General features: G+C 42.7%; 1 protein-coding gene across 2 annotated transcripts; it reads right to left on the bottom strand.

Moving 5' to 3' along the window:
- Positions 1–16824: 16824 nt before the first annotated feature.
- IBTK (inhibitor of Bruton tyrosine kinase) lies at positions 16825–71184 on the bottom strand. Of its 2 annotated transcripts, none has more exons than XM_048495408.1 (29): positions 71004–71184; positions 64905–65583; positions 63912–64008; positions 62194–62318; positions 60744–60854; positions 58098–58268; positions 57222–57339; positions 53582–53762; positions 52495–52618; positions 50024–50198; positions 48176–48347; positions 46742–47347; positions 45699–45785; positions 45312–45394; positions 45174–45211; positions 44330–44426; positions 43594–43695; positions 42893–43010; positions 40893–40953; positions 37700–37827; positions 37134–37246; positions 34139–34287; positions 32710–32873; positions 31716–31808; positions 31094–31237; positions 28012–28164; positions 25386–25457; positions 25170–25302; positions 16825–18023 (listed from the first exon to the last, which is right to left on the bottom strand). In XM_048495408.1, exons 2-29 carry the CDS (start codon positions 65235–65237, stop codon positions 17898–17900), a joined length of 4074 nt encoding a protein of 1357 aa, XP_048351365.1. In that variant the 5' UTR covers positions 65238–65583; positions 71004–71184; the 3' UTR covers positions 16825–17897. The 2 variants fall into 2 exon arrangements, with proteins under 2 accessions (XP_048351365.1, XP_048351373.1); XM_048495416.1 differs by having other exon boundaries at positions 31094–31234.
- Between the last annotated feature and the right edge of the window lie 905 nt (positions 71185–72089).

The raw sequence follows: 72089 nt of genomic DNA, 5'->3' as shown, positions 1-72089 counted from the left end.
GATTGGATTTTTTTCTTTATCTTTTTATATATGTATTATTCAGATGTGTAAAATAAATAAAAATTCTCAGATCAAAAAAATAAAGACCTGGTACTTGCATGGGGGAATTCATTTACCTTAATGCCTGGTTTGGTTGTTTCTTTGTTTTCCTTTTCTCCAACTCTCTCAATATTACACTAACAAAATTGCTGAAGAGCTGCAGCCTGATAAAGCATATTAGTAACAAAGCAGGTTCCTTGTTCAACTCAGTCAGACTTATAACACGAAACAGGAAGGTTTTTAACTGTTTTGACAGGATAGCGTCCAAATCTTTTAACACAGATATTCTTCTGTTTTTGACAAGAACACTACCTAACCCTTACCTGTGCTCAAAATACCTAAAGTCCTTAATAGACTTCCTAACAAGCAAGTCCTAACCCTTCCACTAATATCCAACAACCCCAACTGTGTCAGTTGACAAGCAGTTAAATTGTCCCCCACCCCTGCTTTTCAATATTCCAGTTCACCATTTGAAAGAGTGACTTGAAGGTGGAATTTGAAACCACCTGTTTCAACTTAACCAGCCTTTCCAGAAGGATACTATGGGCAATGGTATAGAGAGCAGCTGAGAGGTCCAGGAGCCTGAACAGCAGTGCATTCCTTCACTTATTCTGCAAAGATCATCAGTCAGGGCAACCAAGACTGCTTCCATCCCATACCCAGTCCTGAACCTGTACTGAAATGAGTTGAAATAATAAGTGTTGGAGTGCACAGGCTAATCTAGTTCCCCAGATAGGGGCGTTTCCCCACTCAGCATGATCCCCCCTATGCTGCACGCCCGAGCGTCTGCAGGGTCATCAAAAGGCGCCCTTTGCAAGAGCACCAAGGATGCCGCACGCTGAGGGGGCGCGACAGCGTCAGCATCAGGGCGGCTGCACTGTCGCCACCCCTCTTGTGGGGAATGCTGGGGAACCCCGCGCTACTTGCGCGGGGCTTAAGGTAAGTGGGGAAAGGCCCTAAGTCTCCACAGCTCAAGTGGCAGAGCGGGGAATCAAACCCGGTCCTCCAGATTAGAGTGCACCTGCTATTCACCACTACTGCTCCTAGGCATACCCATCTTCTATTTCTAAGTTAAGGGAAACTATATATGGGTGCCCCACAGTTCTTCTGCTGAAGAATGTCAGCCTCCTGGTGCAATTCAGCTCATCTAAAGTCTACAGATATCAGTTTACATGGGGAAAATGGATGCTTTGGAGTGTGGATCCTATGAGACTGTATCTCACTGAGGTGTCTATCCCTCTGCCCCAGCTCCATCCCCAAAACTCCAGGAGCTCCCATCCTGGATCTGGCAACCCAACCACCCAGCCCCCACTGGTGGCCAGGAGGATCCAGTAATTCCTCTGTAAATTCCACTGTTCATAGATGTTAATGAGACTCAGCAAGATCTACCTCATTCTCTTGTACATATCACCGCCGTGCTGAATCTCTTTGATTTGCACCTCCTGTTCATGTACAAGCCATCACTTTATATTAATACAGGAGTGGAAGATGTATTGTGAGATGATTTATGCTTGTTACGATTAAAAACAACAGAGGAGATATGTCTGCATAGAGGAACTCTGTGTGTGCTCACATGTGTGTTTGTGATCTGTAAGTTTTTCGGTTGGTTGTGGCTTAGAGGAGGCAGCCTCAAGCTCTTCTTTCCTAGAAGTCAATAATGAGCCAAGAGTTTGATGGCGCAACAATGCAGATCTTTCAGTAAAGTTGTGGCCTTGCTAAATGCAAGGTCATATGCCATGTGGTTCTTCTAAGGTCCAAGGGGCAATTTCTCTTTTCTATTTTTGCAGTTCCTTGAATAATTTTGTGTGTACTATGTGCCCAGCAATTCCTTGCCAGCCGTTTGATCATTGATTCTTAAGAGAATGGCAGCACATCATAGTATTCCAGCAGATGGAATGTGTACTGCAGACACATTGATTGTCTATAATGATTCTGAATGTAACTCAACTGTGGCAACAAAATAAGGTGGAACTTGTGAATATTTGTGACTGATGGAGTACAATGGCCCCCTCAGGCATTTATTTCAACTATGAAGATTGTGGAATTTATTCTTTGGGCTGAGTGTAAATAAAAGGGTAGATGAAATACAACTAGTCCTCTTAGTGATTTTGTGAATTCTTGGGGGTGAGATTGATTTTTGTCAAGGGATTCTGATGAAGAGTGTTTTCTGGTGACTCTACAACAGAATGGGTTAAATTTATTCCTCTGGAATATCTGGTCAAGTAAAGTGATTCTAAAATCATTCTCAGTGTTTCAGACCCTCACTTCCTGTCAACAGCCAGTATTATTTGTGGTCTTGTGAGGATCTCCCTTCTGCCTTTTCATACCATTCAGTATTTTACAGATGATAGAAGAGATGTGCATCTTATACCTCTATTCTTGAGTAAAAATGTTGTGAACATTTTGTTGTTGATAGTTTCCCTCAATGATATAATTTTAATCCACATTTTATGCCATTAAGTTAAGGGAGCCAGAGGCTACAGCAGTACTGCCACAACCAACACAGCAGGGGCATATCTAGTTAACTGGTGCCCAGCACTCACCCTGGGCACCATGTCCCCTCCCAGCTGTGCCCCTGCCCTGTGACACAAAGATCCCATGATGCAGAAAGCTCTGCCATCTGTGAGGGGCTGCAGCAGAGCCCTCGGTAATCGTGGGAACAGAGGAATGTGGGCTGAGAAGCAGTGCAAGCCAAAGAGGGCTCTTCCCAGGTGTCACCCATTATCAACCCCCCACCACCAGCTTGGGTGATGGAGTCCAGCCAGCAACCTGCCCCACTCCCTCCCCCCTCCACTTGTGCTTCTGATAGAGGGCCCACAGGTGAGGGGGCGCACAGGAGCGAGCTGGGCTGCTGCCGCAAACCTTAGCAACCAGGGAGGGCACTTCTCAGATCAGGGAAGAGGTGAGTCAGTAGGTGGCCAGCAGAGGCATTACCACCAGCTGCCTTCCTGGCCTGAGGTGGGGAGGGAGGGGTGGGTGGTCAAAAGTCACCCTCTGCATGACCCAGGTAAATAGCACCTGGGGAGAATCCCATATCTGACCCCCCCCCCAAGGTATGCCTCTGTATCACAGAGAGCACTACCAGAAGCTGCATGGTTGGGGTTATGAAAAGTTACTGAGATTGACACCGCCTGAAAGCTCTCTAGAAGTGGTACTTCCACCAGAGTCCTGTGGATTGGGCTGCCCAAAATCTACCCTCCAGGTAGGGCCAAAGCCACCACAAAATGTTACTTCCCAGGCTCAGCCCAGAAAGGTGGCCCAGAATGACACCATAATCAATGGTATCAAAAGTATCCGAGAGGTCTAGGAGAATAAATGGAGTCACATTCTATCTCCCAGTCATCCACCAGGGCAACTAAGGCTGTTCTAGTCCCTTAACCAGGCCTGAAACAAGAATAGAAATAATCCAAACCTTCCACTTCATCCAGGAATGCCTGAATTTGTCCAACCACCATCAGTCTTTCTGTTCTTTCCCTGCCGGTCATGCACAAAAGTTACTTCTTCCCCCACAGTATTTGCTCTGCAAGTTCAGAGGTTCAAAGTAAGAAAGGGGAAGGTGCATAAAAAAGAATAAAAGTTCACAAGGTCAGAGATTCAAGCAGAATTCTGCAAGTCTGAGAAATCAATGACTAAGAGATTGAGCTGGAACCATTCTCCAAAGTGAGAAGCAGGCTGGTGGCCCTACTATGTGTAAGTGCCAAGTTTAATCAGAATATTATACAGCCAAGTGCTTTCCTGATTTGAGTGTCATTAGCAATACAAAAGAAGGTTTGTTCCATTTGCTGAACATCTGCTTAAATGATTTGAAAGAATCCACCTTCCTTGCAAAAAAAAAGTGGCAATCTTTTATGCCAGTAAAATCAATAAGCTATTACTTTTTTTCCTGCAAGGAATTTTGCAAAGCACACTCTGTACAATATCTGTCTGTTCCTAGAATATTAAAACAGTCTGTCTAATATACACGTTTGAAATTCCAAAATGTCCAGGACAGTGTGAAATGTTTACAAGGGTCCCTTTCCCCAAGACACCAAAATTCCATCTCAATGAAATGAAGATCTTCGTCTGCCCAACAGAAGGGTGTGTGTGCACCCAAGAAGCGGGATGTGAGTCTCAGAGCATTTGTTTTTTCCATTTCAAAAGCCTATAACTTTCCAAGAATCTTCTGTGAAATTATCTCTTCAGGAGCGGATTCTATAAAGGAAAAAGGAAAAGATCGTTGGGAATTTCTTTTGCCAAATCGTACACAATCTTTCTTTATTTTGATACTAATGTCATTTCTGGTGGCAGAATTACAATGAAGGAAGGAGGGAACACTCTGAAAGTTTCACAGATGCAGTTTTATTTTCCAGTCAGTAGCATTTTGTGCTTCCATTCCTGACCTCAGCATTTTGAAATAGCATTTGTACACTTGGTTAAGTAGTACTGCTTTAGTTTCATAGAAAAGAAAGCACCCCTGCTGCAGAACTTCTCATTTGAGAGCCATTGTGGTATAGTGGGTAGAACATGAGACTAGGACTGTGAATACATTGGATCAGATGGGTTTACTGTATGAATTTACTCCAGTCACTATGTCTCAACAAAACGTCCCTCAAAAGGTCATCGTGAGGATAAAATGGGGGAGGGGATAACTCAGTGCAACCCTGAACTCCTTGAGATGGATCAAATGTTATAAGGAGATAAGAAATCTAGGTCCCCTTCCACAAATGAGTTTCTGTTTTAGACCCTGTATTTCGCCTTACTGTTTTAGAACAATTTTTATAGTATAGAATTCCTTTGCTACATTCACCTTCAACGAGTAACTCGTTTCATTGTCTCATCCTTCTTCATAATGATTTTCTACATAGTTAACAACTTTGTTAATGGGTACAATCCAGAGACGATTACTCTCACATGAGCACCAATGGGACTTTGATTTAATTTAAAGCACATGTTGCATGACTAATTTTCTCTGGATCATGTTTTATGAGTACAAGCATCAAAAACTCCATGGAAGCTGTTGCTGTTCCTTTAGTAGTATTAATGCTGTTCTGAGCAATAGTTAGATTCTGGGTATGGAATGACCTTGGCTAGTTGGATCTCAGTGATATATTCTGTCAGACTGTATTAAAAATGATGGTGAAATTTCAAAAACCAAGAACAAGGCGGGGGGGGGGGGGAGGGCACCTAATCTCAGTTTGCAAATATAGTCTTTGTAGGTGGAAATGACTCACTGGTCCAAAGCATTAAGAAAAGAGTTATTGGATAAAAGTTCATGAGGGGGACATGGCAGCTGAGTTTCTTACTGGTGTGAATTAAATACAGCAAAAATTTAGCAAAACTTTAAAATAGCCGACTCCTTCTCCCATCAAAAACAAACAAGTTAGTCTGTGGTGTTAGTTCTGGAAAATTAGTTATCATGTTTTTAAAAAGCCATCAGTGAGGACAGAGAGAGGAGCATCAGTAATCAGACAGCCTTACATTAAGCCAGGTTCCAGCTGCAGCTGAGAGGTCTTGTCCACTCATCTACCAGGTGTCATTGCTAGAGCAAGAAAGTGATGAAGCGGCAACTGGGCATCTTCTCATTATACCTGGGCCAAGACCTCATTAAAAGTATATTCCAATCAATACTGAATCAGTTTTGAATTGCTGTAAGTCACTTGGAGTGTGAAGCAGCGAGTTGGTTGGTTGGAAAGAAAAGTAAAAACACAATAAATTAGTATCTTGCATCATTTTTCAGAGATGTGTATTTAGCACACAGACATTTTGACATGTAAGAGAGATTTAGTCATAACTGTCACGCCATTGATTGCCACAGCTGATTTGGCTGAGCTCATTGGCTAGGTGGGTGACCCCTTCCTTACTGAGGCGTGAGTGTTCCCTCTGAAGCTGCATGATCAGTGGAAAAGGATGACCATCCCAGATAGGAGTGTATTGTTCTTTAGTCAAGGATATGTGAACACTGCAGTCCCCTGCTAGAACCTCTCATCAATCAATAATGCTAAACATGGTTAATTTGAAGTAAATCCCACTGAATTAAATGAAACATTTCTTTAAAAGTATGCTTACGATAGCTTTCAGAATGCAAGTGCTAAAGATAAAAGAGTGGAAGAAACTCTCCAAAACAAGAGGGGTAGCTATTCATGGGTTATATTTTCAGTTAACATTGATGTCTCTTTTGGTTCATACGGGAAAAAACTATTCAACTCTGCACTAAAGTGTATGTGTGTGTGTTTGTGATGCCACAAGAACTAAAAATATTACAGTTAAACTCAATGGCAAGTTGATCACTATGTTTTAGATGAGGGTTTTTCTTTTATTGTTGGTTTTGATGCAAAGGTCAGTCCAAAGTCAGTTATAATTGTGCCTTGAGAAGTCTAAACTCTATACCACCTCATACAAAAATAACAAGTTTTAATTGTTTTCCTCTTACTCAGAGGAAAAGGCATTCCATTGCAAAGAATTTAGTCAAAGCAGGGTGTCATCTTTGCATTTCAGATTCAAGCCTTAAAAACATTTCAGAAATATATGATATAAGGACAAAACCTTTTCTGGAAAACAAGATTCCACTTAAACTGAAATAGTTACCTAACTATTTTGAAGTGCCTTGACATTTCTGTTAACAATTTCTGGCTACCTACAGGGACTAAAATACATGTAAGGGTGCTGAATCTTTTTTTTCTTTTTTTAAAAAAACCTTGCTCATTCAATTTAGAGTTTTAAATTAACTTAGAACTTTTGAAAGGCAAAAAAACTCGCATAAAGAAAAAAGGTATACAGTGAAAATATATAACATATCACTAAAAGAACCCCATGCTTATTCCATCTACTCAGTATTTCATTAAGTGAATTATATCACATTTGGAAGCTGTCCAAGTTGAGCCTTAGCAGAGGTAGAAAACATTAGCCTGGGTGAGAGGGACTGTCTCACCATGCAAATTTTGGATTATCATGACCTATGTCCCAATATTTAAATGATCTGAATTATAAGTGTATTTGCAGCTTTGTATGCTATTAAAGGTTGAAATTGAAATTGAAATTGACCTATGTCAACTGTTCAATTTGTTATATTTTATCACAATGATCAAAAGTAATATAATAATGGTCTTTGAGATTTTTGTCTTAAGCACCAGTCTTCAAGGATAGCTTATATAGTACTAGCATTTCTTTGTTTTCACTTGGTCACTTTGGAAATTGAATGTTCCATGTCTAGAGCCAGATCTTCATCTGGAAATAGCTTGGGAAGTGGACTATTCCCGCTCTCCTCCAGACCTCCTCTGCTGTCCATGGAATCACCCCCAGTGCTCTCATGCTTACTGAGCTTGGAAGCTTAAGAAAGGAAAGATAACAAGGGGAGGAACAGTACTAATATCCAGTAATGGTTTCAAGGTTCAGAGCAGATCAATACATTTCCACAACAAACTCTCCAAAACAAGAGGGGTAGCTATTCCACAGTCTATTGCAAGCCAAATCATTTCCAAAGTTTGGGACATACAATGGGCTTAGCATAACACCAGCTTTCTGCCTCACTACAGTCTCTTTCCTACCTGATACAGTGTAGGAATTAGAGGTAATAACATGGTCATGGTCACTACAGAGTCAGAGGTGGTGGCGAACCTTTGGCACTCCAGATGTTATGGACTACAATTCCCATCAGCCCTTGCCAATTGGCCATGCTGGCAGGGGCTGATGGGAATTGTAGTCCATAACATCTGGAGTGCCAAAGGTTCGCCACCACTGGCCTAGGGTCTTCTGTGAAGCTCACCACAAGCAGCAGCAGCAGAGGGAAAAGAAACAATGTGCAATGTGCAATCGCCCACAGCTGAAGAAGCCATTCCTTCTGAATCAAGCCATGAGGATTCAACAGTCACTCTCGTGCACATACACATTCAGAGACCTGTTGGATTGGACCCAGTGCCCATCTAGTCCAACATTCTCTTTGCAACTGTGAACAGAGTCATCTGGGAACCTTATGAGTTGGGCATAAAGCAATAATTATCCCCTGCTGTTTGAAACTACCACATGGTATTCAGACTCAAAGCTTCCATGAAACTGTTAAGTCATCTACTGATATGTATCGATAAACCTATCTTCAGTTGATTTGTCTAATTCATTCAAAAAGCTGTATGAGCAAGATTTTTAAGTGCTAGAGCAAGAGACTCCGAGACCCCTTCTGTGTATGCAGAATAATGCACTTTCAATCCATTTTCAATGCATTTTGCAGCTGGATTTTACTGTGCGGAATAGCAAAATCCACTTGCAAACAATTGTGAAAGTGGATTAAAAGTGCATTATTCTGCATGTTCGGCAGGGGCCTTAGTGCATCACAACCTGGTCCTTTCCTCACTGCTGATTTGCTGAATGCCAGTTGCTTCCCTTGTGTTCATGATAGTCACAATGAAAAGTAGAGATGGGTGGGAGAAGCTACAGTTTGAAAAACTGGAGCTCACTTAATCAAGTTGTACAATACTAATTGTGTATGGCATATCTGTTCTCCAAAACGTCTGGACAATATTTGATAAATGAACAAAATTGACGTTGTGTTGATGAAGTAAAGGCAAAACATCAGCACTGCAAATTAAATTTTGACTTTTTCAAGGAGGCCCCTGTGACTGCATAAGCCAGAGATGTGGCAGTTTAATTAAAGGTAAACTCTCCCTCCACCCCCAGTTTCCCCCTCTTCCTAAGATTCCTGTCCTCCATTCACTCGACCTCCAAATCTTTCCCTTCTGCTTTCAGAGACATGTAGATCAGGCCTCCAATTTTTAATAGTTCAGAATAAATAAAAGATTACTGTTTTTCACATTTGAAAAATATTGGTTGTGTCACAGTGACACTGACACAACATCGTCATGCATACATTCAGCAAATGAGACAACCAGAAGAACAGCATCTATACCCTGTTTAATGAAAAAGTGTGATAGGATGTGGGCTGGTATTGGGACTGATACATTTATAGACAAGCCCTTATGAAACACATTAATAGTCAAGCAGGAATGATACATAGAGGAGGCATGAGGAAAAACCAAATTGCTTCATGGATTGAACACCATGCACTGAGATCACCTTGATGGTCAGAAGTGCTCAGCCCAGGAATTCCATGCATCAGCACCCAAAAACATGTTACCATTGCTTATGCTAGTAGGCGAGATTTCAAAGGTATGAGCAAGATACTGAAACATTTGGCATGATCTCACAGGCCATGGTTTTCTGCTTGGTGTTCTAATGGAACTACCAAACCAATAAGAATACAGATGAAAGTGAGGAAAATACAACACAAACTAACAGGCAAATTGCTTTAAAATGTTACTGTGCTGAAATCAGAACATTCAGTTATGAACAGAATGCTAAAGAAGGATATTGGTGCAAGCTACCATATCAATGCCTGCCTTCTGGCCCACTGAAAGCTTCATTTCTTTCATGAAACACAGATTTTCAGAAATTGTTGGAGTATTTCAATTATGAGCTGTATCCATTACCACCCATGGTGTTTTCTACACAGGAACAGGATTTTGTGGTATCCCCATTGCTGATGCGGCTGCAAATAAAGCACAGCAGCAGTGGGGCTTCCATATGTGTTTTTCCACAGTTTCCCTGCCCCAGCTCCCCTGAAGTGGCCACCCACTCTCCCTCAAGCCACCAGGGCTTTTGGAAATTCTTAAAAAAAAATCAAAAGTAGAATATTGTTATATCAATGTACTGTTGTTCTGATATAGCAGTTTCTCTGAAATCCCAGCTTTTTAAATGTAAGTCTCCAGCTCCTTCTTTTGTGGAGACATGCCTCTTTTGCTTAACACCCAGAATCACTAAGATTGCTGCTGCTTAGCTCCATTTACAGTATTACAATTCACTAGGAACAGTGCATGGTTATTCAGATAATTTAATATGATCTGAACTGCAGATGTAGAGTTATTTTGCCTCCAATAATGCAATTCTATATGAGCATTTTTTTTAAAAAAAAATCTGTTTTTAACAACAGAAAGGAGAAAGTAAATTACAGATGCAGAATGTTTGAAGCTCCAGCTACTGCTGCCAGCAAGGGGAGCTCAAGTTTAAAAGTGTATATAGGTTGTAACCAGATGATGAAAAAACACTTGCTCCCACAACAGAAACATCAAAGCATGAGCGCAAATGATTTAGAACCAAAATTAATCATTAAAGAGAGAAAAAATTGATGTGCCAATCAAACTTAACTATTTAAGACTGCACTCTTCATATCAGTGATACACCTCTAATACATTTCACTTGAAAAATTGATTTGTGGTAATTAGATAACTCTCTTGGGCTTTACACATCACTGTAAAGCGGCATCTCTCTGCAAGGTATGTCAGGGTTAATGGGAGTAAGTCTGAGTATTTGACAACTTTAATAATGCATCAAAACGGTTATTAACAATTTACTATACTTAAGTATTAAGTCAGGTATTACAAATCATTACTTCATGAGCTCATGCTTCATAAATAATTAATATTGCCTTGACAAAATGGTCTTTGTTCTGTAAATTATAGAGGTGGATATTTCATGAAAAGTACCAGCTTCCTTTAGACAATGATCTCTTCATCGGAGATTTTAAATCCAGATCTGAACTGTGCTCTTCAGGATGCCCAGGCCTGTAATATTCCAGACTGAAAGTCTAGTGGTGCACAAAAAAATCCCTGCACCTAGCAAATAGTCTATGTGTGCCTTGGGAGGGGGGGGGTCTAATTTAACTTCCTTCTTGATGATACCAGTTTTGCTTACGAAGGAATTTGTCTTTTCAAAAGAATGTGAAATTCAGTTACTGTCTGAAATAATGCAGGAGAACAATTTCATGAGAACTGGTGCTGTAAGATAGAGAAGGGACACGCCCACTGGGCCACAGATCCAGATACAGTGGGAGCGACTTAAAATTTTAAAAAATGAAAAGGGTGGGAAACAAGACTAAACCTCATTTAACTTCTCCCCTCAAAAAAACGAAAACAAAATTCCTGCTGCTCAAACCCCAATAAAAGGCCTAGTAGATAAAATTACTGTTCCTCCTAAACTCAACTAGGGGCTACGTTCACTTCAGCTGCTCAGAAAAATCCATTCCACAAAGTGAGAGCCATTATATATATAAAAAAAGGAACAGGTGACAGGCAGGTAACCTTAATCAGGGGGCATGGACGTAGGTAAGGGGGGGGTTTTCTCGGTTTGAACCCCCCCCCCCATTCATGTCCAAAGCTCTGCCCACCCGTTTGTGGGTTTTTAAAACATTTTAGTGCTTTTTCGGTTTTTGGCCTGCAGGGGGTGCATTGTTTGGGCTAGCAGCATTAAACATTCAGGGATTGTTTGGGGGACTCTCCTGATGATACTACCCGTGAGGTGAGGTTTGGTTCAGGAGGTCCAAAGTTATGGACTCCCAAAGGGGGTGCCCCCATCCTCCATTGTTTCCAATGGGAGCTAATAGAAGATGGGGGCTACACCTTTGAGGGTCCCTAACTTTGGACCCCCTGAACCAAAATTCACCAAACCTGGGATGTATTATCAGGAGAGTCTCTTATTGATACCACCCAGGTTTTGTGAAGTTTGGTCCAGGGGATCCAAAGCTATGGACTCCCAAAGGGAGTGCCCCATCCTCCATTGCTTTCAATGGAAGCTAATAGAAGATGAAGTCTACATCTTTGAGGGTCCATAACGTTGGACATCCTGAACCAAACTTCACCAAACCTGGGATGTACTATCAGGAGAGCCTCTTATTGATACCACCCAGGTTTTGTGAAGTTTGGTCCAGGGAGTCCAAAGCTATGGACTCCCAAAAGGGGTGCCCCCATCCCCCATTGTTTCCAATGGGAGCTAATAGGAGATGGGGCTACACCTTTGAGGGTCCATACCTTTGGACCCCCTGAACCAAACTTCACCAAACCTGGGTGGTATCATTAGGAAAGACTCCTAAAGATACCCTGAAAGTTTGGTGCTTCTAGCTTAACAATTGCACCCCTGACAGCAGGCACCCCCCAAATTTCCCCAGATTCTCCTTTTAAATCCACCCTCTTCGGCATGGATTTAAAGGGAGGATCTGAGGTCCTCGGTTTAGAAGAAGAAGAAGAAGAGTTTGGATTTATATCCCCCCTTTCTTTCCTGTAGGAGACTCAAAGGGGCTTACAATCTCCTTGCCCTTGCTCCCTCACAACAAACACCCTGTGAGGTGGGTGGGGCTGAGAGACCTCTGTAGAGCTGTGACTAGCCCAAGGTCACCCAGCTGGCATGTGTGGGAGTGCACAGGCTAATCTGAATTCCCCAGATAAGCCTTCACAGCTCAAGTGGCAGGGCAGGGAACCAAGCCCGGTTCCTCCAGATTAGAATGCACCTGCTCTTAACCACTACGCCACATTGAAAGTGATGCTGTTTCAGGGTGGGGGATAATCCACCCCAAAACAGCATCACTTTCAATGTTGTTTAACTAGGGACCCCAGATTCTCCCTTTAAGGTGGATTTAAAAGGAGAATTTGGGCTCTCTAGTTTAAACACCATTGAAAGTGATGCTGTTTGGGGGTGGATTCCAGCATCCCAGTGGCTGCCCTGGGCGGGGGGGGCACAAAGATTTTGCACCAGGCTCCATTTTCCCTCTATGCCTCTGCCCAAAGGGGAGGGGCAGGGGAGGGCAGGGCAGGGGAGTCTGCCATCCCTGACCTCAAAGAGCTGCTTTTATAAGTGCTAGGCCAGGGGCAGGGCTTAGGGAGGCATGGCCAAGCCCTAGGGACAGGTGGGGGTGTGGCCCCACCCCTGACCCCCCCATAAAAAATCTATACCTACGTCCCTGTCAGGGGGACAGATAGAAGGTAGCAGCTAAACTTAACAGGGACAGCTGAGTAGCCATTGCTGGTGACAGTGTGTAGGCTACCTGGATCTTGATCAGTTCTGACATTAAAATATACTACACCTTGTACTAAAGTAGTCCAAATGTTTAAGGGCTGTTCTCTCATTTGGATAAAGGTTGACTTGAAGCTCAGATGATTCTGCAAGCATTCAGCTCCCTCTCCTGACTGAAATCCCTTCTCAAAAGCCACTCAGAAGGAGGCAGCCTTGGTTTAACAATGAAAATAAGTTTAGAAGTTTAAAATGAAGCCAAGTACTTACTCCCCCTCCCCCACCGGGCACAGCTTGACTTGTACAAGAAAACAGATGGCTCTTTCCATTTTGAACATGGTTTAATTAGCGCTTCCATCTTCCCTTCCGCCTATTGTTTCAGCCACTTTTACCAGGTGAAGAAAGCATCCAGCGTCTAATGAAGTGTCATGCTCTGCTCAATGACATTTAGCAGATGTGGCAAGTGGCTGCCCACATGAAATTAGAGAGAAAATAGCCTTCAACAATGAGTCATAATGCAAGCCAGCACAGCTGATGATTCACCCCGACCGGAGGGAAATGTCTAGCATTCTCAGTGGAATTTACTTGCACTATCAGAAATATAACTGGATTGACTGTATGAAGAGAGATACACATGGGTTTGTGAGTCATGCAATAAGGCTATGCACTATGTAAAGAACTTTTTTTTTTTACATACAGGGGGTTCTTCTGTGACTTTGTAGTTCTGTATTTGAAGTCCTTTTTCACTGGGCACTTGGATTTGGTGAAAGAATAATTTCCAAGGCTGTGAATTCAGATATCGTCTACTTGAAGTTCTGATTCCATACTAGCCACAGTTGGGTGTTGAGATTAGTTTACCAATGATGCCGCATGTAGACTATTTGTTTACTTCAACAACAGCAGTTCCTCTTGCTGCTTCTGGAACCAAGGGAAAGGGAGAGGGTGTTGGTCCTACAGACTTCTCCATCATCTTTACCTGTTCTTTCCAGAAGGTAACGTAGATTTGCTTTCTTCTTCAGGATACTCCCAAGTAAAAGGAACATTCACATGAACAACTTCCCTTAGCAGGACCTCACATGTGAATGAGCCCCTGGAACGATCAGTTTAAGCCGATGCAAAGAGCAAGAAACGTTCATGGAAAAAAGCATGGTAATTGCTAAAGACAAACAGTAAAAATGATGAACTCTTCCAAATAGTCATCATTCCCAAAATGTTTATCATTGCTGCTTGACTAAGTGCAGCGGAAATGGGCTTTCCACGTGACAAGTTGCTCCATGTTTTCCCTGCTGAGACCCCTGTGGCAGCCATCCTCCCGCAGAGGATTTAGCAATAATAATAAAGAGTCCCCAGTGGCATGGGGAGGGGGAGAATGGCTGCGACAGGTGACTGGGGCAGGGAAAGTGCTAATGTAGTTGGGACCAGAAACCCCCTCCCTCATTTTGCTGCAGTATTTCCAAAAAGATGTTAGAAAAGCAGATCACAGGAGAAAATGGACAGTTAAACAAAAGCACCCCAATGCTGTGTGAAAATGGGAAAACCCACCCTTATTAGCATCTAAGCTGGACCAAACACCCGGTGTGGCAGTGATCAGAATCTTTGTATTCTTTTGTTATTTTTTTATGTCTCTCACACAAATTTCTAGTCCTTAAAGATTATAGTTGATTATATGTTCAAAATTCCAAAAAAAACCCCACTATTATTGAAATAGTTTTGGAATGCCCCAAATGTGACTACTTGCACAGCAAATTCTACCACGCATTCCTCCCCATGCTTGCAATAGCTCCTGTCAAGGAAGGGACAGCAGGGCTAACTGTGAAGGGGATGCCTCAGCATCCCCCACCCCACCCCGTCGAGAAGTCTGGGTGAGCTGACAAGAGCAGGACTGAAGCAGGGGTGGGGGGAGTGAGAGAAAGACAGAGCTGAGGTTGGGACTAAAAGAAAGAGAGCTGAGATGGGAAGGTAGAAAGAGAACTGAGCTGGTGGGGCAGAAAGAGAGAGTTGTGGTCTAGGGTCCAAGGTGAGTTGCCTGGGTGTTGGGGAGCGAATTGGGATGTGACGGTGGGAAGATAGAAGGGGTAAGATGGGAGGGAAGCCTCGGCAGCGAGAACAGAGAAACTGAGGTCTGTTCCACACAGCACAAAAAAGATAACTGTGGGACTCAGCTTGTGACCGACATTTTGTGCGCAGCTGAAGAGATTCTCCTGGTTGCCATTTGTGGAAGGTTGCCCCAGGATGTTTGCTCTGCAGGCTTCGATCCTGAGTGCCTTTTCAACCCAAAAAGTACATAGTAGTATTTAGCATCCTGCCAATTCCGGCAATATATAGTTTCAGGAGTTTTTTTTTTAATCCAATGAGCTATCTGTAGATACCCAGACATACATAGGAGAATCTTAGCCACTCAGCAAACCAGTCGACCTCCCACTGAGCACTGGGTTGACCTGCCCTTCATGGACTTACTGGTTTTTTCTTCCTGCACAGAAGATCTAAGTCGGTTTGCAAAGCACAGAGCTGCTCTCCAGTTCCATCTTCTTCATAATCTTGAGATGAGCTCATGAGTTTAATATAAAATGTATACACACATTTATATGAATGCAGTTGTTATCACTGCTCACTAGAATTCTGAATAGCACACAGCTGCAATTCCTTGCCAGTACAGACAAAAGAAATGAAGTATTGGGACACCAATAATTAGGTAGAGTCTGGTGAATCAAAGAATTTTGGATACTGAAAGACGACATGACTTGACTAAAATCATGAGTTCTCTTTATGACCTAAGTCCATTAAACAAAGCTGACCTGATGTCATATTTTAAATATCTAGACAATCCTGATTTTAGAAGAATTTACACGTTGATAAGGTGTAATGTGTTTCCTACAGCAGTCCTTCATGGAAAATATAAAGGAATTCCTCCAATACAATGTATTTGCTTGCGTGGTGAGGGAGCCATTGAGACATCACAGCATGTCTTGTTTGACATTGTTTGACTATAAAATTACAGTCAGGTAAGAAGTCTTATTACTCCTATTATATCCCACTTCCCAGGAAGAGAAAGGAAGATTTTCTTTTCCATTATGTTAAATGGAACAAATCAGGAGATTACTAAAAATGTAGCTAAATTTGGGTTGATAGTGAACAAAATTAGGAAAACGTTGGTCAGTGACTTATAGATAGGTAAATCAATTGTATACTCTAGTGTATACTCTAGTGTTACATTTAAAATTTAATATTTATGATCTAAGTTTTGATATATATTTTAACCTATTGAATAAATCTTATATATATTTTATAACTATTTTGTACTATTTCACTCTTAAGTAATGATGATGGACCAGTGGTCTCATTTCACATCGTGATGTCAGCTTTCCTTCCCACCAAGAAGGGGTTATGTAAGTAGCCTGCTTTAGTGCCTGACAAATTACCTAGAGAAACCAGGCCCTAGAAATTAATGTGTACATGTGATATACTGTAAAAGACCAATCACATGGCCACACAGACAAACACACACCCCTCTGCTCCTCTAACCATGCACTGAAATTCTCGGGAAGTTGACGATTGAAGATGGAACAAGCTTGTTTTCTGCTTCTTGAGAAACTAGATCACAGATTCAATCAAATCAAACTACAGGAAAAGAGATTCCACCTAAACATAGGAAGAACTTCCTGATAATAAGGGCTGTTTGACAGTGGAATTTGCTGCCTCAGATTGTGGGGGAATCCTCTTCTTTGGAGGTTTTAAATAGAGTCTGGATGGCCATCTGTCAGGAGTGCTTTGATTGTGTATTTCTGCAAGGCAGGAGTTGAACCAGATGGCCCTTGTGGTCCCTTCTAACTCTATGATTCTATTGCACCCTATCATCCAATCACTCTTTTTTCCATACTCTCCAAACACCCCTGCCCATAAGCCTTATTAAATATTTATTTTTAGATCCTTATTCAAGATTAAAGAGTGTTGATGAAAATAAATACACAAATCTGCTTTGTGTCCTATAGTAACTTGTGCTGATCCATTTTGCTCTTTATTGCAGATTCTTTGTAGTTATTTTTAGTGTTTAATCCATAACAGTAAGCAGCAACGACATCAGATAACAGACATCAATCATTCTCTCACAATCTATGAATGCTCACATGGGTAATAGCTTCAGTTATCCTAACTCAATAAATGCTGAGATTATTGTAATAAGTAAATCCAATCATGAGCTATCAAACAAAAATCATACCAATACCATGTTATTTACTAGAATTAAGAATCTTTTAAAAAGCCTTCCAACACCAAGAAACCACCCACAATCTGACACAGAATTCTGAACACAGAGTACTCAAAAGGGTATCAACACTTTCATTACAAATGTAAAATTATCAAAATGCAGTCATTTGTGTAGTTTTCATGTCCTTTTCCTTCATATTTTGTTGTTCAGCATGTTGCTGCTTACCCCATCCCCGTGTTGCCACTTCTGAATCAAAAACAGTGCTGTTTGTTATTGTAAGGGCTTACATAGAAGTCTGGACTTCCCCTCGAATAATGGAAACCTAGGGCAGTATAAAATTTTCACTGCAGCACAAAGTCTCACCTACTGTATAAGGCATGATGTTTATAGCAGGGGAAAAAAGAACATCCACATATACAGAGGCATACTAGAACTTCAACACCATTGCTTCAGTTGTAAGGGCTTTTTGTTAATATACCCAAACACTGGGTATATTATTAGCAAAATTAAAGTTTGTGATAGCTACTCAATCCCATTAATTCAAAGCACAAGCATTGTTATGACAACCGAGTTCTTGTGAACTGGATGAGCAACACCAGTTTCATACCTTCTGCTGGTGGGGTAGGAAGTGGGATGGGAACAAAAGTATTTTATAGCGCAGCTTAGTACTTTTCAACTCCAAAGAGCAGCAGAGCCTATGAAGCAGCAGTTTTGTAAGGAAAACACATAACAAGTAATAGGTTGAAAAGAGATGGACACAAGTCACTGTCTTCATTCATATCCCAGAATATCCATGCTGTTAATCCCAGTCTAGCAAAGTTCTCTCAAAATCCACAACAAGCCGTCTTCATTAATGCTTGTTCCACATAGGAGCTGCTATTGGCCCCTGTGGAGACCTTTCAACAACAACAAACTCATCGGGGTTGCCGTATGCTCGATAGTGGATTAACAGATCCTGAATAGCGCGTTCTTCTATCTGAAACAAGAAAAAAGGAAGCAGCTGTATTAAACCTCCAAGAAATCTTCAGATAAAAGGTCAGCATTTGCCATTATTCTGTGCTGTGTAACCTTTAAAAGTAACTGAAGTCCCAAGAACTCTCAAGCTTCACTGTACGTTTTTGCACAAGCAATCTTTTAACAACACTGATAGCAGGACAGAGTCTCAAGAGTGGTCCTCACTGGCAAGCCAGAAGACTTAAAAATATTCTTCATTTAAAGAACCAGAAACTACTGAGAACAGAGATCTTACATTTGGCTAGGTTCAGTTGTATGTGGATTAGAATAATGTCAACTCAAGCTACCAGAATCTACAGAGTTTTTTTATTACACTACACCTCATAATAGTGTTTCTAGGCAACTTACGAACGTTGACAAAAAATAACCGCAATAAAAACATCACAAATAAAATATAAAAATTTAAAAAGCAACAAAAATCACTCTAAAATAATTCCATCCCCCATCTTCCCAGACCAGCAGCTGTAGAGGGGGTTTCCAAGGAGGCTAACCAAATGCCTGGGTGAAGAGGAAGATCTTTGCTATGCCCATAAACCCATAAAAAATACACGCGTAACACATCTTCAAGGGGAGAAGGGTTCGGGGACTGGAGGCAATAATGGAAAAAGCCCTCCTGTGTGCCCTACCCCCTACACATCAGCAGAGGGAGGTAAGGCCAGGAACACCTCCCTCTGTGATCTCAGTGCCCAGACAGGTACACATGGGCACAGGCAGTCTTTCAGGTAGGCAAGGCCCAAGCTAATTAGGGCTTTGTATGTCAGCGTCAATGCCTTGAATTGGGCCCAGGACCAAATTGCCCAGTCCCATAGGATCCAAAGAGGGGCCATTCAAAGCAGATCAGACCACTGCCCCTCAGAAGCACGGGCGCTACTCCCTTGATCAGAGAGGCATTCACCATCTCCTGAACGCACTGGCCAGCTTCCCCACCACCCCCGGCTAGCTTTTATCAGCCAGGATGGACAAGAATCCAGGGGACTAGTAGTAGACTGAATCCCTGCAAGCAACTTGTTACCGTCCTCGGGCATCAAGAACTGAAATTGAACCAATAAATCCAGACCAGAGGGTGCTCTGGACACCTCTACAGGAGGCTGTTCAACACTGGAGTCCAATCCCATGTGACTTTATCTTGAAAGTGCGCAGCAAAATCATCACAGCAGACACCGGGGGTACCCCAGTCACAGTCCTCTGAATGGAGGACAGCAAGCTGTTAAGCACCCTAAATAACTCTGCTGGACAGCTACTCACGGATTCACTGAGGGTGGAGAAATACATCTTCTCCACTGCCGCCTGATAATGGGCTATCACCAGTGTCCAGTCAGATCCGCACCGTGATTTCCACCAAGCTCAAGTCATCGCTGTGCTTCATTGCCCTGGATGCCCAGTATACCATGGGGCCCAATGAGGATCATGTTGACAGCTCTCCTGATCTCACCATTCCAAAGGGAGACCAGGATCTTGACAGGAGTGCTAGCCATCTGGCCATGAAAATCTCCCAGAGCTGTCAGAAATCCTTGGAATTCCAGAGGTCCAAACTTCATGAATCATTCATCCATGACCCTTCCAACTAACTATCACGTCCGACCTGCCCAGTCGTACAGACCAGACCAAGAGCACGTCCAGGTGAGTGTGTTGAGGCAGAAACAGACAGCCTCATGGTTGCTATGGCAGCCATGAGCTCCCCAACTGGAGCATCAGAGGCATCTTCAACGTGGATGCCCCAAACCAACGTGGATCCTCCAGCATCACCTCCAAGACTGCTTTTACCAGCTCAAGCAGAAAGGCAACTGGGCAGCTCAGTGAGCAGTACACCAGCAGCAGTCCCAACTTCTCTCTCTGGCCATGCATGAAGACCAAACTCTACACCAGCCAGAGCTGGAGGGTCATCTGGTGAGGGTGATGGAATCTCTATGGACCACAGCCACTGCTGCGCACAGTAATCTGAGGGGGCAGAGCTGGATAAGCACCGGGGGGCCCAGCTCACACATCTAGGTCTCTGTGATGCACACCAGGTTGACCCCCTCATCCAGGATCAAGTCCTGATGAGGACATATTTTGGACCGATCTGGCATTCACAAGCAACACCACCAGGCTGGTGAGCTGGATGACCTGCACCCCTGCTTTCTCAAGGTTGAGGAGCAGAGTAGAAGGGGTGACAGCATCCAAACATCTAGGAACCCTCTGCAAGCTTTCTTTTTGGGCCCCAACACCATAGCATCCCTGCTAATCAGCACTGAAATACAGCTGGAGAACATGAATAAGATGGCGTCCATGACGGAGCTCAGCAGTGGAGCTCTGCTACATTAGGTTTTAATTAGGTTCTCCCCTGGATTTTAGTTAGGTTTTTAGCCTTTAAGAGATTTTCATCTGCCTTGCTATACAGCTACATGATTGTAGTACTCATTAACTAAGCGACATCTGGAAAATAACGAGTGAAACAACAGAGGAAGACGGCGGCATGAGGTACCTGATTCCTCCGTGTTCCTTAACACCTTGTGCTTCGTGTCTCTCGCCTCCTAGTCGGATTGCCTTTTGTGTGGCCTCGAGCTCTATCTTGGCTCCTTCTGCAGCACTGGGGTGCCTCACATTTGCGAACTGGGGGTTTCAGAATTGGGGTGGAGGACAACGAGGGTCCTCTCCCTGCAACCCCCGGTGGGGCCCCGGAGGCTTCTGGCAGGACCTTTGGCGAGGCACCTTTACAATCCATAATAGAGGCAACAACAACAACAATGAGGCGCCCTTCCCGGAGACTGAGATTACAGCTCCGGTAGATTTAACAGCCTGGGATTTCTGCTGCTCCTTTGGGTCCTGGCGAGTCGGTAGTGAGAGGACTGTGCAACCCGTGGCCTCAGAGTGCAGCAGAAGGAACAGACCAGCACAAGGCGCAGCGGGGAGAACAGGCTGGTACAACAGAAATATCAGCGGCTCTTCTGGGGCTCGGCGTGCCGGCGGTGAGAGGGCCGTGTGGGCCGCGGCTCCGAAGAGTAGCGGGGGGAATAGACAAACAACTTTGAACCCGACTGGGGTAGCTGGTGGCAGAAGCCCTCAGTTGCTGCATCGCCTCGCCTGGAGCTGTTTTATTGACCTTACAGGACTGAACTCTCGCAAGTGGCTTATCGGGTGGTGGGAGCCCCGCGTTTTGCCACTTTGTCCACCAGAGGGCGCAGGGGACTGGTATCAGAAATTCCCTATTGTTATCTACCGACGCCCTCTGCTGGCTCCAGCCTTGGTTGCATCCTGCAGTTTCCGCTGTCTATTTAGGAGCTGGAGGCAGGTGCCTGCATGTAGTTACTTCTATGGCAGCCCGCTAGTGAGAGTACTGGGCTGCTATATTTAAGAGAAATGTAGATCTTGCTCTTCCATCCAACTTCTGTTATTGTTATAATTAGAAGGCTAATGTTGGGATAGTTGTTTAGTATTATGGAATTAGTGGGGTAGTCAGGTTAGTTAGTCTGATTAGGTGGGAGTGGTCCAGCCTATTTATTGTATTAAGTTGGTTGATGTGTTAGTAGTAAGTCTGGACTCACCTTTAAAGATTTAGTATTTATTTAGTAGGCCATTAGATAAACAGAGAGCGTGGAAATATGGGGGCGCCATTGGGGCTAGGGATCCCAGTTTTAATGGGACGGGGCAAGTATAGCGGTAGGCGGTGGCCCTATGAGAGAAGACGGATGAGATATGGGTATGCTACTGTCAGCCTTTCTGACCTCCCCGACCTATCCCAACCTGACACGAAGGTAGCTGGGCTCAGGGGACACTGCTTCAAGTTTTACTCTGGTGCTTATCAATGCCAGGTCCATTAACAACAAAACAGAAGTGCTTCGCAATTTCCTAGGGAGTCAGCGACTGGACCTGGCTTGCATCACCGAAACCTGGGTGTGTGAAGAAGAGACAGTCGCTTTACGTGAGGTCTCACCACCAGGTTTCGCGTGTCTCCACCAGTCACGAACAGGGGGCCGGGGGGGCGGCGTGGCACTGTTCATCCGTGATTCCATTCCCTTTAGGGCTATCCCGGTCCCAGAGATTACAGGCATGGAGTGTGTCGGCCCTAGAGTGGGTTGGCTCTGGAGAGGTTGGCCGTCCTCTTCTGGTGTACCCGGGTGCGCCCTAAGCGCACCGGGAGACGGCTCTGTTAAACGCCGTTGCTGGAGGTGGTGGCCGACTAGGCGTTGAGGTTCCCCAGACTTATTGTCTTGGGGACTTCAACGTCTGCATGCCTAATTACACTTCACCCTCATGTACCGTGGCTGCAGGACCTAGCAAGTGTCATCCATGGCGCACGCTGGGCCTCTCCTTATCAAACTCCGGCCCCACTCATGAGGCTGGTCACACGCATGGACCTGGTCTTCGGGTCGGGAATCAATATGGTCGTATCCTCTTACCGATTAGAGTGCCATGGTCCGACCATTATGCCCTGAAGGTCCCGGATGGACTTGTCATGCTCTCCCCTGTCTCAGGCGACCGGACGCTGATTTATGTCCGCCCGTGGAGACTTATGGATCCACTTGGTTTCCTGAATGCTCTGCGGGCCCCTGAACCCACTGGCACGCTCGATGAGCAAGTGGAAGACTGGAATGCCCGACTTTCCCGATGCCATCGAGGTTGTTGCCCTCCGGCGTCCTCTGCGCCCCTCGTTCTCGACTAGTCTCAGGGTGGTATACCGAGGGAGCTACGCCATATGAAACAGGAGCTCAGACGGGCTAGAAGTGAGTGTGGAAGAAATCGTGTGACGGGAGCTCGCGCGAACATCTTATAGGATGTTTTATGAGAAAGCCTATGAGATGGCTGACGAAGGAGGCCAAGAGAGCTTTCTTCTCCTCTTCTCTCTCGCATCTGCTAGCTCTCGCCCGGCTCCAATTGTTTGCGCTTTGGTTCAGTCTTTGACCTCATTATCTAGAGGTTCTACAAATTCTCAATTGGCGATCAGCTGTGAGGCATTTATGAGCTTTTTTGCAGATAAAGTCGCGTTGCTCCGCCAAGACCTTCCGGCCACGTTGACTACAATAAGCGAACTAGAGGCTCTCTTGCCGTCTTCTGGCCCTTGTTTGGCCCAGTTTTCCCTGCTCTCCGAAGCCCATGTTGACAGGGTCCTGAAAACTGCTTGTTGTGGACTACTACCTGTCCTCTGGATCCGTTGCCCCTCCTGGCTTATTAAAGCTTGCCAGGGAGAGCTACTGACCCCACCTGTTGAAAATCATCAATGGCTCTTTGAGCCAGGAGTCTTTCTCGGGTGGGTTGAAGGAGGCAGTGGATCCGCCCACTCTTGAAAAGACCATCGTTAGATCCAGCAGATCTGGCCAATTACCGACCCGTTTCGAATCTTTCGCTTTCTGGGAAGGTAATGAGGAGAGTGTGGTGTTGGAGCAGCTTCAGGGCTTTCTGGAGGACACACGGGCTTTCGATCCCCTTCCAGTCCGGCTTCCGTGGCTGGGCATGGGACGGAGACTGTCCTCGCCGCTGTCACAGATACGCTCCGCGATACAACTTGACCGAGGCGGATCGGTAGCTGCTGGTATTATTGGATCTTACCGCAGCGTTTGATATGGTCGTATCCACGACCTTTTGGCTCCCACCGCCTGGCCGCTTCCGGTAGGCGGGGCACTGTCCTTCAGTGGATTGTACTCAAGTTTCTCCGGGACCGGAGTCAGCAAGCGCGGTGCGGGGATCAAAGCCTCCCAGAAGTGCCCGCTTCGATTGGCGGTAAGTGCCTCAGGGAGCGCTGTTGTCCCCCCGCTGTTGTTTAACATCTACATGCGGCCCCTTGCTCAGTTGGTGCGGAGCTTTGAGCTGATTTGTCACCAGTACGCTGATGACACTCAGCTCATTCTGTTGATGGAGGGGGGGCAGTCATCACCATTCCAGCAGCTCTACAGCACTGTTTGGAGGCGGTTGCTGGATGGTTGCAACAGAGCAGGGTTAAAACTGAATCCATCAAAAGACGGAGATCCTCTGGCTGGGCCGCAGGGGGGAGGTGGGGGATTTCCAAATCCCCGCCAGAGTGGGAGGGGCTTTATTGGCCAAAGCGCGGCCTCCTCCGTTCAAGCAGCCTGGGGTCCACCTGGATTAAGTCTCTTTCAATGGAACCCAGGTGGCCCATATAACCCGGGTTGCGTTTTTCCATCTTCTCGACAGGCCCGGGCGGTTGGCCCCTTTCCTCCCAGGCGGATCTCCGCCACTGTCAGCGATCCATGCAACGGTCACCTTCTAGGATTTAGACTAGCCCTGTAACTTCGCTCTATGTCACGGGCCTCTCCCCTCACGTCTGCTTCGGAAGCTGAAGCTGATCCAGCATCGCGGCGGTGCATGTTCTTTCCACAGGTGGTGCCCTTTAGAGAACATATCCAACCTGTGCTGCGCCGCTCTGCACTGGCTTCCAGTGCTGAGTTCCGAATCATTCATTCGCCAAGGTATGGGTGCTTACCTTTAAGGCCTTCACAGCTGCCTGGGGACCTTCGTGACGCTTCGGGACCGCTCTTACCCCATATGTCCCTACGACGCCTTTACGTTAGATTTAAGAGGCCAATTTACTGGTGGGTCCCTGGCCTCGATGATCTGACTGGCCTCTACCTCCAGGCCAGGGCTTTTACAGCCCTGGCTCCCTGCCTGGTGGAACACGTTACCACCAAAGTATCCAGGCCCTGGCGCGGGATCTTGGAGAGTTCCGGCCAGGGCCTGTAAAGACCTAATTGTTCCACCGGGCATTTTGGGGGGGGCCGGCCGCTGATGCCCCTCCCCTTTCCCCCTCCTTTTCTTTACATTCTGGGTTCTCCGCTTCTCTGTTTTATTTTCCAGGGTGGATCTATGAAGTTCTGTTTTTATGATTGGATGCCAATATAATATTATTGATTGTTGTTTTAATGGGGTTTTTATTGTAACTATTGTTTTATTGTGTTGTTCACCGCCCAGAGCCCTTCGGGGGAGGGGCGGTATATAAAACTAATTATAAATAAGTAAGTAAGTAAGTAAGTAAGTAAGTAAGTAAGTAAGTAAGTAAGTAAGTAAGTAAGTAAGTAAGTAAATAAATAAGAGAACCCCACAACCTAAAACATTAGAAAGCATAAATGCCAAACACAACTATTCTTAATTTAAAGTCTGGACAATTTTCTTTTACCTGGATCAAGGCTAAAAGTTTCTCTCTGGTACGGACAAGAGCAGCTTCTTGCTGGAGCTCTTCCTTTACAATCTCTGCAAATGTGATGGGTGTTGCTGCAGCAAGACTTGGCAAGGATGTTGCTAACCAAGGACTGCAAAGCAAAATTGTAAACACAAGGCATAAGCACTTGGCAGGTTTTCTTAAACATAATTTTTTCTTCAAAACCCAACTTACTTTGGGCTTTCTGACTGTATGGGTTCACAGGAATGATCATTTTCTGCCTGAAGATCAGCGGCGGTTGTGCACCTAGACCAGAAAAAAATCCACAGACCTGTAGATTAGTCAAACCTTCAGGAAGCAAAAGAAGCTGCCAAGCAGCATGAAGCCAAACTCTACTGAACTCAACAGACTAAGCCAGAGGAGTGTTCAGTGGCTGCATGTTCACCAAGTACCACGCGCAAAACTGTAAGCAGGCTTTGTAGCTTTGAGAATTTCTTATGTTCTTATGTTCTAATACAAGACAGTGGGATTTAGGTTGAGGGGGGAAGTCAACATTTGACTGGATTTTCCCCCCCGTTCAACTATTATTTATTTATGTTGGATTTACATCCTGCCCTATCCCCAAAGGGCTCTGGGCGGGTTACAAAAAAGTTCAAGTATAAATAGAAAATATATAAAAATATAAATCCACATTCATACTTAACAAATTAACAATTTAAAACCATTTAAAATATTTTAAATAATGTTGAGACGATAATAAGTAATAATATCGATTTGTCCTTCCCGCCATCCATCCATCCATCCATCCATCCATCCATCCATCCATCCATCCATCCATCCATCCATCCATCCCTCCCTCCCTCCCTCCCTCCCTCCCTCCCTCCCCTCAGAACATAAGAAAAAGCCTGCTGGATCAGAGTCCATCTAGTCCAGCACTCTGCTACTCGCAGTGGCCCACTAGATGCCTTTGGGAGCTCTCATGCAGGATGTGAAAGCAATGGCCTTCTGCTGCTGCAGACCGAAAGATGTTATATGGAGACCGAAATATGTTATATGAGTTCAGATAATCCGGCTGGCTAGTTGGGAAAGGCCTGGTGGAACAGCCACGTCTTACAGGCCCTGTGAAATTGACATAGTTGCCACAGGGCCCTGACATCACCAGGCAATTTGTTCCACCAGGCTGGAGCCAGGGCCATAAAAGCCCTGGCTCTCGTCAAAGACAGCCAGATGTCCCTTGGGCTGGAGATCACCAGGAGGTTCCCCTCCAACAAATGGAGGGGCCTTGTAGGACAATATGGGGAGATGCAGTCCCATAGATATTCAGGTCCACGTCCACTACCATTCAAAGCCTTAAAGGTCAATACCAATACTTCGAAAATGACCTGGAACTCGACTGGCAGCCAGTGTAGTTCTCTAAGAACTGGTGTTATACGATTATGACTGGCTGCCCAATAAGCAGCCTTGTGGCTGCATTCTAAATGAGCTTCAGTTTTCTTATCAGAGACAAAGGTAGGTCAGTGTAGAGTGAGTTACAGTAGTCCATTCTTGAAGTGACCACTGCATGGATTACTGTGGCAAGGTCAGGTTTAGAGAGAGATGGGGCCAGAAAAGTAGAAAAAGGAAGCCTGGGCTGTCCTTGTGATTTGGGCCTCCAGTGATAAGATGGAGTCCAGAATCACGCCCAGACTCTTGACTGACGCAGCTAGATGAATAGCTGCACCGTCCAGGGTTGGCAGCTGGAAATCCACAGGTCTCTCCCCTGTGGCCAAGCCAGCGAACCTCTGTCTTCACTAGATTTAACTTCAGCCTGCTCACTTTCAACCAACCTGCCACAGCTTCAAAACAATGCTGGAGAGCTTCAGGGGCAAAGGCCAGCCAGCCCTCCATCGTAAGAATGAGCTGGGTGTCATCAGCATATTGATGTCACCCAAGCCCAAAGCTCTGCATCACCTGAGCAAGGGGTCGCGTGGAGATGTTAAACAATGTTAGGGAGAGGATGGCCCCCTCAGGTACTCCACATTCAATGTGGAGACCTCCATCCCCGACACTACATGCGACACCCAACCACAGAGAAAGGAAGCCAGCCAAGAAAGAGCTGACCCCCGTATTCCTGCGTCGGTGAGGCAGTGGACCAAAAGGTCATGATCTACAATGCTGAACGCTGTGATCAGGTCCAGCAAGACCAGCAGTGCTGACCCGCCTCTATGCAGCTGGAGACAGAGCTTGTCCCCGATAGCAACCAGGACAGTCTCTGTCCCATGAGCAGCACAGAAGCCAGACTGGAAGGGGTCCAACACCTTTGCGTCATCCAGAAATTTTTGAAGCTGCTCTGCAACCGCTCTCTCAATTGAAAAAGGATGGGACAAGGAATAGAGAAGTTGAAGAATTTTTCCTTTTAGAAGTGAGATTGAAGAGCCCAAGGTGCAGAAATGTTGAATGCCACCTGTCTCCTTGAGGGGAGGACACACATCTAAATAAAAGTAGATTTTTCAATCCTTCAGTTTCATTAAGTGAACTGCTGAGAAAATCCAACCACACACACACAGAGAGAGAGAGTTTCTGAGAATCAACTCCTTTAAGCCATTATAAATCACCATCATACATCCAAGGCATCTCCAGCATGTATTCTGAAAATACTGAATCTGTGCTTCTCAGGTATAATTTTATTGTACACTTTTTCATAATTTATGGCACTCAGTTCACCCAGCAATATGACTTTGAAGGCTAGAAAGCTAACATCTGAATAGAAAACACATCAACTAAAATTAAATACTGTACATTTAGATACCTATATCAATTTACACTGTTGCCAAAAAAAGCAGTTTATAAATACTGAAAACAGAATAATTTATGTGTCCACCTTCGAGTCTTTGCAGTTTGTGCATCTTCAAGTTCTTTAACCCAAGCTTTTCTAGAACTAGTACCCACACCAAAAGATTTTTCTTCCTTGATCAGGAGCTTATGGAATGATGTTGGCAAAGATGTTGGCAAAGCAGAAGGCGATGAAGTAGACCTGCAACAAAAAGCAGGGACAGTCTCAAATGCCTATACTTTCTACTGTGTTTCATATTAAATGCAACATCTTCTGCATTCTTGTATTTTTGCCTTTGCTTTGGTGTAGTAGGTTCTCTTTTATTCCTTGTTGCAGCTCCACTACTGTCAGGGTCTGTTCCCACGCTGTGTCTTTACCTATCTTACATAAAGTAAGGTTGTAAGTGTTCAATACACCTTGCCTCGCGCCTCCTTTGTGGCCAGCTCGTGACAAGTACACCTTTTTCATTTGCATCATGGACTTGTCGGCAATGACAGCTCTTGCAAATACAAGCGTGCTGCCCTCTGGGCTAGAAGGAGGCTTCCCCAGCTCTTTGTAAACATTCTTGTCCTCCTTTCTTATACAAATTTCAAGACACAAAGGAATGGTCAATGTTTTTTCCATTATAACCTGGAAGAGCTATAAACATTATTCCATATCACTGAAAGGCTCTTCTGCAAAAATATAATGCACTTGTTTATGCACTTTTTTTTTGGGGGGGGGGGTTGTGTTTCATATTAAATGCAACATATTCTGTATTCTTGTATTTTTGCCTTTGCCTTGGTGTAACAGGTTTTCTTTTGTTCCTTTCTGCTGACAAGCCACCATTTTTATACTGTAGTCTTATCATTTTGCCTGAGCAGCCCCTTTGGTTTGTTAATATTGTGATGCAGTAGTGTGGATGTGGTGTCTTTATTTTGTTCACTTTGTGTTCTCCCACCTTTATTATTTTTATAACAAACAGTAAAAAGATTCTTCAGCTGCTCAGCTAGGCACCTCTCAGGCAGGCGGGGAAAACTGCTCTGAGGGAACACAAAAATAACCTATTTTCCCTCTGTCAAAAAATAAAAAGCAGGCACCAGAGGCTCTTTAAAGTAAAACAATTGAACAAGAAGATTTTATTGACATAAGCAAAGAAATATGATTTTGGCAAAGAAACAATTATTAACAAACAAGAGGCTGGTACTTAGTTCTTATTTACAAGTAGTTAACAGTATCTCTCTTCATAAGTGTTACATGTTTGGCTCATGTCGCTAGCTTACTGTCTTAAACATGTTACATTCAATTTATTTTAAACAGACATACTCACACCAGTTTTGGAGACATTGTATTCAGATGGTCTTACAATTCAGTTGAAAAGACCCTCCTTTTACCCTCAGATAAGTATTTGAAAAACAGTGCCTTAAAACACTAACTTCTAGACAATCCTCGACATTAGATATGTCTAGCCCACATTCTGCTTCAAGGAGCAGGAATTCCAGATGTCCCCCAGGAAGCCAATTCCTCTCTTTATCTTTGTGTTAAAAACCCCACACTCTCATAAACTTCACTGCTTAGAGTGTGGTTTTCCTCAGAGTAAAACAACCAAGCAACTCATGTGTTTGTTTAGTGTCACTGCTTTTGTTTTCACCATGGATGTAGTATAGATTCTCCTTTTAATCTGACCCTCCAGTCCCTCAGAGTTAGAATGTTAGAATGGAGCCCAAATGGCACACACTCGTTCACTCTGGCACTCTGATTAAAGCTACCTTCAAAATCTCCTCATGCAGTCTTTAGAACTTTAACTTTTGTAGCCAGTCAAACATAAGCAGTCCAGGCTTAACTACTTGTGGACTGAAGTCCACCTGCATAAAATAAGGCTCAGTGTTCATAAATGTCACAACAGGGTTATGAAGGTGCTACATGAGAATCTCTTTGTTCAATGAAATATTGATAATTTTGTATACCGAACTGTAGTGATATTCTATCCTGGCAAAAGCAAGGACAAATTCTATTATGTCATATATAAAGTAAAGAACTGCCTGACACCACCCTTCTGTGCGCACTGGTAGATGTGAAATTACATGACATGTTCCCTTCAATTTCCCCATCCCTTTTATACATCAAGTTTTTGTCTCAGTGTTAAGATTAATTGGGAAAAATAAGCCCAAAGAATTCTATGAAGGCTTAACTCTCCCCCAAATTTTGAAACTTTGAAAATGGAGACTGTTATTGGCACACAAAAAGTGTATGGTTAAAGATATATTGAGTCTCCCTGTCAACCAAAAAAAATCCAGAAGGTCCCACACCCATCTGGCACCCTGTCTTGCCAGAAGAGCTGCTGAATTTCCAAGACAAGTATCTTGTTTCATGGCAAACACACAAACGTTCTGAAGAATGCCACATGCAAGCATGGAAACCCCATGTTAGCGCCAAATGCATGCTTATGACTTTGTTTTATAGACTTTTAAAAACAGCATTATGCCATTAGGCAACTAAAAGTTGACAAGAGAAAATATATGTCTTAATCATAAGAAAGCAATAAATAATGAGAACTGTATTTTAAACAAATAATGACTAAGCCATGAATGGAACATATCTTTTTCACAAGAAAATGAACACTAAAATTAACACCATATTCCAAAGAATCAAGTTTGGGTTTTTTTAAGTCATTGATTTCACACTGATTGTCATCTTAAAAGGAAAAAAAAACCTTTTGGGCTTTCGCCATTTTCCATTTTCCCAGCCAGAGGAATGCTGTGAAGGAAGCATCAGTCACATATGAAAGCTAGATGGGAAATCATTGTGCATCTGAAATACCAACAGCCCAAGCTGGAACAGTATAGTGGACAGGGTGCTGAAATTACCCACAGGGTTGAAATCCCCACTCATTCATGGGGCTCACAAGGTGATCTTGGGCCAAGTGCTGTCTGCCCATAAGGCAGTTCATAAGGCTCTTAAGAGAATACATTGGGTAAATATAATGGGTAGAAGGGTGAGGTACAAATATGATAAACATAGTAATGGCAAGAGATACACAGTGTCATATCCAAGTGTGAATTATCTGTACTCGATCAAACAAAGCATTTTAAGAATTGCCGTACATTCAAAGTCATCATGTACCATCATAAATGCATTAAGAAAAACATACCATACATTCCCTGGCTTGGTAGTTTTTCGCTGTGCAGGCAGGGCAGCTGCAATTGGCATGATCTCTGGGCTGTTATCCTTAGAAGTCATGGCAATCAGCTTCCTCTGCTTCTGGGAAAGCTTATTCCCTTGAGTAGTGGGCCTGCTAAGAATTAAAACACCACTGTAATGCTAAACCGACCGCCACACTCCAGAAAAACAATGATAAACAGAACAGTCATGTGATAAAGTACAAGATCGACATTTTTATTAGTGATACAAGCCCCAGAAGTACAGAAAGACTGGCCTGTTCTTGATATCCCTGTCACAGGGTAATGGCAGCAGTAAAAAAAAATCTTACTAAGTTTTCTTATCCTGATCCGACATAAGTTTTTGTAAAATTTATTTTGTTCAATTTGTTATTAATGAACCGTATTTAAGAGAGGGAAATGACGTACTGGTGTATTACTGAAGAGACAAGGAGGTTTGGATGACGAACACAAATTTCCAGAATAAACATTTGTAAAGAATTGCTGCACAAAGTTTAGGACTTCTCTTTTTAATATTAACCAGTTTAATAATATTGTTTATTGCATTATCTAACCTAAATTACATCCCTTGACAATCCCTGGTCTTGTACCTACCCCGAATTTATCTTTGGCATGGTTCCACATTTTTGCATGTTTTCTTCGACTTCCATAATGGTTCTTAAATCCATAGCAGAAGGACTGGTAGGACTTGAATGAAAAAAATTACAAGTTGCTACTTTGAAAAATGTACATTTTTACTCACATTCCAGCTTTTTTTCAGACAAGCATTTCATATATCTTATATATTTGTATACTTTTTAAAAAAAACTTAGTATGGACATTTTTAGGACTCCTAATACAGGTGAATTAAATGCTTGAAAACCCATATAATAATGTGAAGCTTAGTTATATTTCTTTCAAGGTCTACTTCAAATTTGATGCTTTCAGATGGCAAGTTCAGGATGCAATACAGTAAAGACTTATAACAGATCTCCTTTTTCAATGGAACTAACACTATCAGGATGGCTTCACATAACTGTTTTATGATCACTGGTACTGCACACTAACCTGAATATTTTGTAGCTTCAAAACCTAACTCCAACTCCAGCACAATATGGGGGGGGGGGAATACTCCTTTGAAAGCAGCACAGGCTTACACCAGCAAATTTATCCTCCCTAGGGCACTTACTTCGGCAAAGAGGCAAATTTGTTGGCCTCTGGCCACTGCCCTGAACTACGCCAGTGGGGCGGGGGCATGGTGAGGGCATTCCTGGGGGTGGAGCCAACCTTAATCGGCTTTCACTGCCCATTTAGTCCCTTTGCGCTGGTGGGCCCAGCATCAGACATACACTGCGCTTTTCGTGGCATATCTCCGCTTCCCCCTATGGGGGATTTTCAGGTAAGTTTTTTTTTAAATCAACTTTTTGGGCTTCCAGAACTGTGGGAAAGTCTTTTGGACAGGGCAGGACTGCCCCATGCATGAGTGGCACCATCTCTGTCCACCAGCCCAGTTTGGTTTGGACTGTTATCCCTCCCTCTCCCTCTCCCACACACACACACGTCTCATCACATGAAAAACCTAGTACTCAACCAACATGGAAACATATACCTAAAAGAGCCAATAACCCAATTGGAAGAGCTTGCAGAGGTGTTTTTGTTATTAGGAATGCACCGCGGTGTTGATTTTTTTTGCAATGATGTTCCTTCACTGACTTTCACCTCTTTATTGGCACGTGGAACAACTGTACTGGAAACATACATCCTCTTTTTCACCTGAAATCAAGACATGGACAGTTATATCACTTCCTTCATGTATTTAAAAATATAACTGATTTGAGTAAGAGGCACCATATACAAGAGAAGATAAGGAACAAAATCCAGTCAAACCCTTCAGCCAATATTGGATTAGGTACACAGAGCTACTTCAGGCATGCCCAAGAGTGCTCTCCCCAACCTCCCATAGCCTTGAACAGATATCCTTCAGGTCATATTACTTTATTTTCGGCACTCTATGCCTCTAGGGAGCTATTTGGAATTAACAGGTCTGAAATCCTGCTGGCACATGCTGTACTCAGGATAGCCCTATGAACCAAATGGTTCCATAAGAAGGATACTGACAAGCTGGAATGGATCCAGAGGAGGGCAACCAAAATGGTAAAAGGTCTGGAATCCATGCCCTACGAGGAGAGACTTAGGCAGCTGGGTATGTTCAGTTTGGTGAAGAGAAGATTAAGAAGTGACATGCTAGCCATGTTTAGATATTTCAACGGACATCATGTTGGTGAAGGAGCAAGCTTGTTTTCTGCTGCTCCATAGGACCAGGAGTAATGGGTTCAAGGTGAAGGAAAAGAGATTCCACCTAAACATCAGGAAAAACTTCCTGACAGTAAGGGCTGTTCAACAATGGAATGCACTACCTAGGAGTGTGGTGGAGTTTCCTTCTTTGGAGGTTTTTAAAGAGAGGCTGGATGGCCATCTGTCAGGAGTGCTTTGATTATGTGTTCCTGTATTGCAGGGGGTTGGACTTGATGGCCCTTGGGGTCTCTTCCAACTCTGTGATTCTATGATATTCCACTATGTGTCATCATAGGCATGATTCAGTTCTGATAAGGCAATTACAAAATGAAGAGTGGTATCTGTCAGTGCTCTGAGATTATAACTCCATAAGGTTTCTGAATTTTTAAGTACACTTTATCCACACACCACACCACAGCTGCTATAATTTAAAATGTGCACTGTGTTAAGCAAAGAAGATGGAGCATGCTGCATGCGCTTCAAAGGTTAGGAAGCAACATATGAAAGCAGAGAGGTGACAACAACGGTGCTATTCAGGAATCCAATTCCTCTAAATAAATATTAAAGTAACACATGCACACCAAAAGCTCTGCCTAACCAGATAGTTGACTTCCATATGACAAAGCAAATAATCACCACTTTTTAACTGAACATAAGCCAGCTTTTTGGCTATATAAAACCACTAAGAATTAAGATGTTTATTACTGAAAAAGCAAATATCACGGTAACAAGTAAGTTCTGACCTCAACCTTATCGGTATGGAATCCCACTGTGAAGTCAGGAGACTGCAAATCTCGAGGACTATTCACTCCCACATAGCTACCTTCGGAATCAGAGGTCAGGACTTCAGGGAGGGATTCAACAGAGTTGGTTTTATCCAGTTTCAAAAGCCCTGCATTTATTAAAAAATAAAAAAGTCATAATTAATTTGCAATGTAAATTTCTGTAGCATTTAAGAAGAAGAAGAAAAAGAAGAGGAGGAGGAGGAAGAGGAGGAGGAGTTGGGATTTATATCCCCCCTTTCTCTCCTGTAGGAGACTCAAAGGGGCTTACAATCTCCTTTCCCTTCCCCCCTCACAACAAACACCCTGTGAGGTGGGTGGGGCTGAGAGAGCTCCGAAAAGCTGTGACTAACCCAAGGTCACCCAGCTAGCGTGTGTTGGAATGTACAGGCTAATCTGAGTTCCCCACATTACCCTCCACAGCTCAAGCAGCAGAGCGGGGAAGTTAGAGCTTTAAAAAAGTTAGAGCTAAGACAATGTTCTAATTATTTAAAATGGACACAAAAGTCGCACCAGTCCCCCTCGGCTGCACCCCAGACCCACCTGAGAAGTCTGATTTGTACCTGTCCCCAGGAACACCTCGTCATAGACTGATTCGCTCACCATTGGAAGAATATGTTAATTTGGCACTTTCTACCTCCTCTGACTTATATAGTCCAAGCTAGCCTGAACTCATCACATTTCAGAACTAAGCACGGCTGGCCCTGGAGACCACTAAAGAAGTCCAGGCTTGCTACACAGAGTAGGTAACGGCGAACCACCTCTGAACATCTCTTGCCTTAAAAATCCTACAGGGTCACCATAAGTCATCTGTGACTTGTCATAGCAAAAAAAACCTTGTTGTCATTTCCCTATCCACAGCAAAGGTTCATACTTCCTTCTTAGCCTTGAAAAACAAGGAGAAAAGCTGCTGTGGTAGATTTAGAGGCAAAGATAAGAAACTGATTACCAAAACACTGGAGAAGGAACAGAGAGCTACATTAGAGTAATCAGTGAGTCCAAAGTGACATTCAGCCCATTCTGAAAACTTGTACAATTCAGCTTCAGATAAACAGTTTCGAGTACAATTTACTTCATCGAGAAAGATTTGAACACTTCAGTGAAATCAGCAATCTCTGAACTTTAACACTGATCTGTTTTAACTTGATTTCGGTTCGCTAATTTCCACCACAAGATGAATTATATGCCTTACCAGTAACCATCCTGTTAAGATCATCCTTTACTAACCATTCTAACCATGACACGCACACAGACAGAATGCAACAGAGTTCACATAAATGGTCACAGCTCATCACTAAGAGACACAAGTCACTTTCACCGGCATTATGAATGGTGAGTTGTGGGAATCTTTTGACATGGCTAGCCTCTAGACATTTAATTTCCACTCTGATATGCTTTCTGTACACTGAAGGATTCTGTTCCCTCACTTTTCTGTCAATCAGTGCTAAACATTTCCTTGTGTATGGCTTGTCCGAACGTTTATTGCTACTGATTACTCCTGCAGTGTCCCATTCAGCTTCTGCAGCTGCACAGAGGGGACTGTCACTGACAACTGCAAACATGCAGCCGCTCCACTGCATTCTGCTTGTTCCAGAGACAAGTCCCATAATCAAACATATTAAAGTACACTGCAATTGAAAGAAACTGATGAAAACCTATGTGGTCGAATATTAATACATTGTAAGACTCAGGAAGATTTCAAGAGCTTTATTGGAACTGTGTCATCCCAGACTCAGATAGCCAAAACTGGGGGTTTGGCTCTCTGACCCCTGGTATATACCTTTACAGTTTAGTTCAACCCCTGGATTCCCCCCCCCCCCCTCACAATCCCATAATATCAGCATGTAAAAGAACAGTGGGAACAACGGCATTGTTTGAGCAGGCAGTTCACTCCTTCAGGAAGGCAGATAAGGGTGAACGGCGAAACTCTATTGAACTAGTTACTTTGCAAGCAGGGGGAGGCCTCCATAGTCTTGAGTGATGATAATGGCTGGGCCATCTGTGGCTGGGGTGTGGACATGTAAACTGCCAGGCCTGGAATGGCGTCGGCCTGACATACAGACAATATGTTTCACTGCTGCTGTACACCACATGTAGCATTATGTCATTTAAAGTATTGTCTTGTTGCTACAGGTGGAAAACCCTTTTTCAATTGACCAAAACACTGAACTCAATAAAGTGTTCTGTTTCAAACCTCCAATTTGTTCTATTTTCTCATGGGTTAAAAAAATCCCCTAGCAGTTTGATGCACACAAACTCCGGCATATAAAGGATAGGGAAGGGGGAGTGTGCCACAGTTGGATATGCATCTTGCGTATGCTCCAGAATCCTGTGCAAAGATAGCAAAAAGCAGGAGTTGAATTTGATAAGACATCTAATTTTTGCAGTGAAATGGCTTTTTGACTCCGGAGAAAAGGGAAAGTCTGACCACTTTCACCTCCCTAGCCTGTCACTTTCACATACAGCATTAATGCAAAATGTTGAACATTCTCTCCACCCACAGCCATAGTTATGACAAACAAAAAATGACAATCTAACAGCAACATGGACAATCAGAAAGTCATTCTCTGGCCAGGAGAAATAATATCACATAGAACACAACAGATATTAAGGCATACAGAAAACAAGTGACCATTGACACATGAAGATCGGATATTTACTACTAATTGCATCAAATGAGGGGCAGATGAAAGTCCATGGTTAACTCAAAAATGATAATGGAATCACATGAAGGAAACCGTTTCAACAGATGGCACTGCCCCATGAAAATTAACAGATTCATATGATATTCATAATGAGAAGACATAGGCTCATCCATATTCAAAGCCACATGCAATAATTAATACATAATGGATTTTCGTGGCATGTCCATATGAGCAAATTATTTCTGCTGCTTTGCCAATTAGAAAAGTAACCCACAAATCACCCCTTTGAAGGAAACTCATTCACCACTGACCTGTAGAGGGTGGATTCTGAATGATATCCGATAAATTATAACCTCCCGAGCTGTCTGACCGTCTTCGAGGCTTCTTTTTAGCTTTAGCTTTTGCTTTTTTGAGAACAGCTTCCCTAATTTAAACATAAACATACGTATTTAGATTTGCACAGTAGCTTTTTTTTACTGCCTGCTCAAAAAACCTTAACGTCAGAGTCACCTAATTAAGACTGTGTTAGGAATTCAAGATTTCTTGCCTCTGTAAGATTTCCTCAGAGCTCTACAACATACCTGCTTGTATCTGACCTTGCTCACTTTTAAACGGAGGTCACATTCATACCAGGCCTTTAGTAACACAGAGAAACAATGCCAAATAAAAGCTGCCTTAGTTGCAACTACTTGGAGAAAAGCAGCTGTTATCTGAGATGGCTGTGAACACTTAGTTTTCTTTTATACATTAATTTTTCGCTGCCAAAACATGCCACTCCATTCCGGTTGCAGACTTGCTACTTATGGCGTGGCGAAAACATGAAGTGTGGCATAAAGAGATAAGAGAGAGGTGTCAGAAGAAAAAAAATGAACCTCACTGAGTAGCTTGCTCTGCACTTTGTTCTTCTTTCAGGAACACGAAGGTTTCTCCTTCCTCAGGCTCCAACAAACTGATATCAGGGCCATCTTGATATGGAGTAATTACTCTCCTGACCATAGCTGGAATCTACAACATAACAAATTCCTTTAAGCTGTACATTAGGAAAAACAAGTAGGCCACAAACTAGTTTTGAAACATAAAAGCTTAGGGGGCTATAAGAGTCCTTCACAGTGAGTTGGTCTCATAAGAATCAGAAGTCCTCATACACACGCAGACAAGATGTACAGAATACATCTGGGCACTACTACTCATAGACTCAAACATATAACCTCACTGATCAATTTGTCAAAACCCTCTTCTGCAGTTGTATTTTTCCCATTTTAATTTATATTATTCCATTAAGTTATTAACGAAGATACCCTTTCTTTTGATTTCTAAAAGTTCAGAAGATGACAAACAGTAATCAAATAAATAGTAGCAATTAAAATCCAAACGCAAGCAGAATGACCAAAGCATAAAAACAAGTCACAACAAATAAACCTAGTTATTATAGGCACTTCTGAAAATTTCTGCCTCTGGAGGGTACCAGAGCATCAATTGTGAAGGAACCAGGTAAACACCCCTTGGGAAGCTACAGAGTAGGTTTAAGCCAATCCAGAAAAGGTTTGAATTTCAAGGAAAAGTAGGTCCCTGTTCCCTGAAAGGCCACAGACAGCTGGCCCTTTGATCCCTCCTTCAAAAAACAACATCACCAGAACAGCTGGATACCCAGTCACCATGCTTTATTATCTAAGCCATAATAACAAACTACAATGAGAGGTTTTGCCATAGATATATATTTAGAAGTTGGGCCACTAGGTTATTTTTTTCTCTTTGTGCAGTTCCATGAACCTCATCTTAAAAGGCATTAAAAGAACAGCCACAAAGGTAGAAAGCCTAAAGGAGCTAAGAGAAGTGGAAAGGTAACGTAGATGAAATTTTCAGGGACATCTCCCTTGATGACTGCTCTCCTTCTGGCTGGGAGAATTAAGGTTTTGGGGTAAAAGAGAAATAGGCAAGGGAGGGGGGAGAGAGATGATCTTTCAGAAGGGACCAGGTCCTTGGATGGAAAATAGATAACCTTCTACCACCAAGGGAAAGCCCTGGGAATGGAGAAATACGGTGGTTGGAGAGTCGATCATCAGAAACTCAGAGAGATAGGTCAGTGATGAGTGTTTTGACCACACAGTAATTTAAATGCCTGGGAAGAAAGTTGTGGACATTACATAATGTTGTGGACCTTACACAATGTTGATAAGGCTGCTACTGTGATTTAAGGGATTTTAATATTAATGTTATATATGTTTTTATATTCTGCATTATGCTTTGTATATTTTGTATTTTATTGTTGTATTGTTGCTATTGTACACCACCCAGAGCTCTTTGGGGGATCGGACAGTCTATTAAATCTAATTAATAATAATAATTGCAACAACAACAATAATGCTGGGATCCGCATGAATACTACGCCGATACATTACAACTTCTCAGGCTCTGACTATATAGAAAAAAAACTGTAAATGCTTACTAGCACAACCAAACTGTAACAACTATGAGCCATTCATGTAAAACTGTGTGTGTGTGTATGAGATACTTTGTTGATGTGTATATACTGTGTATGTTTTCTATACTGTGTATGTTTTCTCTCTCAGTTAAGTAAAGTTTTTCTTATGTTTATGAACTTCTGAGGTAAAACGGCTGGTCTTTTGAGAGATAACTATTCTAATTAAACATGCCGCACAATCCACATTTCTGCTCGTTTCTTTGCTTGACAGAATTATATTGTAAATATACCTGTTACCCTTCAATAAATACATGAAATTCTGACTCAGCTGAACTTTCCAGGTATCCTTTAAAAGGCATCCCCACACAGATCTGCCACAGTGGATCAGCTGGAATGTAAATAAATTATGAACACACTCCTGGCCACAACTGCCATTCCCACATCTGTATCAAGGTATACCTCTAAGAGCGCTCCCTAGCTGCAGACCACATTCTTATGGGAGTGTTACCTATTCCCTAATACTTTTTAGCTTTGTATGGATTAAGCTTTAGCATATTCGTCCTCTGATAACGGACACAAATTCAGAATCTGTTACCTCCCTAGAATCTGATGGAGCTAGCTAGGTGATACTAGCACACTGATGTCATATCTATAAGCTCCAGGCAACAGTCAATGAGGGTTTTCTGTCTCCTGTGCTATTCTCACTACAAGATGGAACCCTGAGGCATCACATAGGCCAATGGCCATGATAAAGAGCACCAATCTGCCTGTACCACGTTCAACTAGGAACGACCATTGCAAACCAGTGCCTCATCTCAGCAAGGTACTCCAGAAAACACTATGGCAATTGATATTGAAAATGACTAAGACGCCCAACAGAACTAAAAGGGGTATATTTCTCCACATCTTGTCCAACATATGCCATCCAATGGACTGACAAGGAAGATCTCAGGTCAAAAGCTAAATTGAAAGATCTAGTCCTTTTAATAACTTTCGTGCTACAGCATTTTAATCCTACTATTAAAATTAACCATTAAGACTTTAAAACAAGCTATTTTTTAAAAGAATATAGCTTAACTGAAGTTACCCTTCCCTTCACAAAGCCTGCTGAATTTTCTCATACAAACCAATAAAGGATTACTTGGCTACTTTACTGGGCTCATTCAACAATGTATTTTCTGTAACACTAATTAAAACATTAGACAGACATCAGTGTTACATAATTAGTGAATAAAAAGTAAGATGAAGAGTTTGGATTTATACCCCCCTTTCTCTCCTGAAGGAGACTCAAAAGGGCTTATAAACTCCTTTCTCTTCCTCTCCTCAAAGCAGACAGCTTGTGAAGTAGGTGAGTCTGAAAGAGTTCCAAAGAACTGTGACTAGCCCAAGGTCACCTAACAGGCCTCATGTGGAAGAGTTGGGAAACAAATTCAGTTCACTAGGTAACAGTCAGCCACTCACGTGAAGGAGTGGGGAGTCCAGCGCTCTTAACCACTACACCACACTGGCAAGAAGTCATTCAGAAGAATATAAAGCAATAAATATGCTATAGATTTTAAAACCTGTGCCCAGGCTAGAGACTCAGAATGCTTTTCAGTAACAATTTTGTTTAATACAATTAAGCTTGCTAATTAATTATGGGACTTACCATTTTTCTATAAGACACAGAAAGGTCATTCAAAACACCATCACTTAAAACATCCAAAGCCCTAAAAGGAAAATGAGACACAGAAGTATTTACTATAAACAAAATGTATATCCCACATTTTTGCCCTCACAAGGGACTCCAAACTATTAAAACATACATGATGAAGTTATATTTTAAAACACCTCCCAAACACACAACATTGAAACAATTTTTAAAAAGAGAATGTACACACAAAGATATAAGAGCAGTAATTAAAATATCAGACAGGAAAACAAAAGTGTCTTTATTCACTGGTAGAAGATTGGCAGTTACTCCAAGGTGACGTTTTTATTCAGATGAGCTATATCTAATGTAATGACATGGGAAGCTACAATCCCTACCCTCCCAAGATTTTCTGGAGGGAGGGTAGTACTAACACATATTGTAAAAAAAAAAGAGTAGAGCTGCAATTGGCTCCTTACAAAACATTTCTCAGGGCCTGGAAACAACTAGAAATGATGATGTTGATGATACAAAAAAAAGGGGAGGGGAGAAGGAACTTGACAAACTAGAATCTATTTCCACTTAAGCAGAATGATATACTCATGTAGAAAGACAGGAAAGTATTTAGCATATTAATATGTTAGTATACTTGGCCTGTGTTTATTTATTCATACACTGATTTTCTCCCAATACGCAGTGGCGTAGCACCAAAGGGAAAGGGGATGCAGGATGACCCGGGTGCACACCGATGCGTGGGCATGTGTTCGCCCTGTGCCCATGCCATGCCCACGCACCGGTGTGCACCCGGGTCATCTTGCATCCCCTTCCCCTTTGGCGCTACGCCACTGAGTATCGGGAGAAAATCAGTGTATGAATAAATAAACACAGGCCTAGTATACTATTTAACCTATACAAATTATTTAGCAAATTATTATGTTACATTGAAAAGATTTATATAAAATGTTATAAAAATCCCCCCTCCACATGTCATTTCCTTCCAGTTCAGAAAGCAATTTCAGAAATTCTCCAGCTTAAATGGGAGGACAGACAAAGCTGAATTTGGGGCAGAGTGAACTCAGAGAACAATAAAGAAATGCAATGGAATACATCATTACAAAAAAAAGTTTGGAATTTTCCACTAGCCCTCTTGAAGGAAAATCAAGTGAATACTGCCACATGACTAGCACTGGATTAGTATCTGAGGGACACAGCTTTGAATCTCTACTCGCCTTGGAAGCTCACAAGGTGTCAAGTTGTAATGTTTGGGAGGTTGCCATGTTTGGGAGGGAGGAATTCTCTGGGAGCGCTTTCGCTTCTGCAGGTGCTTAATTATCTCCTGTCCTTGGGGTCTGCGGCCGGGAAGAGCCTCCAGGCTGGACACTACTAACTCTGTTGTTCCCATGTGGTGGTGGGGATCGTGCTAACCATATTATCAACTGTTCTGGCGCGCTTTCGCCAGAACTGTCTTTGTCTGATCATGACTTGCCTTCAATAAAATCCTTTGAATCTTGCAAGCATTTTATTGCTTGAGCGGGGGTTTGACACAACGTGAGCTCGGGCTTGTCACACACTCACACTAACCTACTTCATTGTGTTGTTACAAGGATAGAATGGAAGGGGAAACAACGCTCTATGCTACTTTGAGCCATATCAGCAGGGCAGAGCAAGGGGGTATGGTGACAGGGGAACGTGTGCGCCCTGTGCCCCTGCCACGCCCACGCGTGCACCCAGGTCATCCTGCATCCCCTGCCCCTTTGGCGCTACGCCACTGCGTATCGGGAGAAATTCAGTGTATGAATAAATAAATACAGGCCAAATTTCCAAACCTCTTTTTAAAAAAATTGACAGACAAGTAATAACTAAATAAGCTGTTTAAATGTTCTGTGCAGACAGGTTCCATGAAAGAATCTCTCTAACACCAAAAAGCATTAGCATATGCTCCTTCCAGATTCCATCTGGCTCTATGTTCAATTAAGACAGCCACTGTGCTTGCAGGGCCATCTTATGGATTTTCTTACCTTATTTCAAGTATAGCTGCCATATTTAGCACTATGAACTGAAAGCAAGACTGTTTCAGCTGTTCAGCATTATACATTGCTGCAAACTCCAGCAGCTTAGCAGCATTCTTTAAAGTAACTGAAATTGGAAGAAAAGGTGAATTACAGACTTAGGACCCCAAAAGGGATAGCATAACAGATAAACAAAAGCAAACTTTCCCATAAGCCACTGCTATTAATAGTAGGCTATCTGTATGCATTTGACAAATTCCAATATCCAAACCCCAGAGCAGTGCAAAAGATTCTGGGGTGTGTTGACATAGTAAAAGCCCAGCTGGCTCAGACCAGGGGACCATCTAGTCTAGCATTTTGTCTCACAGATTCCTTGTTCTAGGGCAAACTCTGTAAATGTTAGACACTCAAGCAAGATCTCTTGGCCTCCATGAATGATGAGCACAGACTAGAGTTGTCCAAAACACTTGCCAAGATGTGAGGGGGAAATGGGAAGTGGAAGACCACCTGTCTACCACTTTCAATCTTTCCTGCTGAGGAACCACTGATAGCGTTCCCTGGACACGTATTAGTCAGGTCACTGAGTCAAGGCATTTAGTTTAAAGAACACATACCAAAATAATAAATCATCTTAAGACCTCACAAAGTTTTAAAACAAATACGTAAAGGTAAATAAATACAACAACATTCTGAAGACAGACACAACTCACGTTTTTCTGTAATGGCTACCTCGCAGATTTCTTTCAGTCGTAACATGAGGAGCTGGTCTGCTACCACAAGGACACTGCAGATAAATTCCACATTCTCAGATTCTAGAAATGATTGGAAATTTGCATCCTGAATGAGTTTCCAACTTGTAATATTTGACGTCCACCTTAGCCTCCACCCCTTTCTAACATAGGAAAGTAACATAAAAGGAACATCGGACAGGAAGCCTACCACTTCTTTTTTGCAAAAAGAGGAAGAAAGAGAACTAAGATGGTGTACAAAACCATTACCCCTGCATGGATTCTTCACCCCACATGTTTGACGGAAATGAATGCTCTCACATTTCAAACCAGTAACTTAATAAGTGGCTTCCAGTACTTTATTGTATCTCTCTAGTTGCCAGGTTTACACATAAGCATTTCTCCTGGCCCTCAACTCAGTTTCCTGCTACCTTTAATATATTTCTTTACTACTGGCAGCACCTGCCTCCATCCTCCCCAATCTTGGGTTAGCTGAGAAAAATGTAATTTAAAAAAGATAATTTTAAAAAACAAGTCATATGCATGTCATTTTTTTGTCCCATTAACCTGGTCCTTCATTATCAATACTACTCTCTTCCAGCGTTCCCCCAACATTGTTCATTTATCTCCAAAAAGTCCTTCCTCAGAGTACCATGGACACTGAGGGAAGCTATTCATTGCTGTTCTATGAATTCCAGAAATGTATATGACTCCTCACCTTTTATAGCAATGGCTTCGTCTGTATAAATGTAATCAAGGATGACTTGCAAGATGTCAGAAGGGAATGGCATTTCCAGAGCTGCAGAACATGATGCCTAAATGAACAGTAACAACAACTTTTGCGTGGGAATGGAATCAACAATAACCAATACTCTATTCTTTCCTAGTTATTCGGATATGATTATTCAGACAGCGTGATATGCTAACTGGGCTGCAGCTGATTTCTATCTTGACAACATTCCTTGAAAAATAAATCAAGAGATACATAGGGTGGACGCCATCACTTTTTTCCCCTGAACCAAAACTGGAAGTGCCCTTAACCTTCACATGCCAAAAAGGATCCAGATCATTTAAGAGGGGGAATTTCTCCCTGGTCAAGGAAGCCACATTCAGACCACACTACAGTCTGTGTTTACTTGCAACAGGAATGAACGTGATCTGCTTGCCATGTTCACAAGGTCTATCTCCCCACCTCCTCCACTCATGGGCAGAGTGTATTGTTGTGAAAAAGAAAATATTAAATGGCTATCAAGTGCCTCTGGCACAGTGCAAGCAATGATGATTCTTGGCATACAAGCATACAGCTACTGCAAACGGCCTTCTGTGGTCAGTATTGACTACTGACCTACAGCTAGAGAGTCTGCAGTGAGAATGGGGAATGGACCATCCTCCACAGAAATGACCTTCTTCCATAGGTAGACAACAGGCACTGGAGTCAACCTCTGATATGCTTACCTGGACATAAACTTCTGTTCTAAGAGCCAAAACCTCCCCTCCCAAAATCATCAAATAAACACTTTTGCGCAAATGCAAGAGGAATGGCGATTCATCTGAACGCTTACCTCAATCCAGGAGCTACTAAGCATACTATGGAAGTAGTCTGCAAAAGAACAAGAGGGGTTTTTTTGTAGTACTATCTGGCATTCATAAAAAGATGCAACCATGAACAAGGTAAAAGAAATACTGTGCACTATACTTACCAAGTCTTGCACAGAGTATGCATTTGTGGCATGGGAATTCCTTTCCATCTATAGACTTCATGGTCACATCACAGAGGTACAACCTGAAAAAAAAATTGAAGTTGCCTATTGTTAAAAACCAGACAGGTCAAATTCTGATTGTTTCTTGTTTGCAATGTGCAAATTTGGTTTTAACAAGGGGGGGCTACCAAACACAAGGGGGAAAAACATTCCAATTTAGAGTTATTAGATACATGAACTATGTGGCTGAGCCAGAAACTGCTCCCAAGCTGAGAAGAGGGGAAGGGCACAGTCAGGTCACCTACAAGCCAGGCAACAGTTCTCTCATATTAAAAAATCTTATCAGGCTATTGCAGATTTAGTCTGGTAAACTGTTTCAAAACTTACAATTTTTTCTGGTTCAATTTTGGTTTGTTTCCATTTTTTCTGCTGACAACACTGATTCTTCCATTTTTCATTTTGACTCCATCAAGTCTGTAGGGAAAGAACAAAATACTTCAATTGCTACCTTGTAACTTTTAGCACATGTCCCACATAAGAAAAGCAACACTGACATTCCACTGTGAAATCAATAAGATAATTATAGAACAGAATTATTTATTTATTATTATTTATTTATTAAACTTATAGGCCGCCTCATCCCCGAAGGGCTCGAGGTGGCTCACAACATGGCTGTTCCAACGAACAACAAATCAACAACATAAAAACTTAATTCCTTAAAACCTATGCAGCAATAAATTAAAACAGCAGAAGTATTTTAAAACAAAAATTGTTTAAAACAGGTGCCCGAACCAAGGCCAAGGAAAGGGAGGAGTTAGGTAGGTAGGTTGAAATGAAACTTCATGAGGAATTATAGTCATTCAAGACAGACATGGAGAAACACTGCTCTATTTCTCTGCATTCCTGAGCTTTTCCAATATATTGTGGAAGCCCAGCAAAGTATGAGCATTTTTCTTCCAGAATGGGGGGAAATGTAAACTATTGAAAGCTGCTCTTTCAGAGGTTCAAAAATTCTGGAAGAAAGCCCCAAACAGAGGTCCAAAGAGCAGCTTACTGTAAATCCAAAAGTGAGATATCATAGATCTATATTATTTGAGAAGTTAGAAAACAAAAAGGGCATAGTTAAATAGCTCTACATTACTAAGGCACATATCATGCTTTGTTATAATTTGTCTCTCTGAAGGAGATGTTTAGAACAAGGCTTGACCAGGAGGGTTCCAATATTTAAGGCAAGTTGTGTCCTCTCCGCTATGTTTTAAGAGACTTCTTGTCAAAGAAACTGCTTCTGTTCCATGCACCTGGTAAGCCCTGTAGTAGCAAAATCTCTTCTGAAGGTAGAGAACAAACCCTTCTCCCAATAACTTGAACCCAGGGGCAAACAGCAATACAACATGGAGATGAATCGAAAGAAGATACCATTTACAACATACCTTGAGCTTAAGCAGCCCAGTCCAAATTTCTTTGCAGCACTTTGTAACATTTTTATGAGATTCACCTCTTCCCCAACATCTTTGCATTTCTTAGAAGCTGATTTTGGTTTGCTCTTCTGCGTTTCATTTACCAACTGTGCCTGATTACTTCTGTAAACCTCAAATGCAGACTTATCAATATCTTCATAAACAGTTATTTTATTAAAGTCTGAAATTAAGGTGTCTTCATTTTCTTCCTTTTTTTCTTTGTATATCATTTTGGGCATGTGACCATAAACCAAAAGATCACAAGAGTCTGTATAAATGTACTGCAGGAGGTACATAAACAAGTCTGGATGAAGTTTTTCTATCACAAACAGCTCACAACCAACATCATCTCCATCTTTACGGTAAAGATCGGGAGGATCTAGCCAATCATGATCTGAAGTGAAGAGCTTCCTGAAAAAATCAGAGCGCATTGCCAAAAGGTACTTGTGCACGGGAAAAACTCTGGCGCCAACCTGAAAAGTCACATCATGAATGGTGTCTGTAACTGTTGCTTCCATGAGTAATTTGCCAAAATCCTCAGCAAAGTTGGACAATGACACACTTGGAATTTCGTAGAGGCTGGAAGACAGAGTTTAAGGAATTATTTTGAAGTACTCTTTTGCCTTGGCACTATTAAAATTTTCAAGCACTATAAATACTAGCTGCATGGAATGATGGTCTGACTGGGGTCATAAACAGAGTGTCTGCTTATTTATTTCCATTTATATCCCACTGATTCTCAAAAAAAGGTCTTGGAGATGATAACCTTTTCAATGGATCTGGGGTGACTTGAATCAGACAGAGCACATCACAAAGCCCATTTACAAGCCTATGAGGCGGCAGTGATGGCGGCAAAAATACTTTCTTCTCTGCCACCACCGCATCAGCTCCCTGAAGAGGTGAGAAAGGCTTCCTCCTTGGAGATCTTCAGGAGGCATGGCAAGGCCTACTTGTTCGCCAGGGCATTTGCGGGGGATTGAACAACAAGCACCTTTTAAGGGGGAAGGATTTGGGGCTTATTATTTCATTGTTGGTTTTAGCTGAGATGTTTTATTATTGTAAGCCACCTTGAACCAAGAGGAAAGGCCGGAGGTAGAATAAAATAAACTCTAGCTTTGAGTCTTGATGTTTCAAACACTACTGACAACATTTCCTCACTCTACAGACTATTAGTTTTGATTTAACAGCAGTACATAGTCTTCCATTTTCTAACCAGCTAGCCCACAGACCAACCTTCTCATTAAGCTATGAATGTTTTCCTCCGTTTGCTGCTACATTTAATGAAGAAACAGCTATAGCGATGTGCCAAAACTAACAGCAAGTCAACAAGAACAATTCAGTGCACACAAGCACTGCTCTCTTTCAAACCTTCAGAGAAGTTTATTCCCATAAACAGGCGAAAGATACCTTGTTTTAGGATCTGACTGTAAAACAGCAAAGTTGCATCCATTTGGATCTGTGGTGATGCTGACAGCTCTATGAACGAAGGCAAGCTTCTCAAGCCGTATTCGTTCACACACACTGCTCGCATCATTAGTGGCCACATCATTTGCGGAGTTCTGAAGATTTGCCACAATCTCTGGTAAAAATGAAGCAATTAAATTAATTAGACCATAATTCATGAAGCACATGAGAATACTATTGGCATAAATTCACCCATTTGTAATATGGCTGTTTGCTATAAGTATGGTCTGAGCAAATAATCAGGCAGATAACTGTTCTGAAGGGAGGGGGAGAAATATGTAAGCAGTGACTGTGATCAGAGACATCCTTAATACAAAGTCATTTCAAGCCCTTTCTTTCAGTTGAAACTAAATTGGGCTGCATAAGACGTATTGCATTCACTCCTCTACTTAGGACAGCCAAAGTAGGCCCTCGACTGACTACACGATTGAAGTAATGTAGATCTACATTACTGCAGAAGAATGTTTCTATATATGACAATAACATTGATTGATTGCACTAATCTTGAAACTGGCAAAATCAGACCCACCACAGGGAAGGGTTTCTACAAACTTGGAGGATTTTTTCAGGTACACATTAGTAAACTGACCAAAAAAAAAAGTCTACTAAGAATGGGGCGGTTTATAAATCAAAACAATAAATAAATAAATAAATAAATAAATAAATTGAGCCTGATGCAAGAACCAGATGGATGAAAGTCTAATAGAAGACTCCACAGGGAGATGGGAAAACTGGTCTGCTCAAGCTCCTGAGAATTTATCAGATCTTGAAGGAGAAAGGTTTTGGTATTATTTCAACCATTATTTCTTCGTTGCTCACAATTCTTGCTCTCAGCTTCTAACCTTTTAACAACAACATTTTCCTGTCAGTTTTATGTAGGTTGGCACATAATTTTCTAGACACTAGATGGCACCAGCTAGGTTTGTTTTCGCTGCTACTTTTAATATCAGAAACTAAAGTTCCCAAGAGCCAAGTACTATGATTTTCTGAACTATTAAAGAAGTCAAGAATTAGACTGCTACAAGGATCAGTTAAGAGCTCTGAAGCATCCATTCAGAAACTCTGAATTCAGTATTGCAAACAAACAATATTTTTGATTGCATTACAAAAAGTACAAGCAGTCAGTAAAGTACCAGTGATTTGCATGTCAGTAAAGGTATCTGTATCTATACTTAGTGATCAGCAATTATTCCAAAATGCCATGAAAAAAAGACAGATGAACCTGGTAAATAATACTACATTACCCTGTAGAACGACGTACTTCAAGTCAGGTAATAGAACTTTCTTGGGAATTCTTGAATAAACCATGCACTATGTACTTTTGTCCCAAATTAAGGCTTTAAGGGTGATTCTGCATTTTTGTCTACATTAACAAAGATGAAATCAGAACTGGTGTGATATATTCTCTCCCCAAAATGGAGCATTTCTGCCAAAGTTAGTATATTAAGAGTTAAATTCCGCAGGACCTGTAAGACTGAGTTGTTCCACCGGGCCTTTGATTGGAATGCCCCTTTTATTCTCCTTACATCTGGGGTCCCTTAACATCAATGGGACCCACTGTTCCCCCCTCATTGGGAGGGTTTTAATAAGGGTTTTATCACTGGATGCTGTTTTATATTGACTGCTGAATTTTAATGGGTTTTTAGTTCTTATAGTTAATGGAGCCTGTGTTTTTTATATTTGTATTTGTTGTTTGCTCCATCTGTGTTGGTTGTATTTTGTTGTGCAGTATGTTGTACATAAAACTAAATAAATAAATAAATAAATAAATAAATAAATAAATAAACTGACCTTTCTTTTCAGAATTTTTATTCCCCTCCATCCACTTTCCTCTGAAAGCTTCACCCTCCTGCGTAACGAACATCAATTCATTCTTATTTAAGGAAATGTCAGATACACAGACTTGGCGGCCACAGACCCATCGGCACGGCTTCATGGGACTGTTGGCAGATTTCCAACAAAACACCTAGAATATGAATATAATTACACAGAAATTGGTTGAGGTGGAAGAAAATGGAATAGAAATCAAACCATAAAGAAGTTAATTAGTCCACATTTCTTCAACATCTCAGTTACCTTTGCCATTCTAGCATTTTGAACTGGATCATTCTGTACTAAGAAGCTTCAAATGTCTATTCCTACTCGGACAGTGTATTTGGTAACTTGCACCAGAGGCATAGAAAGGGGGGAAAGCATCTGGTGCACCGGCACGTCCTCCGCCCCCGTCCCGGAACGCCCCTGTCCTGCCCCGGAACGCCCTTGCCACACCCCCATAGGGCATCGTGGCCAATGTGTCCCACCCCCTTGGAGTTACGCCTCTGACTAGCACTTCATTTATGACTTTCTGTTAACATGCTTCCTCTTCTGATTCCCGTAATATCTAGTTTGAACTGTCCTTTCCTTTGGAAGTTTCAGATTTTACTAAGTTTTTGTATTTAAAAGCAAACAAAACTAATACTTGTCAGGTATTAAAAGAAATCAGGCCAGTAGGTTAAAATACTAAGTGGTCAAAGAAACTGTAATGATTTTTTATGTTTAAATTTCCATCTAAGGATTAGTTAAGGCATTTAACAGACAGACTTACGTAGGTATTTCAGGACTGGAATGTGAAGCCTTTTAAATAGCCACACTAATTGCATTTTCTCACTTCAATGAGCCTGCTCTTCAGGAAACCTTGAAATAGTGCTTCAATCAAAATGAGTGGTAATGTTGGGGTTTTTTTTCAAGTTAAAGGTGTCACTGGGTAATGTAAGAAAGTCTAATATGCACTTGTTTTGTTTATGAGAAAAATAAAAATGGCAATGGCCATTTGCCACTGTTGTAGCCATTTCTATTAGCTTACAAAAGCATATTAGGAGGGTGAAGGTGGTATCCTATGTAACTCTATTTTAAGTGTGACTAAGGCCTGCTGCCATAATAGGGATCTACCCAACCCCTTCCACAGGCAGGGAAATATCACACTGAGTGCATGAACAGGTTTCAGTCAGATTTCACTATGGGAAAGCGGAAAGGACAAATAAAAAATCCTGACTAGGATGGGATAAGACTTGAGCACTGAAGATAAAGCAACAAGAGTGTTTCCCATGCCTTGGAATGCAAACTTCCATGGCTCCTCATGCTCATCTGAAGAAGGCGGTGAGCATTCCTGCTCGGAGTTCTTCACAGGCTCAGAAACTATACCCACACTCCCACACATCTGGCTCCTCTTGTTGCTCCAGGTCCTGCCACAGACTGCATGCAGATGTATAGCATCCCTCAGTTCCTGCTCTCCCCTTCCAGTACCTCTAATGAAGTTCTGGAAACATCCAAGGCACCAGGTGGGACATAGGAGCAGCAGTGGTGTAGTGGTTAAGAGCAGGTGCATTCTAAATTGGAGGAACCGGGTTTGATTCCCAACTCTGCCGCTTGAGCTGTGGAGGCCTATCTGGGGAATTCAGATTAACCTGTGCACTCCCACACATGCCAGCTGGGTGACCTTGGGCTAGTCACACTTTTCGGAGCTCTCTCAGCCCCACCTACCTCACAGGGTGTTTGTTGTAAGGGGGGAAGGGAAAGGAGATTGTAAGCCCCTTTGAGTCTCCTACAGGAGAGAAAGGGGGGATATAAATCCAAACTCTTCTTGTTCTTTCAAATGCAGCCTCTGGGATGCCCAGTAATTGCAGGAGGAAACCTGTAGCACCATCTTGACCACAAGTTGTGGAATGGGACTAAGGAATGCAGCATGAGTCACCTGCCATTTTTTCTGCTCAGTGTCTAGAGAGATGATTCACCCATTTCCAGTGAAGATGGTCCTTCAAGGATTATTGCACTCAACTTTTCCAAAGAGACTGCATAATTTTTAACCACACATCTAAATACCGTATGTGCCACTTACTCATAAGAACCAGTAGACATTATCTAGCAGCGCATGTGCACTGAATTTCTGTGTGCATAAGCAACGGAGGAGTTATAACTAGCCTCAGTTCCCAAATGTATTTATATATTTGTGCTCTGAATTTTATGCACTGTGTTATATGATTTTATTGTGTTTTATTTTAAACAAAAATATGTTTTTGCAGGTTTATGTTTGAATTCTACAAATGCACATAAAACATTTTATTCAAGTGACCGCTGAAAACAACCATTGCTCGGGCAATAGAGATCTGTAAATATTCTATGATGCACTGCTGTAAGAAAATGCATTTGTTTTAATGCCTAAAGCCACAACATTAACAAATATTATTTCCTTTTTCAAAAAAAATTAAACATCACAGGAAACTCACTCTTCCAGCTTCATCCAGGGCAAGAATACAGATCCTCTGACCTTCGTTTTCCTTAAGATGTTGAGGGTTCACTCTGTATTCCAAATAACCTCCATTAACCAGAACCTTTTTTAGATTTAGTTGCCTGAACAATGAAACATCAAGTTAAGCTTAGGCACACACACAAACCAGAAGTAGAAAGAACATGCCTCCTGAGAAACACAAAGAAGGAAAAGTGCCTAATAAAAACTTCACTAATTACAAAAACTATAAAAATAAGCAACTATTCAGAGCAATTTAGGTGACAGGGCCTTAATGCTAGCCCAGAGCAGAAATCAGGAACTGAAACACTAAATAAAGGGAGGAACATCAGCTTTTCCAACCAATGGTGGAGCTCCATCAATACAGCAAAAAACACCTTGGGCTTTTTAAAACCACTACACCTTCTTACTAGCATTCTGCCTCATATCTACGGCCAATTTGTAAAGGACACCAATTTTTACAGAGCCATATGAATTCTGAATGTTGTGAAATAAGGCTATCTTTACATTTAAGCAGTACTTTTAAATTGTAAAATACTATCGTCTGAGAAGCAATGTAGATGTTTAAAGAAATAAGCAGTAAGGCTAGCATTCAAAAGTTTCCAAACTATTGGCAACCACTACAGATGCCTTATTTTGCAATTTGACAAGTCAGCACAGATACATTTCTGCAGGAGTTGCTACCATAGGCTTGCAGTTAAAAGATTTGCTCTGAAGACAAACTCAGGGCACACACATAATCAATTCATTTATTTCTACAAATGGCATATTTCTGCTACTTTGGCCTGCATTCACTGAATGCAACCTATCTTTCTGCACTCCAACAAAAATGAAATGCAATGAACCAGATCAGTTTTGCGTGTCAAAAGGTTTTACACCAATGCCATACACGCAGCTCCTACTAAACCTTGCACAACTTCATAATAATTAAGATGTATTTATTGTAACAATCCATGAGGTTTCCAACTGGGATGAAATTAATGTGAATCTTTTGAACAGAAGGTGTTATGCAAAACAGTTTGCTAAAATATCCAAAGTGAATAGATCTCCCAAAGAAAAGCACTCACTTGGAAGCCAACTTCTTGCACTGATAGTCGGTGAGCAAATATATATCTCCTCTTTCAGAAACACAAACGGTTGCACCATCACTTGCAGTAACAAAAGATACAGTAATGTCTTTATGAAGCAGAGCAGAGACTTGGCGAGGAGAACTTACACACTTTTCTCCATTAGGATCTAGCAAGTATCCTACAACAGAAAAAAGCAACCTAGATGTCAACTTTTTCAGATCCATAATTGCTTAGCATGTGAGCACAAGAATTATCTGTAAAGGGGGGACGGGGACGACAGGAATTTTCCACACATTCACACACAGATCAGCTTCGACTTTGCTACAGAGCCATGTGTATTAAAACCAAGGATTTCCAAGTTATCACAGAAAAGAAAAAAACCAGTAAACTCTATTTGTCCTAAAACTTTATAGAGATAAAGCAAATAGTTTATTGGGGGGGAGGGGGGGTGATAACTTGGAAATCCTTGGTTTAGTACACATGGTTCTATAGCAAAGCTGAAGATCCAAAGTGAACTTTAGCATGATTATAGTTTCCTCTCCTACATAAAGTTTTTAAGCTACTTGAATGGAAGGAATACAGACCAAGAGAAAAAGAGAGAGTCAGAATAAGGAAGTTGTTATGGAGAATCACAATGGGCTAAACAGAGCAGATATTCTTAACCAGTCTCTTCTTGTTTGAGACTTTAGGTACACAATCAAGCCTTTCCCCACCCCCTATTGCTGGTGAAACAGCAAACATTAAAAGGTATGGTAATACATGTGTTTTATAGTCTTCAGGAAAGCTTTGACTGTGTGGATCATGACAAGTTATGCCTGGTTTTAAAGGAAATGAGTGTGCCACAGCACCTGATTGTTTTGATGCACAAACTGTACCCTAGACAAGAGGCTACAGTTAGGACAGGCTATGGAGAAACAGAGTTGTTTCCAATTGGCAAAGGTGTAAGACAAAGATATATCTCCCTATCTCTTCAATCTGTATACAAAACATATAATAAGGAAAGCTGGATTAAATTTAGATGAAGGTGGAGTGAAAACTGGGGGAGGAACATTAACAATTTGGGATATGCAAATGACGCCACATTTCAGGCAGAGAATAATGAACACTTGAAGGTGAAAGGTAAAGCAGAAAATGCCAAAGTTGGACTGCAGCTGAACATCAAGAAGTCAAAAATAATGACTACTGGAAAATTACTCAACTTTAAGGTTGTCAGTGAGGAAATTATGCAAGACGTTCTATTCTTCCACTCCATCATCAACCAAAAGGGAGACTGTGACCAAGAAATCAGGAGACTGAGCCTGGGAAGGGCAGCCAGAAAGGAGCTAGACATTATTTTTAAGCGTAAGTATGTGTCACTGGCAACCAAGACATTGTCTACTTGGACATTGTCTACTTGGATTTCCAAAAGGCTTTTGACAAAGTTCCTCACCAGAGACTGTTGAGAAAACGCAGCAATGAAGGAATAAGAGGGGAAGTCCTCCTATGGATTAAAAACTGGTTGAGAAACAGGAAACAAAGAGTGGGTGTAAATGGGAAGTTCTCACAATGGAGAGATGTCGGGAGTGGTGTCCCCCAAGGATCCGTTTTGGGACCAGTGCTCTTTAACCTATTCATAAATGACCTGGAAGTAGGGGTGGGTAGCGTGGTGGCCAAGTTTGCAGATGATACCAAATTATGTAGGGTGGTGAGAACCACAAAGGATTGCGAAGAGCTCCAAGCGGACCTTGATAAATTAGGTGAGTGGGCTAAGAAATGGCAAATGCAGTTCAATGTAGCAAAATGTAAAGTGATGCACATAGGGCAAAAAATCCAAACTTCACATAAACGCTACAAGGGTCAGTGCTATCAGTCACAGACCAGGAAAGGGATTTGGGCGTCTTAGTTGATAGTTCCATGGGAATGTCAACTCAATGCATGGCAGCTGTGAAAAAGGCAAACTCTATGCTGGGGATCATTAGAAAAGGAATTGATAATAAAACTGCAAAGATTGTCATGCCCTTATATAAAGCAGTGGTGCGACCGCACTTGGAGTACTGTGTCCAGTTCTGGTCGCCGCATCTCAAAAAGGATATTGAGGAGATAGAAAAAGTGCAGAGAAGGGCAACAAGGATGATTGAGGGACTGGAGCACCTTCCCTATGAGGAGAGGCTGCAGCGTTTGGGACTCTTTAGTTTGGAGAGGAGGCGGCTGAGGGGGGATATGATTGAAGTCTACAAAATTATGCATGGGGTAGAAAATGTTGACAGAGATAAATTTTTCTCTCTTTCTCACAATACTAGAACCAGGGGGCATTCATTGAAAATGCTGGGGGGAAGAATTAGGACTAATAAAAGGAAACACTTCTTCACGCAACGTGTGATTGGTGTTTGGAATATGCTGCCACAGGAGGTGGTGATGGCCACTAACCTGGATAGCTTTAAAAGGGGCTTGGACAGATTTATGGAGGAGAAGCCGATTTATGGCTCCCAATCTTGATCCTCTTTGATCTGAGATTGCAAATGCCTTAACAGACCAGGTGATCGGGAGCAACAGCCGCAGAAGGCCATTGCGTTCACATCCTACATGTGAGCTCCCAAAGGCACCTGGTGGGCCACTGCGAGTAGCAGAGAGCTGGACTAGATGGACTTTGGTCTGATCCAGCTGGCTTATTCTTATGTTCTTCTTATGTTCTTAAGACCAAGTTAGTTTATGGCATTATCTATTTCCATGGCTGGGTGTGAAAGTTGGACAATGAAGAAAGCTGACAGGGAGGAAGCAGATTCATTGGAAGTGTGGTGTGGGGGGAGAATTTTGTAGACCCCATGGACTGCCAAAAAGACTACTGATTGGGGTCTAGATGAAATTAAGTCTGAACAGTCCCTCGAAGCTAAAAGGATTAAACTGAGGCTATGTAATTTTGATCACATAATGAGAAGGCATGACTCAATGGAAAAAACAGTGATGCTAGGAAAAGCTGAAGGCAGCCGGAAAAGAGAAAAATCCAACATAAGATGGATTGACTCAATCAAGGAAGTCATGGACCTTAGTTTGCAAGACCCGAGCAAGGCTGTTAACAAAAAGACGTTCTGGAGGACACTGATTCATAGGGTTAAAAGCAACTTGACAGTAGTGGACATACACAATATCCAAGAAGACTTTGATCCCAAAGACTGCTATATATTTAACAGCCCAATTGAGGTGGGGGAGAGGGGGTACAATCCCCCCCTTGGAGGTGACGCAGTTCTGTGCTGGCATTAAGCGCACACCCCACAGGCGTAAGGGAAAAATGCACCAGCGGAGGGGTGATTTAACGCAGCAGGTGCCGCGTTGTTCTGGGGTGCCCAACCCAGAAGCTTCAAGCCCACCAGTACGAAACGCTGCACCAGCGTGGCCAGGATTATTCGAGGGCCAGACCAGGGGGTGGAGCCAACTTGAGTCAGCTTCCACTGCCTGTCCATCTCCCTGCACTGGAGGATCCAGCCTCAGAGAGATGTCACATTGTTCGTGACATATCTCTGATTTCCCCTATGGGAAATTCTTATTTCTAGGCTTCCCATGCCACGGGAAAGTCCTCTGGAGTGGGCAGGACTGAACCAAAGCGACTCCATCCTTATCCACCCAACTGTTCTGGATTGAGCTGTAAAGCTATCTCACTCACCTAGCTGTCCACCATTAAGTCCCATTGTGTACACTGCTTCTTTTGTCCACAGCACAGTATGGAACCTGGCTGCAGCTACTCCAGTCACCGTTCTTCCTTTGAGACTTTTTGCTTGAACCTGTGTGCAAAATCCAAAAGAGATACAAGACGACATGTACCGTACTAGATTATTCCAGATAAATGCATACCTTTAGAAAACCTAAATGTGCACCATATTTTAATGTCATTCATAAAGACAGATGTTAAATGTTTTATCTAATGAATGTTTTATCCCGCCAATCTGCCTTGCTTGTTTAACGCTGAGATCAAGAGGAATCAGACACTGAAAGAATCCTATTTTACGAACGGGAACTGAAATCTATGCCTTGATGTCTTGTGGGCCAACCCAAGAATTATAGTCCACCACATCCTAAAGATGTTTACCATAAAATCGTTCAGAGCAAAAACAAAGAAATAAATACCTTAGTAAGTTCTCCCCAGTAAATATTTTTCACATGAAAAAAATATTTTTTCTAATTGTTTTGGAAGAGAGTCATTGGTTACTTGCCTGGCCACAATTCCAGAAAGTCTTTTGCCAACTAACCACACCTTCCTTTTTTTAAAAAAAAAGTTCTTCACTTACTGAAAAGTTCTTCCAAAGTGCCAGGCAGTGGGGCTGAATACTGTTCAAAATTTACATTCCTGCTTTGAAGAATCTTGTAGAAAGCAAGGTTTTGAACAAGGCCAGAAAGACTGCAGATGTACCAGGTATCTTACAAGCTGATACTAAATTTAAGGGATTTGAAATAGTGTTTCTGGTAAAGATAATGTCTGACATGAAAGTGTCTGTACATGCAATTTACAGAAACTATCCCATTTACAAAAGAATATTTGTACCTGTCTGGGAACACTGCAGTTAGGAGGAGGAGGAAGAATACCCAGCTGATGGAAGGTATTGAGGCCAAAGGTGAACACACATCCATCTTCTGTTAATACGACAGTATGATCTTTAGCTGCTGCCACTCGAGAACACTGATGCACTATCAGGCTTTCCACTAGTCTAGGGATCTACAAGAGATTAATCATGAAAATATTGCAGTTGCATTAGTCTGGAACATGCATTAGTCTGGAACTCCAGGACTATAGTCAAAACTAAAGCAAAACTTTAAAATTAAATGATATGTTTCCCTCTCACACCCATACCCCTCTCCACTGTGCTGAAATACTGATGCTGAGCAATGGTTTTACATCTTACGCTATAATCATTTTTGGCTTTCAACACTTTTCCAAAACATGTAATTTGCCACTGACCGTGGTAGTCCCCTGACTTAAGAAATAATCCAACTTCTGCTACCTGTTTCTGATTAGTCTCAAAGCCCATTGTAAAGTTGTAGACTACCAGCCCCTTTCTTTAGAACAAGGGAAGCTCGACAAACACATGCACCAGAATAAGAAATAAAAATAGGGACTACTGCATTTATGAATCCCTCAGAACATACTCACTTGACAGGGAAAGAAGCCCTATTATCCTTTTCTATTAATTTACACCAAACTGAAGTTCAACATGTTATTCAACATGTTATTCATGACAAGACACAGAGAATACTATTGCAACAGATAGCGGGAAAAGCTAGCTTCAACAAATCTCCTGGTTTGTAATGGAAAGCTACTGTAGTTTTGTCACTTGTGCTTTGCCGTAACAAGCAGCACCATTTTAAGTTTCCTGGGAGACAAAGGAAGTCTAAAGTTTAGACGGGACAAAATCAACTGCGAGTCAAAAGACAACCACATGATAGTTGTATATTTGGGGCAACTGTGCAAATAATGTAAATCCCTATCTCTTCAAACAGATCGTGCAAAAGACAGCTTAGAAAACAAAATATTTCTTTTGCACCAGAGTGGAGTTACATTTGAATGTATATTTTACACACATGCTTAATAAAAAGGTTAAATATACATGTCAAATTTTCACTAGACTAATCACAGCCACTAAATGCCAGCCCAAACTAGCATGTTACATTATCTAGCCGATAGTACTCTTTGCCCTGACCTGGAGGACCCAGGCTCGCCTGATCTCATCAGAATCTAAGAAGGGTCAGGCCTTGGATGTGAGACCACCAAAGAGGTCCAGGGTTGCTACACAGAGGCAGACAATGGCAAACCACTTCTGTTCATCTCTTGCTTTGAAAACCCTACCAGAGCAGTCACAAGTCAGCTGCAATTTGAACACACTTTCCACCACCACCACTCTTCTTTGGACAAGAGCATTACCAGCACCAGAGTAATTAAGAATATCTTTGACAGACAGTGAAGTGGTAAGTGTACCGGAAAATGGATGCAAAAATACTAAACTCAATGGGTAGCTCTACCCATTCATAACTACCATTCATAACCACCAGTCTAATCCTCAATACTAAAGGCAACTTCAACCAAAGGATCAAGAAAGTTAATGCTTGTGCTGGGTCAAGGGTTTCTCTCTCAGCATTAAAAGATGACATAAAGATGGCATAAGGAAGAAGACATACAGAAGGAGATGGTACCTTCAGACCGGCACACTGTCCCAATGAATACGCATGTGACAGACTCCATGGGGAAGGATGCTGTCCGGGCTCGGTCGCAGCGCCCGGACTTGCTCCACTGGGTCACGCACGGGCTGGCACCGCGGGAGGTGGGAAGGCTGCAGAGGAGCCTCTTGCAGGGATGGTGGAGGCCTTCAAGGCCTTGTTCAAAAAGGAAGGCAGGGAAGAGAGGAGGTTTAGGCCCAGCAGGGCCCGCCCACTCACAGCTGAGGCAGATGCAGGAGATGGGCAGGGGAAGCAGCTGGGATGAGGGAAATGAGAGGGCAGAAGGGATATAAGGAAGTGGGAAAGGGAGAGTCAGGAGCTGCCGCAGCAGCAGGGAATGTGGGTGGTGGTGTGAACAGACAAGGGAAACGGACAACTCGATGGTGGGAAGTGGGAAGGAGGGAAGAAGACCCTGGAGTCCAGAGCCCCTACCAGAACCTAGAGCACGGTTTAGGCTGGTCTCATCCCTGTGCACACAGACTGGAAACACCTCTCCCTGTTAGGCAACAGGGGAGAGCCAAAACCCTGGAAACTCCTCTCCCTGTGAAGCAACGAGAGAGGGGGGGAGGGTGTGAACTCTCAAGTCAGCTAGGGGAAGGAAGGCAGAGAGACCTGCTAAGAGGGGGGAATTGGTTGTGTGGGGAAGGCCAGGAGGTACACTTACGCAGGCGCCCTGTGGGCGAGGTTGTTTCTTGGCCCTCTGGGCCAAGGGGACAAAACACCGTCTGGGGAATCCAACCCCCAGGTCAGGGAAGGAGGGACGCCTGAGGGCACCAAGTGGCTAGGGGAAACGCCACAGATGCTTTCATGAGTTGAAAAGCTTACAAAGCTTTCTGCTCCTGGCAAAGTAGTGGCAAGTTGCTTCCAACCAACTAATGCATATTTTTTTAAAAATTCAAAGACCAAAGCATGCCTATAACATGCCTCACTGATAACAGCAGATGACCAATTATGATAAATGCAAGTAAGTTTAGAATACCAAGCAAGTTTGTTCGTCCCCATGGCCTAAGCGACCTCCTTGACCATGTCCACAGGTATACACATTTCCTTTCTGAGACAGGAACACAGAGTGAAATTCACAGAGTACCACCTAAAAAAAAAGAAAATGGCAGTTGACAGGTCTAACATTTCTGCAAAAGATCTTTAAGAGGTAACTTCTGTAAAACACTGAACAAAGAGACCGGAAACGTTTTTGTTAAGAATATTAATGAGATCCTTAACATCTAGTTAATATTCTGCATGATCCTACAGCTTTATGATAACTTCTTTTTTCGTAATGGAAAAATAAACCAAAAAATGGGGAACTGCTTTTTTAAAAAAATAGTTGCATTTTATGATCATTACTATCTCTATACATAATTCAGTAAGGGATAGAATGAGTCAACAATGCACTTCCAACCAATCCAGTTGTGGAAGTGAGTCCTGAACGCCAATTGGTTGGAAGCGGGTACCCCACAGCCCAGCCAGTTCCCTGCCCACCCTCCCCCCCACCCCGATGCAGGAACAAGCCAGGCCCAGTGGGGCAGCAGTGGCATGCTGCCTTCTGACTGGGCCCGGCACCAGCCTCCCTATTCCCCAGCCCGCCGTCTCATTGCCCCAAACAACATGACAGGCCTGGCTAAGCATGGGTGGCAAGCTGCCCTCCTGTTTGGCCAGGCACAAGCCTTCCCATTCCCCTGTCCACCCTCCCACTGCCACAAACAACAACCAGGTGGGGCATAGGCAGCAGGCTGCCCTTCCTGCTGTGACCAGCACCAGTCTCCCCATTCCCCTACCTCAAACAACAAGCTAGGCATGGTGGGGCATTGCCACTGGGCCCAGCATCAGCCTCTCCATTTCACTGCCCACCTTCCAACCATCCCAAACAATAAGCTGGGCCGGGCATGGAAGTGGGAGGGTGGGCAGGGTCTGGCACCACCCTCCCCCCATCCCAACACCAAGCCGACGATAACTTACCCATCCAAAGTGGCAGCTGAAGTAAACAGTGCTTGGGGGGAGAGATGTGGGGGTGGGGAAAAGGCAGGTGGGCAAGAACATTGGCAGGCGAAGCAAGTGGCCAGAAGTTCCCAACCACCAGCCTGCTCAATTTCCACCCCCTCCCCAGGTCTCCCTCCTATTTAAAGTCCATTTTATTTTACTTTATAAAATGGGCTTTACTGCTAGTCATTCATATTGTCCAAGGGAAAAAATATACACAACACAGAACTACATATAAGAGATTAGTGGACATCTAGCAACTGCTAACTATAGTGTGCCACTAGAATTCTGTAATTTATTGTTTAAAAGTTAACCAGAAGTAGGTCAACCCTTAGTTAATATATACTCTCTATAGGGAAGGTATGTTGAACAACAGATAGCAGAAAGAACATGTGTCAGTTTACACTGAACAAAAAACCCAGCCTTGAATCTGTTTATATGAAATAAATTACCTGTTTGATATAAATACCATTCCTAGGAAAATAATCCACCAACTCAGGATGATGTTTACTCTGATGACCACTGTGCCCCAAAGTAAAATTTATATTGTTTCCCCAAGTGTAGACATCTGTAGGATCTAACATAAAATGATTAATTCCACATGTAACATTTTCTACACATATGCATGAATTGCACTGTTTTCCTACCATTTCTGGTTCCAGTTGAAAGACTCCAGACATTCCCACAAAGGTATGTCTTGGAAGATTACGCACATCAGTTTATTACTAGCACATGATATAGAATCATTTGCAAAATATAAATACAGACATCATCCTTTCAAAGCCTCCAACTCCAATACACAGCACAGCTAATTTACTGAATAGACTTTTAAGTACAACTAAAAAAAAAACCCCAAAAGAAAAAAGGTGACATTAACGCAATTCTAGTCATACTGATTAAGACATAGCTTTATAGAAGAAAGTATTCTATTTTCATTTAATGTATATGGCTAAATATAATACTTTCAAAAAGAGAATACAGCATGAATTATGAATAATTCAGAAGAATGGGATAAACCATACTCCAACATGTTCAAAGTTTCAGGCTGCAATCCCTATCACATTTACTTCAAAATATCTCCATGTTATTTGAAATCTCCCTGCATGTGCGTGAGCGTAAAGATCTGCATGCACTGAACAGCACACTCAGAAAGTTCCAGGGGAACCACAACCCAGCAGAGCCCCCTAAACTACTGCGTAACTTGTACAGATATACCAGCTCAGGGTTCCTCAACCTGGCATGCCATGAGTACCACAGCACCCACCACTACTTCTTCTGGCACCAGCCAAGCTTTTCAGAAATTGGGTGGGGCCATTATCAGGTACGGCATATTCTTCACTTCTTTAATTCACATGAAAGGACATTCCATGGATTTAACAGCAGCAACCGCCACCATTGGATCAGGAGGACTGCTAAGCACCTCAGCTTGCAATTCCATTTCCCCTTCGGTATTTCCTTTTTTTTGTTTTTTGTTCTCCTCTTTGCTTTTTCCCTTTCTCCCCTGTTGATTTACCATCTCCTCACACAGGTTCAATAAGACTGGAGATCCCTGCACTAACTTTGCCACCAGGACTGTACCTAGTTTCCTATTCCTTAACAAAGGAATATCTGCAGCACAGGAGGAGGTCAGGCCATGAAACTTTGATTGGCTAACTGGCCAGCTGTCAACAGAAAAAAAAACCTAAAACTAGTGATTCTGTATTGGGTCTAAATGCCCTCTGAAACAAATCTACTGCATTTGGAAGTGATTCCAGATTTCATTTTGCCACGAACCATTACCCAAGAGAAGAAAAGCCTCCTATGTCCAAGAAGCCTTCCTTACTCCACCTTGCGTCTATCTACATCTAATTTTCATTTGGAAAGAGGAAGTGAATAAAAACTGACAGAAGTCCTGGACTGAACAGAGACATAGCCTTGGCAGAACATAACAGCCATTGTAGCAGCTGACTGCAGGTATCTGACCTTCTGGATTGGCAACTTCATACACAAGGATGTGTTGAACACAGTGGGTGTGGCGCAGCATCCACAATTTAATAGTATTCACACATTCCAAAAGATCACCAGATAGAACAGACAGCAGAATTCCAAAATGTGCATTTTCCAAACACTAGTGTAGTGCTGTTTTAATTTATATGTGCAAGAATGATAATCCACACATAAAATGTCATACCTGTATTCTTGAAAGTAACATAGCTTGGTCTATCCTTCATTACAATATCCAATGCAGATAAGCCTTCTTTATCCTGTATGTATAAGCTCACACCATGCTGCAGTCAGGGCGGAGGGGAAGAGGAGAGAGAAAAGAAAACACACAGAAGTTGTCGGTCCATATTTTTAAAGAATAAAAGCAGACACTACTTTTTTCTTATTCCAAGTGTCCTCACTAAATCTGATCACTCCTTGTTCCATTTTATAGAGAGAAGATCAGACACATATTCAGTGTTTAGTTATAATTAACCAAAACATAATCTTCTTTTAAAGTGGAAATGATACTGCAATGCATTTTAAAAACCCATTTTAATCAGATGACACAGGTTCAACAACTAGAATTAGAATTTAGTGGAGGGACAAATTGCAAATTGATGGCAGATTCCAGTTTACATCCCATGATATGATGAAGTGCTACCAGTAGAACAGAAGCTCAATATTTTTAATGTTAAGAATAGTTCAGAAGTGTACACTCCACATGTCACATTTTGAAAGTCTTATGAAATGAGACCAACACATGAACTGAGACAGTAATACAAACAAAGATTCATTAAAGAATAATTGTTTGGTTCCATTGATCCAATACTAATTATTCAACTTGTAGTTAAACGTTTTCTGTAAGTCTTAGACAGGTGATGTTCTCCATTCAAAGTGATTTTAATGGGAAAATACAGCAAAAACCCAAAAGAAAGCTCTCTAACTGGTCCCACCAGCATCTAGCTTAGTTAAAATGGGGAATGAATGGTTTACATTCAGTCCCAACATTTTCCAAAAGGAAAATTTTGGGGGGCTTCCATCTAACCAACCACAATCAATAGATTTTAAAAGTTTGTATAACTCAGTTGTGCACCAGAATATAACACACTTGTTTAGTTTTATCATGTGTGTCATTAGTTTCTCAAGACATTAGGTACAATACAAATGTTCAAACGCTAGTAACTTTGTTCACACTGACCTTCATTAGTGAACACGCACAATCTATATGCCCATAGAAGACGCCTCGATGCAAAGCCGTCCATCCCGACTCCTTATCTTTGACCAACAAATCCACTCCGTTTGTTTCCGCCAGCCACTCCAGCACTCCTTTCTTGCCGCAGGAGGCAGCCAGATGGAGCGCGTTCCTGCCGAAGGCATCCCTGCAAGTCGCTGCATTGTAGCAGTGAGAGGTGAGGAAGGCCTTGATCTGACCTTCGTTCCCTCGGGTCACCACGGAAACAACATCTAAAGCATGCCGCAGCGATCGACACTTCAAGGTGCAGTCAGGCACCAAAGAATTCATCTTATCCATTTCCTATACTGCCACCTCTGTAAGAGAACCTGCTGCACATACACCTGGGTGCTCTTCTTTTGATAGAGATTCAGAGGAAGTCCATGACTTTCAGGTTTGTAATTCGGATTCAGACCACCAACATGGACACCATTGTGCTGTTAAAAGCTTGGCACTTACAAAAATAAATAATTTTCAACAATATAAATTTATATTCCAAGTCTTTATTTCTTTATCTACAAAACGTTGTATTATTGTCCAAGGGAAGGTGGGGGGGGGGATCCAAAAGGCAAATGAAGGAGGGGGAGGGGGACTTCCCCCTCCACACTACCTAGATCTTTTAGATCTCCATAATTGCGAGGAAGACCTGCAGAAGAAGAGGGGGAAACATATTAACTTGTTCAGAAAACAGGATCACTCATATCAATGTTAAAATGTTTAGATAATCATTTTATTATTATAGTATTTTGTATTTTTATAGCAAACTCTGTCTGTAATGCTGTTCTTCTGAACAGAAAGCCAAGCCTTAGCAATGAAAGGAAAACTCAAATAATGGTATGTGGAAAAAGGAAGGTCTGAACATCTTCTAGGGCAGGGGTGTCCAACTCTGTCACTTCAGACGTTCATGCAGGGGCTGATGGGAATTGTAGTCCATGAATATCTGAAGCACCAGAGTGGGACACCTCTGTTCTCTGATTGAGGTCTATAAAATTGTGCATGGGGTAGAAAATGTTGACAGAGAGAAATTTTTCTCTCTTTCTCACAATACTAGAACCAGGGGGCATTCATTGAAAATGCTGGGGGGAAGAATTAGGACTAATAAAAGGAAACACTTCTTCACGCAACGTGTGATTGGTGTTTGGAATATGCTGCCACAGGAGGTGGTGATGGCCACTAACCTGGATAGCTTTAAAAGGGGCTTGGACAGATTTATGGAGGAGAAGTCGATTTATGGCTCCCAATCTTGATCCTCTTTGATCTGAGATTGCAAATGCCTTAACAGACCAGGTGATCGGGAGCAACAGCCGCAGAAGGCCATTGCTTTCACCTCCTGCATGTGAGCTCCCAAAGGCACCTGGTGGGCCACTGCGAGTAGCAGAGAGCTGGACTAGATGGACTCTAGTCTGATCCAGCTGGTTTGTTCTTATGTTCTAGGGCTTTTGTGTCCTGAGCTAAACTAATGCTTGGTTTAAATGACACATAGAGCAGGCAACCAATAATGCTGGTTCCATGCTGCTGAGATTCAAACTAGAATTGTCAATGGAGCCCAGGCAGCTACCAGTTTAAACATGATGCTATCAGCATGAACCCCATCATAAAGTTAAACTAAACAATCAAACAGCACTTTGGCTAAAATCCTCTCTCATCATACTGACCACCCATTTGCTTCTTTAAAAATAGTTCGAGTGAGATGTGCGTGCCTTCTAGTTTATGATCGCATATTTGGTAAGATGCTTCACATTAATTATTTAATTACACAATTTTTGCCCTTCCCTTCCCTAAAAGTTGGGCTCAGGGCATCTTAAAACAAATAAAACAATTTAAAATGACATGCAATACAAGTAAAACCCTCAATTAATCTCAATGGCACCCTCATATATACAAAAAGGGAGGCTAGTAAAAAAGAGAAGGGGGGGACAAATTGAAAGCCATCACAGTCCTCAACAATAGGCTCAGCAGAACATCTCTGTCTTACAGGCCCTGTGGAACTCCATCTGATCTCTCAGGGCTGTGGTCTCACTCAACACGGAGTGCCACCAGGCGTGGGCCACAGTCAAAAAAGCCCTGGCTCTAGCTGAGGTCAGCTGGACAGTTTGGGGGCCAAGGATCAACAACAGGTTGCTCCCAGCTGAACAGAGCGCTCCCTGGAGGGCATATCAGGTGAGGTTGCCCCGCAGATATGAGGGTCCCAGACTGCTCACAGCTTTAAAGGTTAGAGCCAGAACCTTGAACTTAATTCAGTACCCCACCTGGAGCCAGTGCAGCTGGCAGAGCTCTAGTTGAATAACTCTACGGGGTTGGTATATTATGAACAACTGCTTTGCTAATAGAGATGGACTATGCATCGTTCTAACCTATGACATTCTAATATACTGCACTGCTTTTCCTAGGGAACTACTGGCTTGATCTAAGAAGCACAGGAACAGAGAAGTCCTAGTGGGGTCAACAAAGCTGTATTTTCCAAACTTGCCCACCTCCTCCTCATCAGCATTCAGACTAGGGAAGGGGAAATTTCAGGAAAATATTGCTCTGTGGACATTTCTCATAACCTTGGCCAGCCCTCTGTTTTCCACCAAAGTTATTATGCTCTAAAGGTACAAAAAAGCAATTGTCCGCAGGAGTACTGAATAGGGACATGGGAGGCACATGGGGACATTCTATATTTAACATGTGCACACACACCCCTCTGAGCTTCAGGAAGAGTTAGGATAACAGATACCAAACAGTTTGAACCAGTGTGCATGCTGCAGTCTACTATGGGATCCCATTATAACAGTTGCCACATGAATTAGGAGGCACAAGTTTATGGATACAAATTGTGAACCATCTTAAAAACAATATGGCTCAACTCTGTAGCAGCCTGGCAAGAATACAAGACAGCAGCTGCTTTTCGCAGAACAACTTAGAGCTAGGACAAAGTGACTATGGTGACGATAATACAGGGAATGCAACACCCGCAAAAGCAATCTACCTATATCTTCTGTTGAAAGATGGGTGGCTTCAATCAATCCTACAGAACATGCAGAATATCACCCAGACAGGTTCTAATTTCCTACCCTTTCTTCCACACGATTTTTACATTCCTCTGACTCAAAAATGTAATAATTGGTTCTTGGAGCAGAATCTATATTCTATTATATAAGCAAACTTAGAGTTCTGGTTAGGAAACAAGGAGGATTTGGGCTTTTATTTTTTACACTGAATGTACAAAAAAACTAAAGCAGGTTTCCAAAAGTAACACTCTTTTTAGTTCTAAAAAACCCAAAGCTCAGCATTCTGAAAACTATTCTGCAAGGTACTAGAGGAGGATGATGCTTCAAGAGGAGGGGAAAAAGAAAGCACAAGACTTTCTTTTTTATGGAGCATCCATTTCTGGAAAACTGTTCAAGAAGCCAATCTTGTCCCCAAAGATGCCTACTAATTGACATATCTCTATTTGCATACAGCTAGCATAATTTACAAGGGCGTCAAAAAAAGCTGATTATTCACTAAGGATTATGCTGGTTTTTAAATGGTCTTTTAACAGATTATTAAGTGCAAGCAGAATCAGATATTAAGATGCCAGACAATTTAACCCTCTGCCATCAATAAATCCGATTCTAAACAAGGCCAAATAGGTGGGTATTTAAATCTAGAGACTGGAGCCATGAACACACAAATAAGACCTTTCTACAAACCTGTAAAAAGTCCCAGGTTTGCAGAAAAATCTTGACTGTGTACACAGAGTTTGGGGTTAAAACGCCAAAAATAATCAAAGCACCACCTGTAGCTTCAAAAAGCAAATGGTCCTCTTAGTAACTACACAACAGTATTTCCAGGCTTGGCTTCTCTCAGCAAAAGGAAACATGAGGGAACAGAGCCACCGTCAGCACTGTTCTGGCCTCTGGGGGAGGACTCATCGGGGCCAGTAGCAACCATCAGGCCACCTGCTACCATGCAAGCTACATGAAGAAAGAAAAAGAATTTGGATTTATACCCCACCTTTCTCTCCTGTAAGGAGCCTCAAAGTGGCTTACAAGCTCCTTTCCCTTCCTCTCCCCACAACAGACACCTTGTGAGGCAGGTGGGGCTGAGAAAGCTCCGAAGAACTGTGACTAGCCCAAGGTCACCCAGCAGGAATGTGGAAACACATCTGGTTCACCAGATCAGCCTCTGCCACACAGGTGGAGGAGTGGGGAATCAAACCTGGTTCTCCAGATTAGAATGACTCACACAAGACTGGCTGCTCACTACTGCTCAACAGCAGCCACCACACAAAGGCCAGTGAGCTGCAATGGATTAGGCTCTCAGACTAGGGTGTTTGAAGATCCAAGTCTGAATCCCCGCTATGTCATAGAAGGTCACTGGTGATTTCGGGTCAACACACACTCAGACTATCCTCAAAGGGTTGTTGTGAGGGTGAAATGGAGAAGAAAATTATGTAAGTGCTTTAAGGTTCCAATTATGGAGAATAGCAGGGTACAATGTAAATACATAAAAAGTTTAGCTGAAGATGAGGAGATGACTAAAGGTATTTTTGTTGATCAGTAGAAAGAAGAAAAAGAAGCAGGAAAAGGTAAAGATATGGGGGCTGCTAGTCAGAGGAGAAGAGCAAACAGTGATACAAACTGTTACAAACAGACACCCTACAGAAAATGAGGCAACTTCAAAATCATTAGCGGATTCATGTATGTATTTAAGACTGAAAGTTGGTCCACTGCCTGCATAAAAGAAAATCATTCTTAGACAAAACTTTGGGCACACTATAGGATCAATATTTCTCTTCATTCCAGTCACTAAAGATAACCATCCTGCTAATGTGTACACGCTCAGTTTTTCCGGGATGAAAGCAAGCAAAGTCAAGGGCTCCTGACCTAGACACTGTAAATAATCAAGAGACAGTGTGTACTAGAACTGTCATTTTGTCTTGCAATAAACTGCTCTGTAAACAGAACCTCATCAAGTTACCCTTGAAACAATGCAACAACCCAGCACAAATGGATTTTGCTTCTGGGTTGGGGAAGTAGATCCTGGGGGAAAGTAATTTGTTTTTATAGCAATATTGATAAGATACTGCACTTAAAGATGGCCCAGCAAACCAATCTAGAGAATTTTAGATCTTTTGTTAGTTCAAGTCCATAAGCACAAAGAAATCGCACTCCATCTGCCTGCCACTATGATGGTGTACAATTTTCCAGTTCTCCAGTATTCTGTATCTGATTCTATTACGCTTCTTTACCCCAACTACCAACTCTCCTAAACTACAAGTTGCAGGGTAAAAGATTGTTTCTAAAGTACAGGCATCATTTCATGTTATGTAGTGAGGTTAAGAATGTTGGACTAGGATCTGGGTGGCAGACAGTGGTGGGACTCAAATGATTTAACAACCAATTCCGATGGTGGGATTAAAATAATTTAACAACTGGTTGTTTACAAGCACCAACAACTGGTTCTGCCGAAGTGGTGCACACCTACTGAATCCCATCACTGGTGGCAGACCTGGGTTCAAATCCCCACTCATGCCATTGAAGTTCACCAGGTGATCTTGGGCCAGGCACATTATCTTAGCCTAGCTTACCTTGCAGGATTGTTGTGAGGATCAAATGTGGTAAGATGCTTTTTGTCCCCATTGGGGGGGAAAGTGCAGTAAAGATGAAAAATAAATTTTGCTAACTCTCTATTGTTTGACCCTCCCCCCCAGCCACCTGACATTTGCACATCTATCACAAATTCAACAAGAGCACCTTTGCTGCAACACCTACCCCTGGTTGGAACAATACACACTTGCATACTAGCCTGCTTTTACTCACTTAACAAGAGACTGGTCTACCCAGGCTGGTAGCATAGCAGGGAACATTGGCACCTGCGGCTGGAACTAAAGGTAAAGGGGCAGCTACAGGGCCTATATCAAGTCTCTCAGGGTTTGCACCTGTTAAGATTCCTGCCTGTTTCCAAATGCACAAGAGCCCCGTCGGATAGAAAAACACCCCTGAACGAAAACTCCTTTATATCCTGCCTGCTCCCCAGCTCCGCGGGCTTCGCTCCCTCCTGCTCCGTCGCACCCACCGACCCACCCACGAGCCTCACCACTCGCTAGATGAAGGGACTCGGACGGCCACCGCAGGACGCGCGCAGAGTTGCGGGGAAACGCATCTTCAGTGAGTGCAGAAGGGTCCGGCCTCCGCCAGGATAAGGCAGGTCAAAGCAGCGACAGGAGCCGCCACGGCTGCAACCCTCCTAAAGCAGCGGAGGCCCCGAAACGCTGACACTCCGGACACGGAAATAATGGCAGAGCGGGTTGGCCGGAAAGCTGAGCATCTCCGCCGCCTATTGGCTGGCGCGAGGCACTGGAGGGGTTCCTGCCTCCCAGCCCAGGGCCAAAAGAGGCTCGCCATAGGGGGAGAGGGTGGGGTCGAGGCGGTCCCTCCTCATCGGCAGAGCAGGTCAGGTTACCCCCCGGCCCACCCACCGTGCCTCCTGTTTTCAGTGGCTTTCGTTCTTGGTGCAAATGCAGAGACCTGGGCTGCAAGGAAAGCCTGCATGTTTTATTCCGAATTTGAAACGAAGTCTACTGAGTGTGTTGAGAATTGATTCCAGTTCTGAACAAAAACAAACAAACCGGTGTCCAATATCATCTTGTTGGGGAAATACCTTTCCATTTTTGGACAAGCTGTTCAGTAGTTATTAATTATAATTAGGATTATAGTCTTCATTTAACGTTTTTGTCCAAAAATGGAAAGTTGTTTCCTTGGGCCTTTCCCCACTCTCGTCCTTCCCCTCTATGCCCCGCGCTGCTCTCAGCGCGCAGCATCTCAGGCGCGGGCCCTGCTGTCCCCACGACCCCGTGCTCTGCGCGGGGCCATCAAAAGGCGCCGTTGAGAAGAGCGCCTGGGATGCTGTGCGCTGAGGGGCGCGACAGGCGGCTGTGCTGTCGCCCCCCCCCCCCCCCTCAGTGGGGAGTGCCGAGGGACCCTGCAGTCTACTATTTATTCCGCCATAATCGTTTCTGGTCTGTAAACATTTCTGGTCTGTAAACAGTTGGAATAACATTTTCTTAGCTCTTAAAATGCCACTGAACTCCTGTTTGTTATTGCAGAAGGTGACTGAATACCATCCTAAAAAGAGTGACACCCTCTGAAGTATATTTAAGTCGGTAAGAATGGTGTAAGGCAG

Source organism: Sphaerodactylus townsendi, linkage group LG01 (genome assembly GCF_021028975.2).
Source record: "Sphaerodactylus townsendi isolate TG3544 linkage group LG01, MPM_Stown_v2.3, whole genome shotgun sequence".
NCBI lineage: Eukaryota > Metazoa > Chordata > Lepidosauria > Squamata > Sphaerodactylidae > Sphaerodactylus > Sphaerodactylus townsendi.
This window is presented reverse-complemented; position numbering and strand designations above follow the sequence as displayed.

Bases quoted from the DNA above. Each gene is read 5' to 3' on its own strand.
- IBTK (XM_048495408.1), bottom strand. From the start codon at position 65,237: ATGGATAAGATGAATTCTTTGGTGCCTGACTGCACCTTGAAGTGTCGA. The intron at 52,619-53,581 runs GTGAGTGCTTTT...TTCATTGTTCAG, and splicing joins TGCAAGAAGTTGGCTTCCAA to GCAACTAAATCTAAAAAAGG. The intron at 37,247-37,699 runs GTGAGGTTCATT...TGTTTAAATTAG, and splicing joins AGTGCAGAGCAAGCTACTCA to GGAAGCTGTTCTCAAAAAAG.